Source organism: Carcharodon carcharias, chromosome 18 (genome assembly GCF_017639515.1).
Source record: "Carcharodon carcharias isolate sCarCar2 chromosome 18, sCarCar2.pri, whole genome shotgun sequence".
Taxonomy (NCBI): Eukaryota; Metazoa; Chordata; class Chondrichthyes; order Lamniformes; family Lamnidae; genus Carcharodon; species Carcharodon carcharias.
The window spans coordinates 109980375-110052463 of NC_054484.1; the positions used below are offsets into that span (position 1 = coordinate 109980375).

Below are 72089 nucleotides of genomic sequence, written 5' to 3' on the forward strand. Positions count from 1 at the left end.
GGCAGTAGTGAAGCAGATATTTGGACACAAGATTAATTTGTGGCAGCAGTATGTGTTGTATGTGATAGGGAGTTAGTTAATAGAAACAGAATGATACAGCCTCTCAAGCCTATTTAGCCCATTGTGCTTGTGCTGGCTCTGTCTGATTGTGACAATTTGTACCAACCATTCCATTGCTCTTTACCCTGAAATTTCTTTCTTCAAGCATTTATCTAATTCTTTTTCTGAAGAGACTGGACTTCAGACCCCATGAAGTCTCATGACATCAGGTCAAACATGGGCAAGGAAACCCCCTGCTGATTACCACTTACCACCCTCCTTCACCTGATGAATCAGTGCTCCTCCATATTGAACACCACTTGGAGGAAGCACTGAGGGTGGCAAGGGTGCAGAATATACTCTGGCGGGTGGGGGGGGACTTCAATGTCCATCACTAAGAGTGGCTTGGTAGCACCACTACTGACAGAGCTGGCTGAGTCCTAAAGGACATGGTGCTAAACTGGGTCTGCAGCAGGTGGTGAGGGAAACTACAAGAAGGAAAAACATACTTGGCCTTATCCTCACCAACCTGCCTGTCACAGATACATCTGTCCATGACAGTATCGGTAGGAGTCATTGTGGAGACGACGTCCTGCCTTCAAGTTGAGGATACCCTCCATCGTGTTGTATGGCACTACCACCGTGCTAAATGGGATAGATTTGGAACAGATCTAGCAACTCAAAACTAGGCAACCATGAGGTGCTGTGGACCATCAGCAACAGCAGAATTGTACTCGATCACAATCTGTAACCTCATGGCCCAGCATATTCCCCACTCTACCATTACCACCAAGCCAGGGGATCAACCCTGGTTCAATGAAGAGTGCAGGAGGCAATGCCAGGAGCAGCACCAGGCATACCTAAAAATGAGGTGTCAACCTGGTGAAGCTATAACACAGGATTACTTGTCACAGCATAAGCAGCAAGTGATAGACAGAGCTCAGCGATCCCACAACCAACGGATCAGATCTAAGCTCTGCAGTCCTGCCACATCCAGCCGTGAATGGTGATGGACAATTAAACAACTCACTGGAGGAGGAGGCACCACAAATATCTCCATCCTCAATGATGGGGGAGCCCAGCACATCAGTGCAAAAGATAAGGCTGAAGCATTTGCAACAATCTCCAGCCAGAAGTGGCGAGTGGATGATCCATCTCAGCCTCCTCTGGAGGTCCCCAGCACCACAGATGCCAGTCTTCAGCCAGTTCGATTCATTCCACATGATATCAAGGAACGGCTGAAGGCACTGGACGCTGCAAAGGCTATGGGACCTGAATATATTCCGGCAATAGTACTGATGACTTGTACTCCACAACTTGCCGCACCCCTAGCCGAACTGTTCCTGTCCAGGTACAACACTAGCATCTACCTGGCTATGTGGAAAATTGCCCAGGTATGTCCTGTGCACAAAAAGCAGGGCAAAACCAACTTGGCCAATTACTGCCCCATCAGTCTACTCTCGCTCATCAGTAAAGTAATGGAAGGGGTCAAGAGTGCTATCAAGCAGCACTTTTTAAAAATTCATTCACGGGACGTGGGTGTCGCTGGCTGGGCCCAGCATCCCTAATTGCCCTTGAGAAGGTGGTGGTGAGCTGCCTTCTTGGACAGCTGCAGTCCATGTGGTGTAGGTACACCCACAGTGCTTAGCAATAACCTGCTCACTGATGCCCAGTTTGGGTTCCGCCAGGGCCGCTCAGCTCCTGACCTCATTACAACCTTGGATCAAACATGGACAAAAAAGCTGAACTTCCGAGGTGAGGTGAGAGTGACTGCCCTTGACATCAAGGCAGCATTTGACTGAGTGTGGCATCAAGGAGCTCTAGCAAAACTGGAGTCAATGGGAATTGGGGGAAAACTCTCCGTTGGTTGGAGTCATGCCTTGCACAAAGGAAGATGGTTGTGGTTGTTGAAGGTCAGTCATCTCAGCTCCAGGACATCACTGCAGGAGTTCCTCAGGGTAGTGTCCTAGGCTCAACCATCTTCAGCTCCTTCATCAATGATCTTCCCTCCATCTTAAAGTCAGAAGTGGGAATATTCACTGATGATTGCACAATGTTCAACACCATTCACGACTCCTCAGATACTGGAGCAGTCCATGTCCAAATGCTGCAAGACCTGGACAATATCCAGGCTTGGGCTGACAAGCGGCAAGTAACATTCATGCCACACAAGTGCCAGGCAATGCCCATCTCCAACAGGAGAGAATCCACCCATTGCCCCTTGATGTTCAATGACATTAGCATCACTGAATCCCCCACTATCAACATCCTGGGGGTTAACATTGACCAGAAACTGAACTGGACTAGCCATATAAATACTGTGACTACAAGGACAGGTCAGAGGCTAGGAATCAGGAGTAACTCACCTCTTGACTCTCCAGAGCCTGTCCACCATCTACAAGGCACAAGTCAGGAGTGTGATGGAATACTCTCCACTTGCCTGCATGAGTGCAGCTCCCACAACACTCAAGAAGCTTGACATTGTCCAGGATAAGGCAGCCTGCTTGATTGGCACCACATCCATAGACATTCACTCCCTCCACCACCGACACATATTGGCAGCAGTATATATCATCTACAAGATGCACTTCAGGAACTCACCAAGGTCCCTGAGACAGCACCTTCCAAACACACGACCGCTACCATCTAGAAGGACAAGAGCAGCAGACACATGGGAACAGCACCACCTGGAAGTTCCCCTCCAAGCCACTCACCATCCTGACTTGGAAATATATCACTGTTCCTTCACTGTCACTGGGTCTAAATCCTGGAACTCCCTTCCTAACAGCACTGTGGGTGTACCTACGCCACATGGACTGCAACGGTTCAAGAAGGCAGCTCACCACCACCTTCTCAAGGGCAAATAGGGATGGGCAATAAATGCTGGGCCAGCTAGTGAAGCCCACATCCCGTGAATGAATAAAAAAAAAATCCAACTCCTTTTTAGTGCATTCAAGTTCACAATTCACTGAGTGAAAACAATTGTTTCACACTGCCTCCGGTTCTTTTGCCAGTAACCTCAAATCTGTGTCCTCTGCTCATCTCTGGAAATGGAGCTTCTCTTTATTTACTGGCAAAACCCATCATGATTTTGAACTCCATTATCAAATATCCTCTTAACCTTTTCTGCTTAAAGGAGAACAACCCAACTTCTCCAGAATCTCCACATAACTGAAGTCTCATTCTTGGTCCCATTCGAGTAAGATCCTTCTGAAAGTGTGGTGCTCGGAATTGTACAAAATGCTCCAGTTGAGGCCTAAGCAATGTTTTATAAAGATTTAGCTTGGCTTCTTTGCATTTTCACTCAATGCCCAGCTTCAGCCCCTGTCTCAGCTCATTGCTGCTAAAACCCTCATCCATGTCTTTGTTACCCCTAGACTTAACTATCCCAATATGCTCCTGGCTGGTCTCCCAAGTGCTATCCTCCTTAAACTTGAGGTCATCCAAAACTCTTCTGTCCATGTTTTAACTTGCAGCAAGTCCCTTTCACCTATCATTGCTAATCTCACTGACCTACATGGCTCCCGGTCAAGCAATGTTTTAATTTTAAAATACACATCCTTGTTTTCAAATCCATCTCTGGTCTCTACCCTCCCCATCTTGGTATCTCCTTTAGCCCACAACCCTCTGAGACATCTGCACTCATTAATTCTAGCACCTTGAACACCCCCCAATTTTAATCACCACCATTGGTGGCCGCATCTTCAGTTACATGACTTAAGCTCTAGAAATCCCTCCCTACATCTCTCCGCCCGTCTACCTCACTTTCCTCCTTTAAGACACCCTTTCAAATTTACCTGTTTGACCAAGCCTTTGGTTATCTAACCTAACATCTCCTCATGTGGCTTGGTGTCATACTCTGTTTTATAATAGTCCTGTAAAGCCCTCTACAATGTTTTGTTATATTAAAGGTGCTGTGTAAATATGAGCTGTTGTTTGTAATAAAGCTAACAATCCTGTATGTTTTCTTAATCTCTTTCTTAATTTGCCCAACCACCTTCAAAGATCTCTGTGCCTCCACTACATTTAAAATGATATCAGTTAGTTTATGTTCTTCATTCTCACCATCACTTCTGCGCATGAAATTTCATCTGCCTTTGTTTTATGATGCTCCTGTGAAGCGCCTTGGGATGCTTTAGGTTAAAGGTGTCATATAAATACAGGTTGTTGTTTCCATTTATCTGTCCACTTAACCAGTCTATATCTTCCTGAAATCTGCTACTACACTTCCAAGTTTTGTTTCATCAGCAGCATTTGAGCTATACCTTGTACACCTAAGTCCAGAACATTAATAAATATCAAAATGAGTAGTGATCATAATAACAATCCCCAGGGAATATCAGTTTATACTTAGCTCAAAATAACTTTCCATCACCTCCTGTTTACAATCTCTTTACCAATTTTATATCTATCATGCCACTAACTCCTTAATCCCATTGGTTTCAATTTTGCGAACAAGTCTATTATGTGGTACTTTATCAAATACCTTCTGAAAATCCATATACACTTCAACAGCAGTATCCTCATCAATCCCCTCTGTTACTTGTATTTAGTTTTATTCATGTGACTCACTGATTTGCTCATGTAAATCATGCAAATTTATCTTTTTTTTGGAAAGGCAAGTCATAGAATCGATTATATATAAAGTGGGTAATGAGTGAGATGAATGTTCTTGTTTAAGATATTTTATTTAATTATTGTTCATAGGTAGTATTCCCCCATAATGCCAGCAGGTGGTGGCAATGTTATGCTAAGCCGTTATTACATATCACCTATCCCCAAATCAATGCTACACTAATATCCTTCTGAATATGAGACATTCCACAATTGAATGATCAGATTCTTATTCTACCTAAAATGTAACTGAAGCTAATCTTACCTGAAACAAATGCAGACAGATTCAGAAAGAGTGCTTGGTGGCTCCGTGTCTTGCAAATTCTTACCCACAAATTCTGGTGAGCTGTATTCTTTATTATATATATGTCATGTACATAATATACGAACACATACAGGGAGGGCCCTTAATAAATTTAGCCCATTGGTTGTCTAATTTCAAATCTGCACATTCTATTTTGATGGCATTAATTCCAAAGCCATTTAACTCAATACATATGAACAAATTAAGTCATCTACCCTAAACATAGCAAGTTTTTTCTGTGCCAAATACTGAACAAACATCTTCACAGTCAACATATTTTATTGCACAAAGTAGCATTCTATAAATGGAGATTTCTCCATTCTATCTGCCTTAGCTTGGACCTGCAACCTAGATCACCATCTTTATTTTCACCCTCCCATCATTTGGTCCTTAGCCTGCCTTGCACAAGAACCACGTCTCCAAAAAGAAACATTGCAATAGATACAAGTAAATGAAAGCAACTTTCATGACCAGCAAATGATTCTAGTGCTAGGTTCTTGGGTTTGTGTTGTTAGTCAGTGCTGTTGTTTTGTATTGCCATGACATTTTTCATCCAAAGGTAAACAGAGACTCTCACTTGAAAACCTTAGTCTCCCTTCAAATGCTGTACATGCCCTGGTACAAGCATGTGCACTAAATGTAAGATTTCAGGTTGTAATGGCCCAAAGGATAATTACCCAGGGAAAGTGAAAAAAATGGGTTTTGCGTTAGGTTCTAAAGACTGTGCTTGGGGATTTTTTAAATATAAACTTGCTTCATAAAGCAGAAATAACTCTGAGGAATCAAAAAGAGGGTAGGTTATTACTAAGCCCATTTAGTCAACACCTATAAAGTTTGGTTAGTCCATGATGTGTAAAACCGCACACTCACTGCTTTACTCAAGGCCATAACTTCAGAAAATCAACAAACTTACCTCCAAAAATATTGCCGCTTAATGACTGAACACTGCGTCATTTTCTGAAAAACTGCTCAGCATAAACTGGGAGAAAATTCTTGGTGCAATAAGTTACAAAGCTCTTTGTTTTAAATTTAAAAAGTAACAACTGACAAATCTCATTCTTTGACATTGGATACACGTCATTTAAATAATTGATAATTTTATTGAACAAATCTGGCTAACCATTTTATACTCATGCCAACTTTTTCACAAAATGTGTTTATTGGTATTAGTTTTTTGATGCTGCTTTAATTAAAGGAGTCAGTAATGCTGTGTATTGCACTGAGGAACGATTAACACATGGACTTACAGCAGGCAGCCATTAGTGAACTGACTTTATTTACACCTCCCCAACAGAGAGAGCAGCACAGAGGTCAATATCACAAAAGGCTCAGATGTTGTAATATACTCCACTCCCTTCCCTAAAAACTTATACGTTAAAATACAAAATGATACATGAACATAAGTTTCCAGAATACCATATGACTAAGCTAACATAAGCAGTAACTGGGAATGTATAGGTTGGGTTGCATACTTGTAATCACAAGCAAAATATAAATGACTGATTCTGCTAGAGAAATTTATGTGTTAAATAAAATTGTTTTTCCTCTTCTTTAACACCAGTATGTCTTTAACAAAATTATCATAATTTGGCAAGAAATAAAGAAAAGAACAATTTATTTCTTCTTCCTTCCTACATACTTTTAATTAACTTATCTGGCTTTTTTCTCGTTCTGACTCAATATTTCATTCTATTTCCATTACCTTGACTTTGCTCTCTCAACATCTCTGGTTGTGTCAAGCCTGAACTTTGACATTGACGACCAACTCCAATTAATGGTTGGGACTGTGAACTTGTTTGAATTGTCTTAGTCAAAGACACTTTGCTATACCAGTGGATTCTGTGATACCAGCAAACTGTCAGTCTCCTTGTAACTTTCACTTTCTTTCTGACTTTCAATTGGGACTGGAGGAGGAATTTGGACTATATGAGGTTTCTCATGCTCTCCCTTTGTTAGATCTTCCTGCTCGATAACATCAACTACTGTTTCCATATCTATCATATGTACATTCAAGGAATTCCATCTCTTTCTTTATTCGCTTCTAGCCAAATGCAAAACCTTTGTTCATAATTATACCAGTCCTCTTTGTTAGGGTTGAATTTCCCATTGCTCCTAAATGTATCTTCAGTGTCATTCTTTCTCAATTACATACTGTGCTGACTTACTGTGTACCTGAACATATGCACACAGTGCAAACCTACAGATTGATCAAGTTTCCACAAAATAAACTTTGGGAGCGCCAAAAATGTGTCACAATCTTCTTCAGTCCTTAATTTCTCAAATGAAATGCAAAAGGAAACACTATTCAGGCCTCGTCGTCATCTTTCTGTTGTGTATTGCACTGAGAATAGATTAACAATTAAAAACATCTTTATTTAAATGTCCCCAATAGAAAAGGCAGCAAAGAGGCCAATATTACAAAAAGGTTAATTGCAGGATATGACAAGTAACATCTCAATACCAGAACAATGGCCCAGATTAAGCGTAGTCAAGGTTTAGGCCAGAGCTTCCCCAGCCTTTTGCTGACATGACCCCATTTTAAGGCTTCATGACCCCAGGGTGAGGACTGAAGGGGTGGGAGGGAGGTGGTGGTGGGGAGAGAGAGTTGTTAAGCGGTGGGGGAAGGGGTTGTGGGAGAGGGTGTTGTTAAAACTGCAAAGTTTACACAGGAAAAGAACAGACCTATTTCTAAGCTGTGGTGGTAGCAACGATTGATCCTCAGGGAACAGACCATTAGGCCATGCCCATTGACAGAAAAAAAAAACACAAACAGAGCCTCGCAGCTGTCAAAACTCAGTCCAAGTTCCATGGCCACCATTGCTGCCTTGGAGCTCGCGACCCCAAAATTTTGCCCCATGTCCCGACTGGGGGTTGCGCCCACAGTTTGGAAACCCCTCGCCGAGGCAGATGCAAATTCTGGACTGGGAACCATGGGGCTGATAACTACATAGGCAGGACTGGAGTTGCAAAAGCTGCACCTGAGGCTGTGACACATTCAAAATTCTCAACAGCATCCAGCAAAAAGCTGCTGGCTTGACTGGCATCTTTGCTAGTGAACTCAATATCCCATCCACCTTGCAGCAATGATAACAATGTGCACTAGGTACTGTTTGAAGGATGCCCTGCAGCAATTTACCGCAATTCCTTCATCAGCACTCTAGCCAATACTACAAAGGGAAAAAACGAGATATTGGGAACTCCATGAGCTGTAAGCCACGCATCATTCTGACTTGGACATATACTGTCATTCCTTCTATAATGGGGGTCTACGTTCTGTGAAAATATTTAATGGCATTTAAAGGACTTCAGCAGTTCAAGGCCACCAATCTCTCAGGCAAACTGGGGATGCGCAATAAATGCCACATCATCCCGAGAATCAAAAGGCAGGACTTTTCCAAATCCTTGCTATACAAGTACCCCACCACCATTTGCCTTAGAACAGGGGTTCTCAACATTTTTGTTTCTGAGGCCCCCTCCCTCGTTATAAAAAATCTGCAGATCCCCATGACACAAGTATTTTTTTCTGTGTAAAAATGTTATGTGGTTAAATACACATATATCTTTTATCATACTTAAAACTTGCCTTTTCACTTCACGGGCTGAGGTTCTCTCCTCCAAACCTCAACTGACCAGCGATCTCACAACTGTCCTTCTAATTTGCTAATTCTTTGTACTTTAAGCAAGCAGTTTTTTAAAAAGCATCTACTGTATAAATATGGTATGACCCAATTCTAATTATCAATGGTACAGTAGATAGCTGAATTGGGGGGAGTAAAATCGCACGCATGGGATGGAACTCAGGAGAAATCATTTAAAAAATGGGACACGAGAATTTTGCCAAATTATTTGATGCACATAATCATGCCATCATGGAAACAAGAGACAAAGCTTTATATCACACCCTCTGCCATCAGTTAAATCTCCTTGCCTTACAATACCCCTCTCCTCCAGCACATTGTGTCCAAACACCAACTGTTGTTACTGCTGACATGCAATCTGCCTTGATTTTTTTTCATCACCTCACCAACTCCAACCACATCAGAGACATACCCAGCTCTGATTCACTTATTGGGCACAATCCATTGTCCCAACTCTGATTCTGATTGGTCTATTTATCACATTGTTATAAAACCTATGTTATATATTGAAAATAACTATTGATTGAACCAGTTGAAACCGCCAGAAACTACCAGATAAGTAAAAAGACTGAACAGCAACATTTTTAATGATTTAAAACAGCAGTTTCTAAGATGGCCGAACATTTGCATAGCTGTACCCTACAAATTCCAAAGTTATTAGAACAGAGTCAGTCTATCAAGAGATAGAAAACCAGAGACAATAAACGTAGTGTGAATGACCAATCTCCTGAACCATTCACAAAACAGACTTCAACTGTATAATCAGCTTGGTTTGAAACAATCCATTAGACTCAAATTACTTTGGACATTGGATCCTGCTGAGGGGGATCTCTGCCAACCATAATCTAATCATGTCTAAACAATGGGCTGGGAATTAGTTTGCTATGACCATGTTTGGGTAACTGGTCAGTTTGAGGACAGGTCACCTGATGAGCAAACTAACCCTTTATGTTTCAAGAAACTGCTTTTCTCTAGGCCAATCAGAAGAGAGATGGTCTGAGTGTGAGATCAGAAAGACCCTGGGTGGGATTTTCTGCTCCCACCCATGGTGGGCATCATCAAGGAGAGGGCAGGAAAATTTGAAGATTTCCTGTCCCACCCACAGCAGCCCGAATAGGCACTCTCCCCAGCCATCCTACAACCTTGTGCCCTGCCTGTTGCATGACAAGCTACATACTACAGCCCAACCCAACAGCTGCTGAATCCATAAGATAGAAAACTCCTATCAACATCTTTAAATCATTTTGACACAGGATCCAGAGACACCATCAAGCCTAGTTTTGAAAACATCCAAATCATCAACCTTCAGGATCCGTATGCAATTGACCTTTTTTTGGACTCAAACTATTTAATCTACCAGCCCATTTTGCAATTTGTGTGTGTGAACTCTTCAGTTTGTGTGTGAGAGGCTTGGCCTGTTTTTATTATTTTTATTTAGTTCAGGTGTTAAGCACAACAAATATTATTTCCTTTTCTTTTAAAAACTTACAAGAAAATGTGTGCGTCTTTTATAGCATAGCACTTAAACAGTTAAACACATTGAGTTGACGAGCAAATTCTAAAAACAAACACTGTTGTAGTTAACCCAGGAGTGGAAAGAGAGGGGACCACTTGAAATCTTCTCACAGGTCATGACTTAACTGGCTGCAGATCCACAGTTGACTGATGATTCCCATTATTTTGTTATATTGATGTTAATACATTGGAAGAAATCTACCAGGCCCCGACTTAATACTAATCTTTTACAGAACAACAGCGAATGGGCTGATCTTGCTGTGAACAAACTGACAATCACAATTGCCTTCAAATTATTGTTTACACTTTATAAATAATTAATTGGCTGCAAAACACTTTAGGATTTCTTGAGGATGTTACAGGCATTATATACATGCAAGTTCTTGCTTCATTTAGGCTGATGGGTCTTTAAGCTGCTTGTCATCCTTTTAAAGTATAACATTTAGGTTGATTGCGGTTTTTTGCAACTTTCGTCTCCTAGGATGTGCGCCATGCTGTGCTGAGAATTTGCTAAACATTAATCCATCATGCATCTCTACCACATAGACTTCAAATTTCCAAGATTTAGTGCACAGCGAGTTACAACCTTCCTTATTAAACACTTCTTGCAAATCTAACTGTATCAAAAGGTTTGTGCACGAATTCACACACACCGTTTCATGGTCATTGATTACCTCCTTTTACACTATTGTGTTTATATATGCCAGCTACATGAAAGCTACATATCTTTGATCCAGTCCTTCTAGTTGCCGGTAAGTTATCGGCACTGTGCTGCGTGACCTCCCATCTGTGCCAAGAAAAGCCATGTGACCAGCCATGACCAAGATCAAATCCCTGGCCCGAAATGTAGCCAAATGCTTTAATAAATTTAATGCTGGATGTCCGCCAGGAAAATGGCTGTAGGACTTTTCTCCGAGTGGAAGCAGGTTTCTGTAAATAGCTTTCATGGCGCTGAGCCAGGAGTCATTTAAAGTACATGGTTTGTTTACATTTGAATTGCCAACATGCAATCTGAAGTTGTTAGGGGCGTTCAGCACTTCAAACAACTCAAAACAAAAATCAGAGCTCCGATTGGAAACATTATCAAGTTTCCATTGGTGGGGGTGGCATTTATATATTCATGAAGACTTTCATTTTCGAAATTCTTTCACAAGATGTAGGTATCGCTGGCTAAGCCAGCATTCATTGCCCATCCCTAAATGCCCTTGAGAAAGTGCTGAGCTACCATCTGGAACCACTGCAGTCCATGTGGTGTAGGTACACCCACAGTGATGTTAGAGAGCAAGTTCCAGAATTTTGACCCAGTGACAGTGAAGGGACAGCAATATGGTTCCAAGTCAGGACAGTCTGTGACATGGGAGGGCAACTTGCAGATGGTGGCGTTCCCATACATCTACTGCCCTTGTCCTTCTAGGTGACAGAGGTCAGTGTTTGGGAGATGCTGCAGAGTATCATGTAGATGGTACACACTGCTGCCACTGTGCGTCAGTGGTGGAGGGAGTGAATGTTTAAGGTGGTGAATGACAGTACCAATCAAGCAGGTAAACGGTGAATATTCCATAAACACTCCCAACTTGTGCCTTGTAGATGGTGGAGAGGCTTCGGCGAGTAAGGTGGTGAGTTGCTCGCCACAGAAATCAGAGCCTCAGACCTGGTCCTGCAGCCATCGTTTTTATGTGGCTAGTCCAGTTCAGTTTCTGGTCAATGGTAACCCCCAGGATGTTGATTGTGGGGAATTCTGAGCTAGAAATGTTATTGGATTTCAAGGGGAGATGTCTAGATTCTCTCTTGTTGGTGGTCAATGACTGGCATTTGTGTGTGATGCATGTTACTTGTCACTTAGCAGCCCAAGCCTGAATATTGTCCAGATCTTGCTGCATATGGGCACAGACTCCTTCAACATCTGAGGAATCACAAATGGTGCTGAATATCGGACAATCAGCAGCAGACATACCCACTTCTGACCTCATGATGGAGGGAAGTAGCTGAAGATCGTTCGGTCTAGGATACTACCCTGAAGAATTCCTGCAGCAGTTCCTGGGACTCAGACGATTCATCTCCAACAATCACAACCACCTTTCTTTGTGCAGCTAGAGAGAGGTTTTCCTCCTGATTCCCATTGGCTCAGTTTTTCCAGAGCTCCTTGATGCCACACACTGTCATATCCCTCCTAAATTACTTAAATCCCTTTCCTAGAATTGTCCCTGGCATTTTCCCCAATATTTGCACATCACAGGACTTCCTGTATTTTCATATCAATGGTTCCAGATTACAGAAGTCTTCTCTCAACAATGGCATACCCATGCATCTCCTGCACAAATGTTACAAATTCATCAGCCATCTACTGCTCCTAAACTCCACAAGGTATTCCCACTGCTCTTAGATATTGGAATGCCCATTATTCCCAATTCCCTTCCCAGTACTGCTGCATCCAACCTCTCTACTCATTGTTTACTCCCTCCCAGGGTGCACATACCTCAAGATCAATCCTGCTACACCCCCACACTCACCACCATGCCATTCAGATCCTAGAAGCCACTGTGGTAATTAAAACTTAAGTGTCTCCCTCTCCCCACCGGTCCTATCGCACACATCCTAAGTCATGTCACATGCCTCCTACCCTACTTACAACACATCCTTTCCATTGTTCTACAAAGGACAAGACAGAAGAGTACATGGGTAAACAGACAATAACCAAGGCCAATTTAAAATGTCCACAAAATTGTGAGCACAATTTGAATCAGAATACAGTAAACAATTCCATAATGCTTTATAACATAATTACACTTATTCAGCCAACTTAATAAATTACATAGCTAAAGAGTAAAAATATGCAAGCCAGTGTGACTTCTGATTGACCCGAGTACTGTATTTGTTAAGAGCAATCAACCACCAACAGAAGAAAAACAGCAGTTACATCTTGGGACTTCAAAGGGACACACAAAGTTACACATAGCATCACTTTAACAGAAGAACACATTGCTCAATACATGTTTGAGTGCTAACTTCTTATTAAAACAAACTCCGAGCCAACTTAAGCAGTAGCACAGGTGGTCTGCTAGCATGGTCATTTGAAGTATTTCTACCCCATGTTGGCAATGTTACAGTTAAAGACAAAATAATATGAAGGAAGAATTGAATTCAGAATTACTGCAATATTAGTTGTAGCTTCCCTTACTTTAAGGGGGCAGGGCCAACATCAGCAAGTGACTAGAAATACCCTGCAGGTTTGCTGAACAGAAGTCTCCTTTTGTTGACTAGAAAGCCTTAGATTATTTCTCAACAAATTCCCCCAGCTCCATGGGCCACAGCATTGCAATATTTTCAATAATTTAGTGCAGAGAGATAAAGAGCTTCAACTTTACTTTCAGTGATGTTTCCCAAATCATTCATTTGAATAGTTTCTCTAATTTCGAAACCGCTTACCTGGCGAATAAAACCTGCCTTTAAGAAAGGCCACATGCAAAGTTCAAACAAGGACTCAGCAGCTGCCTCTCCCCTAATGGGACCAGTGCTCAATTTAAATCAACACCCAGCTGATCAAAAACAGATGTACTTTAGAACTTGTAAACATGAGACTGGACTTGTGTTTTGAACTTTAACATGAAGCTGCTGCACTAGAGAATTTAATTTTTATATTGCTTCTTCTGCTAACTTCTGCACATCTGCTCAATTGGTTTTTGGACAAAAATAGCAAGTTATTGCAGCGAGCTATTTTTTTCTGCAGAAAAATCATTTTATTTAAGCCACTCAACACATCGCAATTTGGCTGCAATTATTTGCTTTCACACTTCAAAATTGCATTGGTACTGGAATTCATTTATTAATCAACTTGCAAGTTTATTGACCAGTTTCCTCTGTTGCAGTAGAATGCAAATAGTCAACTAGATTTGAATGTCCAAATCAGTTTTAATAGCTTGTGGAATGTCTGTTGATAATTATTAGTATTGTGTCGTATCCCAAATATTTTCCAAACATTTGTTTCCCATAAAAAGCAGTATTTAACAGGCTTGTGTGCTGGTGTAGAAAAGCCACATAGCCAGTAACAAGTTTGAGATTTCATAGAAATTCACTTCTCAAAAGCTTACATTTCTAAAAGTACAAAAAACAGAACTCTGCTGTCCTTTCCACAACGCATTATTCTTCCCCAGAAACAAAGTGATATGAGAAATAAAATCCAGTACACGACATTTAAAATAGTTAATGTTTTCATGCTTTCAAATATGAACGTAATTTTTTCCAGTTTGGTACAGCCAGTGGGCCCTTTCAAGCTGGGTGTGGTTAACTTCAGTATTCCAGTAAATGATGATGGGTTCCTCAGAATGCAGCAGAGCAGTGTTCAGACCAGAACAACGCAGCAAAGCTGAAATCTAATCGCCTTACAGCGGAACATGGCTGAACAGATATGACACAGATTCGCCATTGTGGGTCCTGCGTATTGCCTCAGCGAGGATCATGGAGATATCAATCACCTGAAAGGTAAGACGACAGGCTAAGTGTCTGTGTATTCAATAAAATACTCATTCCTTCAAAATAAATCCAAACAAAGAACAGATTTACCCGAACTTTTGGGCAAATCTTCATTTTTTCTTCTTGTGGAATGGTGTTTGTTACAACAATAGCTTCAAAAGCTGCATTGTTTATTCGACTAATAGCAGGGCCAGAGAAGATACCATGAGTAAGGATAGCATAAACTTTGGTAGCACCAGCACACAGCAATCTGAACAAAAAAAACACAAAAGAGACTAAATACTATGGTAACTATACATTTAAGATACAGCAAATGTATTTTCTTCAAGCAAAAATCATCTTTAAACATCTGAGGTTTAACAAGTTGATTTAAATGTAATGGTTTAGTGACATTTCTCTATGGGTTTGTCACCAGGTATCATACCAGAGGTCATCAGTATAAGTGAGGAAAAGTATTCGAGACATTTGCCAAAGTCAGTGTTGTCTGAATGTAGCTATTTAAAAATGTAACAACATGGAATGGTTGCAATAAACACTTTCGACTCTTACAATTTGGTTTTAGACACAAAATAATAACTTGACAATCCTTTAAACTCTCACACACAATGACAAGGCAGTCCACATTCACCCATGGCATATCTTCTAATGGAAACATTCCAATTTTTGCAATAGCCACATCATTGAGGCCAGAGCGAAAAATAAAAACAGAAAATGCTGGAAATACACAGCAAAAAGGTCACAAGGTCCAAAACATTAACTCTGTTTCTTTCTTTGCAGATGCTGTCTGACCTGCTGAGCAGTTCCAACATCTTCTGCTTTTATTTCAGATTGGCAGCATCTGCAATATTTTATTTTTGTAACAGAAACCTGAGCTTTGCTGGAAGGAACTTATATGGGCAGATAGGCCCTACAGTATTGAAAATATGACCGCATGAACAGCGCACAGTACTCTCCTGTTCTGATAGATTTCCCTTGGTAAAGTGAGTAAGCAACTAGGTGTACGACATGAATTCAGCCTTTCTGGTTCCAGGCAAAGTATGCCTTCTCCTGTAAGCTGAACTGCAAAGTTCTGAGACTGCCTCCCTGGTGAATTAAATGGAGGACGCAGGTCTCAAGAAATGCCCAAGTAAGTTAAGGCAAGATTTATACTCTATTCTACTTAGTCAAGAATGGGTCGTTACAAGTGTATTCACCGCAATGCTGTCCCATGGAGCTATCCTTCAACTTCTCATCCTGTAGGTAAGAATTTTCAGAGGAATGCCCATCCTAAGAGGAGTAACTTTTAAAGAGTGTGAAAGAAGTAAAATACAACAAGTAAATGCATATGGAAAAAACGCAACCCAAAATAGCGCTAGCTCACGCTCATTTGGCTAATAGCTATACACGTACTTTCCAAAAAAGAAGCTAATTTTCAAAAACCTAAAAGAATTGGAAAATTCACCCATTGTGTGTGCGCTCTGCTCTAAAAAAGCGCATTACAAAATATATGAACAAACATGTTATGTAGGGTAGTCAAACCCTTATTCTTAAGTCCTTGATGAAACATGCACAGCTTCATGCAATTCAAGGGAACAGCAAACAGAAAGTCTTCTCTGGGTGTTCCAAAACTTCCCTTCCCCCATTGGTGTACACATGTAAAACCAGAAGACATCATTAGAAGAACTGCCCTTCAGGGACCATTTTGCTCGCATTTACTTACTTGTCAGCAGCATGACATATGGTTCCACATGTGTCCGCCATGTCATCCACAAGAATGGCCACTCTATCTTTAACATCGCCAACGAGCACCATTCTATCCACCTCATTTGCCTTCTTTCTTTCTTTGTGGATCAGTGCAAATTCAACATTCAACCTATCAGCAATTGATGTCACCCTGGAGCAAAACCACAAACAACTGCATTATAATATACCAGTAATCATGAACTGCAACTCATGTCAAGAGTTAATAGTTTTCTCAGCGGAAATAATATTAACATTACCCAAATGAACCTGCGAGGCATGTGGCGTGAATTGGGAAAGTTATTTTTGTATTCATAATTGAAAACTGCACCAAATACAATCCCTCTTTTAGCATTTGCTTTTGGCATTTGACTCTTGCTTCAGTAAAATTTGAACTAACAATAATAATTAAAGTACAATTTTATCTTCAACTGGCAATAGCATGTTGTATTAACTCTACTTTCACAAGCAGAGCAATCAGACCATGCAAATTGTGTATTAATCTGACTAATCAACTCACCTTTTAGCTCCACCAGCATCTGGAGAGACAATTATGGAATTCCTCCATTCTGGAATATTCTCCTTTATCCACTGCAGTACAGCTGGTTCTGCATACAAGTTATCCACGGGTATATCAAAGAAACCCTGACAGATGAAAATTAAAGATATCAGTTTTTGTAAAAAGGCTAAATGTACAGTATTCTTAGCTCCAATGATATTTTTGCAACAGCACATTGAGTACCTTTGCTATGAATGTGATCTTCCTGCCCACTGAACCTTTCACTAAAATTTTTGGGTTTTGTTTTTCATCAATTAGCAACAAGAACAATTTTGTGAAAAGCTGATTATGCTAGCCAACATTCGTTGTTACAATCTCAAATTCTTCAATAATACTTACTCAAAGTGCTGGTGCAGATTGATATTTAACCACACGAACAATGTAAATGACTTTGCAAAAAAGTTGATTGCAACGATTCGAGTCAGAAACAACTTAATTAATTTAAGGTGGATTGAACAAAAATATTTAATCCAAGTTAAAAATGGGAAGTCACACAACACTTCGTTGCTGTCATTAGCATGAATACATGTATCAACAGATATGGTAAATGCAATCAGCAAGTACCTGTAGTTCTACAACTTAATCAGAAACACTGAGGATTACTTTATTCAAATGTGTCACCCTTTTAATGCCTAAAATCTGAATGTGCTTGAGTCAATGTAAAAAAGAACAAGCTGAGTAGAACTTGATTAATCACCAAAATTTGCTGTTAGAAATAAGATCAGACTAATTCTGCCACCTACACAAAGTCTACATAATATCCCAACAGCAGCATTTTAGTCAGCACGATTTAAAGTTTAAAAATTCGGTCCAGTGCCTCATCACTTCATCCTTCCATCATGTTCACTACAAATTTCACGTCAATTACGGGTGCACAGGCAGGCATTCATTAAAGGAATACTCTAGGGAAGGCTCTCAATTCATTGTTATGCAAAACGTCTGCCAGGTCTCCATGTTTAAAAGAAGGACAGATTGACACCTACCTCTGCAATCTTTTTTTTCTCTCATCAATAGCCACATATCTTGATCTGTACCATCACAGGAATCATCCCACGCTGATCTGAGGTCTACCATGATGCCCAACGACACGATAGTGAAGCTGAATCCCTGCTCCTCCAGGTACCGGACTAAAATAAAACCCCAATACACTAATCTCAGCAGAAAGTCCAGCTATCATTTTCACAAGACTCTAATGGGAATGGACTAATCTGCTGGCAGAGCAGCACATTAAAAGACAAAACTTCATCCTAATTTAGCACCCGACAGCAACATCCCTCGAGTATTCCTTTAAGAACCGTTAAATATACAGTTTTATTTGCCCAAGAACAGAAAGATTTTTTTTTGTGCAGCGAACAACTCTTGCAGCTTTCTACTGACTGTATGAAATAAACAAACTGTGCAGTTAAATAACACAAGCATGACCAAGAAGGTTTTATATACTGGATCTTGCAAAACCTTTGGAGAAACATCACCCAACAAGAGACATCTTGACATGGTCACATATTTAACAAGAGGTCTGGTACTATTACTTGACTATAATGGTGCAATATTTTGCTCTAACCTGTATCTGTGAGGCATGCAAATCCATGGTGATGATGTGATCTGCTCCAGCAACTGACAGCATATTGGCCACAAGCTTAGCTGAAATTGGGGCACGACTCTAAAAGAAGACAGATGTGAGTCAGATCTCCAACTGCACAAATGCACAATTTCAGCCCAGATAATGTTCCAACCTTCACCCCACCCCACCCCCACTAGGGCTATCTGTACCTTGCTTGTCCTGCTTTCTACCCTTAATGTCATCTGTTAGCATATTCCTTAGATAATATCACCACCTTCAACACCTTTGTCCTTTTGTCTATGACATCTTTTGGCTATCTCCACCTATCACTGGCCCTCTATCCAGCTCTACCTGTCCCCCCTTAAACCAGCTTATATTTCACCTCTTTTCTATTTTTTCTTAGTTCTGTTGAAGAGTCATAAGGACTCGAAACGTTAACTGTGTTCCTCTCCGCAGATGCTGTCTGACCTGCTGAGTTTTTCCAAGTATTTTTATTTCTGTTTTGGATTTCCAGCATCCGCAGTTTTTTGCTTTTATCTTAACGTTCCAACCTGACAGCATTCTACAGGGGCTGATTGATTCTCCTGTAATAAATCAAGTTGGAGCTACATTGAATTTAATGGAAATTCAAATTAGTGTGACACAATTTCCTGGAATGTGTTATCCCACCTTGGGGCTTTAGTGCACTCAGTCTGAATTATCTTGTCACCTGTATCTAACCTCAAAAGTACTTTATGTCAATGCAAATTTGGCACAATTCATGTATAGCAATACATTTTCAAACCAGCTTGATTGAGAAGGCATGACAGCATCATTACTTGAACTAAAATCATTGAGGGAAAATTAATGCTAAAATCACAAGCTCTGAAACTTGTAACATAGGAACATAGGAGGAGACGACCAAGAGTAGCCTGCTCTGCCATTCAATATGATCATGGCTGATCATCACTTCAACGCCTCCCCCCTCCACACACTATCCCCATATCCCATTGGCATTTAGAAATCTGTCACTCTCTGCTTTAAACATACTCAATTGCAAAGCTCCACAGCCCTCTGGGGTATAGAATTCCAAAGATTCACAACCCTTTGAGTAAAATAAAATTGTCCTCATCTCAATTATAAGTGGTTTTTAAAAAAATTTATGTTCCCTGGTTCTAGACTCCCCAACCAGGGGAAACATAAAAAAATATAAAAATACCAATTTATCATCTTTCCAGACTGCTGACTCCAAAAACAATGTAAAATAATTACGTTTCTTCTCCTGAAGAAAGTACCAATTTTCACCATCAATTTTTACTAGCAGGCTATGTGACACAGACAGCCAATTTGATGCATCAGTTCTGGGAGAGACTTAATTTCAGTTGCTATTGACAGAGTTGGAATGTTTTAACTTCTTCCACATGAGCGATTCTATCAAGCTACCCAATAGAAACAGAACAATAGGAAAATCCTAATCAAAGTACATGACCCCATGATGTACCATATAAAATTCTGAAACTTGTCGCTAATGTGCCTATCTTACTCTCCGGCTTTTTTACGTGAATTGTTATGTCCATCAATGCTAGCACTGGGAAATGGAATGTTGCCGAATTTTAACCTCAGCTTTGGCCATTTTGAGGTTAAGCGCACCAGTTACATGCAGAGTAAAGCTAACTCTGCTCAGCAACGTAACTCAAGTCCAACTTCACAATAATTCACATTTGTCACCACTGTCCCATATGCAAGGCCAAGCTTTGAGCTAATGTGTGTCAATTAGGAGCACTCATGTTATGATTCATGCTCATGAGGAACTGACATGCTTAGCTGAGTGAATTAAATCAGATATGGTACATATTTGTAAACAGACTTTAGAATTTAGAAATCCCAATTAAAATATTATAGTTGAAACTTAATAAATGTAGCACTATAGTGTGATTGTGCTAGTATTGGCTCAAAATTCAGTTAAACATCTGTAATACTTAAAAATGGCAATAGACAGGCAGAACAATTGACCTCAAGTATTTCTGACAAGTTAGCAAAAAATGAAGTCCTTTTGCAGCATTTCACTATTCTTTTAGGTAGAATTTAATTTTAACTTCTACCTGCTTCATAAAGGGCAATAGGTGACTTAATTAGAGCAAATAAAAATGTAACATCTAACCTGATTTTAGCCCAGTTATGCATCTGTTGAAAAACATTTGAAGTTAGTTTACCCTGCATCTCATTTGGACATCCTGGTCTTGTCAACAAGCCTAGTACAAAGGCTTCTTGTCAATGGCTACTATTAAGTGAGCTGAAAAACATTTTTTTAAAGAATATTACAGCAGACCAATTGTATGTGATATCAAAGAGCCATTTTATTCTACTTTAGAAATAAATTAGATTCCTGAGCTATTTAATTAACTAAGATTAATTCGATACATGTATTTCAGAAAATACCAAAACTGTTCAACGTCACTTATTGTAAATGTTGGTTAGCCGAATCCATAAAACTAAAAACCATGGAAGCAAATTTTAATCATCAGTTGGATGGCAGCATCTCTTTTGTAAGGGGCAGTAGTTGATACATTTGAACAATTTCTTCCAAAAGTTATTTATTGAGAGCTCGGAGGTGTACCAATGCAATTATCAGATTATTAATAAAATCATATGTTCACTTGCATTATTAGGGTACTTTTTCCCTCACAATATGCCTCATGCAAGCCACTAAGAGAAAAATCTGATTGTTCAAAGTTAGAAAATATGTCTACCCTATATTGATGCAAAACACAATATTTTAGAAAAATCACCAATACACCATGGGATGCACCTCACTATTTTCTGTCAAAACATTTTATATTTAAATGCATAAATCTAAATACTATGACTTTATGATGCTAATCCTAATAAATGAACACAATGCATGAATTTAAACTTTACTGTTTAAAATTTTCATTGCCAATAATTAATGTTATTTGCATTAGGCATTAATAGAACAAGTGATTTCAAAATATCCAGCGAGTTAATAATTCATAAACTAGAGTTGCTACATTTTTAAGGACATTAAATCAACCAATCGTCTTAACTCAATCAATCTCACAGTGAAACGTTAACTAAAGCTAGATCAGCTTTGCTAGTTCTATCAAATGGAGGAGGTCATGTCCAAAATATAAACAAGATAATTAGTCTGCGGTCTGCAAATGGACCTTTTGTTAAAATCCCATTCCAATTCCTATAATCTGGCACTGCCTATCAGCTCATGAAATATTTCAGATTTTGAAACGTTGGCTACTTTAATCAATTATTAAAAAAAATCTTTGACTGGCAAAGTAGTTAAGTATTTATGTCAGCCCCCCCCCCACCCCATTGATAAAATGAAAATAAATATTAGCCAGCCACAATCAGTGATATAAACATTTGAGCCAAGCTTATTTCAGGAGTTTAGACTGAGCACATGAAAACATGTGGCTTGTAAGATTCCCCTGTTGACTAACAGTGGAAACAAATATTTCTTTCTTAAATAAAAAGGGCCAACAATTTTAAGCCCAGAGGCATCATTATGTGATGGCAATAACCTACATGAGGTTTACTTTAGTTTTACTTTCTCACTTCCAGGTTACATCCTCCTTTTTCTTAAGGATAAACAAGAGGCCTCTCTAGATGTGATAGTTTCTCAATGGAACCACCATTAAATTCAATTCAAAGAACAAGTTCCTGGTCAGACACACAAAGTGATAGATAATGATAGCACTAGAGATGCTAACATTTTCAAAAATGTTTGCTGCAATTTTATTTAATTCAGCATGGTTCAGGATGAATGTGCAAAATCAAATTTTACACCATTACTTTAATTTGTCAGATCAATTGTAAATTTTAAAACTGAGATTGGTAGAATTTTGTTATCCAGAGGTTTGAAGGGTGTGAAGCAAAGGGTGTGAAGTTAGGTTGCAGATTAGCAATGATCACACTGAATGGCAGAACAGGATCGAGGAGCTAAATGGCCTGTTCTTCCTATCTGTATTCAGAAAGTCAATTATTTTCATCATCATTCTGAGATAGTGGGATCAGCCAACAGTAGAATCATCTCTACTTTTACATACTACAGGAGTTAGGCCAATGAGTGGAATGGAAAGGGGGAAAAAGTAGTCACTTTAAATGCTTTAAAAAGTGACAAGCAAAGCCCCATACCCATGAGGAATGCACTGGTTACTCAGGCTAGAGAGTGAAAATTGAAATGTAGTAGTTCTTCACCAGAACGCACCAGTAGAATTGGGAGAGCAGCAATGGTGAACAGTGGAGCAATTCAGAGGTAACTGGACAGGGAGATTTTAATTATAGAGTTTAAGAGCATTTATTACTGGGTGAAAGGAAAGACTGAACGTGTATATTGGATTTACCATCAGAATAGTCTCACAAAGTGTGAAATGCAGTCAACTAGCAAGGAAACAGTTTCCCATTACACAAAACCAGGCATCCAATTGCAAATAATCTGATATATAGCTGACTACAATCTCACAAATGTTCTGACTAGTCAAATCATCAAAGAGAAGCTTTACATGAAACTGAGCACAACAGCAGGCCTAATGACGCTAACAGGAGGACCGTACATTGGTTTCTCCCTTCTTTCCCACAATCCATTAGAAATTGTCAAATTGGAATAAACTATGACCTGTCCTGCAGCAGATTATCTATAAGATCAGAAGCAGAATGCCGAATATAGAAATAAATTCTCCCTTTTTTGGGTTTGGGGAGGGGAAGTGGGGCGGGGGGAGAGAGAGAAGAGAGGGGACGAGTGGGAATCATGGTCAAGACGAAGTCACCAAGATTTGACAATGAAAATTATTACTTTCTAAGCTTACTGGTACCACTTCCCTGACCCTTGAATACATAATCAAACAAATTTCATCCAAACCAATTCTCCTAAAAATTAGGAATGCTAACTCAAATGTAAAGGATTGGACTTTGACAGAAGCAGCCATGGTGATGTCCTGGTCTCACCTGTAGGCCATCTTCTTTTGAATTATGGCATAACCACACCAAAGACAATAGTTGCATCAGATATTTGAAGCTGATGACCTACAAGCAAACTTTACATCAATCTTAGAAGATACATAGGACAGGTGAAAGACTTTGAGCTTCATGTCATACTGATTGAAGAACAGGGTGGTTTCAGTGATGTTGCTTAAAATTTCTAGATTTTAGGACCAGCAATTAGAAGAATAAGTAGTTATACTGAGACTTCCCAAACTCATTTCATGCAGTATTACAGAATTTCGTCTCATCAGCCAGAGCTGGTTCTGGTACCAGATCCCTGAGGTGAATGTCTGGATTTAAACACAGTCCTTTTCTTTTCACGTAAATTAGTATCTATTACTTATGGTTACCTACTTCACAATATTAACTGAGCCAATCTTTCTTGAAAGAACATTTCATAGAATCAACCCACAGAGTTAAGCTGACTCTTGGTTTTCTCACCACCCCCAATGAGGAAACATCATACCTTATGCAGTTTCCAACTTTCTTTCTGGGAAAAAATATTTTGCCCCCTTTCACTGGGGATCTGCTTCCAGTAAAGACTTGCACTTTTCAACTCTTCAATCCTTACCCACCCCACAGCCCCACAAGATATTACCACCTAATAGTTGCATCAGCTAACCATGTGATCAAATAGAGCTACAGTGCATGCAAACAACAGGGTGTAAGACAGGGAAAGCAAAGGGCTGGTGTGCAAATATTGGTTCACTTATTGACTGTAGAGCAGACCAACATCAGAAATACCATGATAACAACTGACATAGTACAAAAATGAAAGTGATAAACATTTCTAATGAATTAGCCAACAGTGCTCTGGTACATTTATTTGTATCTATCTTAAGGCTTAAGGGATTGTTGTCACCTTGTGAAAAGCCTTAGAATTTTTTCATCTAGGGCGCTCTACAAATAGAAACTCTCATTTATTGTTATCAGAAAATTGAATGGAAAATGTTGACAGAAAAGCAATGACCAAACATTCTAACAAGAAACAAGATTTGAGGTGAATGGCATAGACCACAGAATATTTTTAATTTATAGGTTGCTGAAAATAAAATATTCAATAAGTTCCACCCATCCTCTTACAAAATAAAACTGTCTCCATTTGGTTAAGAGAATTGCTAAATGGACTATAAAAGAATCCTTTTGAGGCTATCTTTTTTAAGAATGACAGATTTAAAAGAATCAATTCTATTTGAGACTTTCAATCTCAATAGTAGAATATTCCTGAAATAAAGCAATAGGGATCTAAGAGTTTTCATACCTCAAAATTATAAGCTGAAAAACAAAACACACACAGTTAATAGAATTTCAAGATTTCTCCCTGTAACATATCTTCATTTATACCTTAAAACAGCCAAACATCATTGTCCATAAATGAAACAAACCTCAACTGACCATACTTACTGTTGTTCTATTACATATTTGCTCTATGAGTCATACTACATTTACCAGTCTCCATTCCACTCTCCCCAATCCAACAAGATGAAAAAAAAGAGTAGAAACACAGCATTACCTTGTCCTTCTTGTCTTGTCTAGCATAAGGAAAACAAGGAATAACTGCAGTGACTCGAGATGACGATGCAAATTTGCAGGCGTTTATCATGATCAACAGCTCTATCAAATTATCATTGATTTCCCCACAGCCACTTTGGATGATGTACACATCTTCTCCTCGCACACTCTCCCCAATTTCCACACTGCAAAACAAAAACAAATGGCAAGCCATAATTTTTAGAAAGTTCCTTAGAAAAAGAAATTCGAAACACCATTTCAGATTCCAAAGAGGTCCCATTACGAGTGCAAGGTTTTATCAGATAGTTACATTTTAAACTGAATCCTTTTGGTCAGGAAAAGGGAGCACGTGACCTCTTACTAGTTCTGTCCAGTGATAAGCCGATGTGACCTGGCTGTCGTGGGGACCTGGAACCCAGGTCAAGTCTAATTTAAACCCAAGTGCCATCTTTCACAACTAAAAACACAGTCAAGAGGAGGAGAGTGTTTGTGTCCCAGAGAGAGAGAGAAAGAAAGGGCGGGGGAGGGAAGAAACAGCAGGGAATCAGAGGGAAAACTCCCTGCTGGTTGGAATCATACCTAGTGCAAAGGAAGATGGTTGTGGTTGTTGGAGGTCAATCATCTCAGCTCCAGGACATCATTGCAGAAGTTCTTCAGGGTAGTGCCTTGGCTCAACTATCTTTAGCTGCTTGATCGATGATCTTCCTTCCACCATGAGGTCAGAAGTGGGGATGTTCGCTGATGATTGCACAATGTTCAGCACCATTCGTGACTCCTCAGATACTGAAGCAGTCCATGTCCAAATGCAGCAAGACCTGGACAATATCCAGGCTTGGACTGACAAGTGGCAAGTAACATTCGTGCTACACAAGTGCCAGGCAATGACCATCTCCAACAAGAGGGAATCTAACCATCACCCCTTGACTTTCAATGGCATTACTATCACTAAATCCCCCACGATCAACATCCTGGTGGTTACCATTGACCAGAAACTGAACTGGACTAGCCATATAAATACTGTGGCTACAAGAACAGGTCAGGGGCTAGGAATCATGCGACGAGTAACTCACCACCTGACTCCCCAAAGCCTGTCCATCTTCTATAAGGCACAAGTCAGGAGTGTGATACAGTACTCTCCACTTGCCTGGATGAGTGCAGCTCTCACAAAACTCAAGAAACTTGACATTGTACAGAACAAAGCATACCGCTTGATTGGCACCACATTCACAAACATTCACTCCCTCCACCACCGACGCACAGTAGCAGCAGTGTGTATCATTTACAAGATGCACTGCAGGGATTCACAAAGGTCCCTTAGAGAGCACTTTCTAAATGCACAACCACTACCATCTAGAAGGACAAGGGCAGCAGACAGATGGGAACACCACCACCTCTCCAAGCCACTCACCATCCTGACTTGGAAACATATCGCCGTTGCTTCACTGTCACTGGGTCAAAATCCTGGAACTCGCTTCCTAGCAGCAGTGTGGGCGTACCTACACCACATGGACTGCAATGGTTCAAGAAGGCAGCTCACCACCACCTTCTCAAGGGCAACTAGGAATGGGCAATAAATGTTGGCCCAGTTGGCGAAGCCCATACACCCCATGAATGGGGGGGTGCTGAAGTCACCTCCAGAACAAGCCTTGGTGCTGGAAATCGGTTCAGGGATTCTCAGAAGACTGAGAAAATTGACTTTTGACACACACTGGACATTATAACTCGGCAAAATGGGTGAAATGAGCCTGCGTGAACATGGCAGGAACTTTGGACTAATTCCTGCAAAGAGTTCAATTCCGCAGAGAGTGAGGTGTAATATATAAATGCAGCCTGGGGGTTTTCAGTCACATTAGAAAGTTAAGAAGGTTATCTTTTCTGTAGTTTAGTGTATCAGTTACCTACTAGGTGCTGTTGCTTTTAGTGAGTTTGTTGCTGTAAAAGTCTTAAAATGTGAAATATTGTCATGTGATCCTTTGAGTCGGTCACTGGGAATTTTAATGCTTTTTTAACAAATCAGTCTCTACAGGGATTGTAACAGGTAAAAACAAGGTAGCTGATTACCTAAATGACATTTGAAATGATTATTCTACTCAGTCAGACCAATTATCTAGACAACGATGAACAACCTGAGTTTACTGTTCAATGGTGGGCTGAATGGCCTCTTTGTGCTGTATGATTTAACGAATGTTACAGGCAAGGGGTGTCTTCAGTGTGGCTACATGCCAAGGCTGAAAATCATTTTAAATCACAGCTTAAAATTAATGCTGCTCCAAAAAGCCAATAATGGCTAAATTTCACGCCTTCTGAATGGAGTAATTTAATTTCAACAGCTATTGAAAAAAATGTTTTCCAGCGTTCAACAGGGAGACAATACAAATAAATTTTATATAATATATCCTCATTAGTGCATACATTTTATGATTAAATTTACAACTTCTCCAAAACTGCAAGCTTTTTCGGATGGATCAGACTTTTCCTCAAGCATCAAACCAAACATTATAGTGAAATCCTGCGCTGGTTTACAAAACACCAAAAAATGGAATCTGAGGATTTTTTGCATCAATATATCGCTAAACCAGGACTATTTTTGAAATCCATTACGAACATTTCAATGTTGGCACTCTTTAAAAGAGATAGAAAGCCACTTGGCATTTACAAAGTTTGTAAAGCAGAGTCAAAGTAAGATGGAAGTATGATGATACACTTAGTCCAGCACTTAGTCCAACCAAGAAAGGGGTGGGCTCGGTGGGGAGGGGTGAATATGGGCAAGCTTTTGATTCACAATCACAATCAACAACAAGCTATATTTATATAGTGTATTTAACATAATAAAACATCCTAAAGTGACAGGAAAATATAAAACAAAGTGTGACCACGAGCCATCAGGAGAAATTAGGTTAGGTGAACTAAAGTTTGATGAAAGAGGTAGGTTTTAAGGTGCATATTAAAGGAGGAAAGTGTGGTAGAGAAGCAGAAGAGTGTAGTGGGGGAATTCCTTCCTTGAGCTCTAGGCAATTGAAGGCAAGGTCACCAATGGTGGAGCAATTATAATTGGGAATGCACTAGAGGCCAGAATTAGGACTGCAGATATCTCAGAGGGCTGTGAGGGTGGAAGGTGTTATAGAGATAGGGAAGGGCAAGGCCATGGAAGGATGTGAAAATAAGGATGAGAATTTTAAATCAAGACATTGCATGACTGGAGCTAATGTAGGTCAACGAGCACAGGGGTGATAGGGGAATGGGACTTGCTGCGAGTTAACATGAGTCACTGTTTAAAAATAAGGGTTCGCTCATTTGAGACAGAGGTGAGAAATTTTTTCTCTCAGAGGGTCGAGAGTCTTTGGAACTCTCTTCCTCAAAAGGCAGTGGAAGCAGAGTCTCTGAATATTTTTAAGGCAGGGGTAGATAGATTCTTGATAAGCAAGGGGGTGAAAGGTTAACCGGGGGGGGGGGGGGGGGGGGGGGGGGGTTGTGGGTAGGTGGGAGGTTACAATCAGATCAGCCATGATCTTATTGAATGGCGAAGCAGACTGGAGGGGCTGAGTGGCCTACTCCTGCTTCTAATTCGTATGTTAAGACATGGGCCTCAGGTTTTGGATGGCTTCTAAGTTTACAGACGGTAGAATGTGGGAGATCAACTAGAAGTGCATTGGAATAGTGGAGTACAGAGATAATGGAGACATGAATGAGGCTTTCATCAGCAGATGAGCTGAGATGAGGCAAAGCCAAGTGACGTTATGGAGGTGGAAATAGGCAGTCCTAGTGATGGAATGAATAAGAAGTTGAAAGTTCATCTGGAGCTGAAACGTGATCAAGACTGCTAACAGACTGGCTTAATGTCAGACTGTTACCAGGGAGAGCAATGGGGTCCGTAACTAGGGAATGGAGTTTGGAAACATCATGCCCACACATTGTTTAAGCTCAGGGACAGGGTGGAAGGGGCCCTGTATGATTTTGATCATGCCACTTAGGCTCAATGGCTCTCAGATGACTGGGATGCCATTTTGGGGAAGGCAGCATTTTGTGTGAATTTGTCTGGTATTTTTCCACTTCCAGATATAGAAGTAGCATCACTTGCTCTGAATGACATAAAAGCCAAGTGCATTTCAATCATGTTGTAGTACAGGATGATGGTGCATAGTCAGCGTTTGGGATGTGTCTTGCAGATAGCTGGAGTTCCTTCAGCCTTATTAGCGAGCGGGCCTAACAAGCTCCAACTGTTATTCAGAAAGGCTGGATCCAAAGAGCTGACCAGAGCATGTGGAGGAGTGTTCCCCCAGCACTGAAACACCAAGCACTCACCAAGTGCATTTATTGATGATGACATGTTTAGTTTTACTGAAGCTGGTTTTGCATCAACGCTTTGGTTGTCAGATTATGATCAAGGTCAGTAATTTCATGTTAGCACACAATAAAAATGGAATATGACTTAGTCACTATAAGCCAGTAACTGTAAGAATGCAAAACAGGCCTGCAGCAAACCAGGGCTGAAGATAGCTGAACTGTGTGGAGAGATAAATCTCAATCTGTCTGATTATCTACCTCAGAAACAGAAACAGCAAAGCATCCACAAAAGCAACAGTCCCAGGGAGAACATCACCACCACTGAAGCAATTTTTTTTAACCAAATGGGGACTTGCCGATCAAACTTCTCCAGTTGTCCAAAGCATAACCAAATCTGAAGAAGTCATAAGGACTCGAAATGTTAACTCTGTCTTCTTCTCCACAGACACTGTCAGACCTGCTGAGCTTTTCCAGCAATTTTTGTTTTTGTTTCAGATTTCCAGCATCCACAGTACTTTGCTTTTATCTGTTGTCCTTGTTTGGGCACTATATTAAATTATTTCATCTCCACAGTATGAGGTAGGTAATCGGGCAGATTGAGATTTATCTCTCCACACCATTCAGAACCCTGGTCCACTCCTCCATCACATCCTACTCCTCAACCCCTACCTACAGCATCTCCCCAAGCATACGCAAAAGATGCAACACCTGCCCCTTCACTTCCTCTCTCCTCACCGTCCAAGGGCCCAAACACTCCTTTCAAGTGAAGCAGCATTTCACTTGCATTTCCCCCAATCTCTACATTGGAGAGACCAAACGCAAACTGGGTGACCGCTTTGCAGAACACCTGCGGTCTGTCCGCAAGAATGACCCAAACCTCCCTGTCGCTTGCCATTTTAACACTCCACCCTGCTCTCTTGCCCACATGTCTGTCCTTGGCTTGCTGCAATGTTCCAGTGAAGCTCAACGCAAACTGGAGGAACAGCACCTCATCTTCCGACTAGGCACTTTACAGCCTTCTGGACTGAATATTGAATTCGAAAACTTTAGATCTTGAACTCCCTCCTCCATCCCCACCCTCTTTCTGCTTCTTCCCCCTCCCTTTTGTTTTTTCCAATAATTTATATAGATTTTTCTTTTCCCACCTATTTCCATTATTTTAAATCTATACCTTTTATGCCCTGTTAGTCTTATTCCACCCCACCCCACCCCCACTAGAGCTGTACCTTGTGTGTCCTGCCATCCATTCTTAATTAGCACATTCGTTTAGATAATATCACCACCTTCAACACCTTTGTTCCTTTGTCTGGGATATCTTTTGATTATCTGCTCCTATCACTGCTTGCTTGTCCCTACAATCACCCCCCCCCCTTCACTTCTCTCCTCCCACCACCGCAGCAACCTCCCCCCCCCCTCCACCTTAAACCAGCACATATTTCATCCCTCCTAATTTTACTCAGTTCTGTTGAAGGGTCATGAGGACTCGAAACGTCAACTTTTTTCTTCTCCGCCGATGCTGAGTTTTTCCAGGTAATTCTGTTTCTGTTCAGCATCTTCAGTGCTGGTTTGCTGCAGGCCTGTTTTGCTTTCTTACAATCACTGGCTTATGGTGACTTAAGTCACATTCCATTTTTATTATGAGATTACATGAAATTTCTGACCTTGATCATAATCTGACAACCAAAGCAGCAATGCCTAAAATAAAATATAAACTGCCCGTGCCATATAATAGAAAACAACGTAAAATAGGATAACGTGAAGTTAGAAATAAAAAAAATGTGTGTGGTGTCAGTAGTCATGTAATCAGAGCCAGATTATCCTACAAGGGCAGATTTGAGCGTTCCCACCATGGACCTTTGCTTCCACCATGCCTAACAAACTGAAAAATTTATTTTCAGCAACAACAAAACACAAAATCACAACTGGCTACAACAAGCTGAAGAAACTTATCAATTAACTTCTTTTGGTGAAATTTTGCAGCTCATCCCAAAACCACAAAGCAAGATTTTAATTATATGTTGTTGAATGATACCAGAGCAAGTAAAACAATTTCAAAATTTGTACTCGGTCAGAACTTTCTCTTTTCATGTGCCTCAACTTAACCAACCACTAATTAACTTCACATGTGCAAGGATTCATTTATTCTGACCAAGCTCTGAACAAGATGCCCTGTAGATTATGCACAGAAATTCATTTATTGGTCCTAACCTCAATATGTTTCATAGCCATACAAAACATGCACACAGTCCAGAACATGGCAGAATCTAGCTCACATAAGATATAGATTGATGCTAATCACTAATAGCAGAGGTACACAAACCTTTGGACTACATACAGCCACCAAGCTTGGGAATGCAACTTTCAAAGCCCAGGCAGCTCTGTCCTATTTATGCTTCTTATTCATTATTCTTCATATTTGCATTGTGGGCAGCTAGAAGTTTGGAAAAGATTTATCAGCACTGTTGCCTTAAACACCAACATCTCTTAGTAACAAAAGCTTGAAATACATTAAATTCTATGCTCCCCTGAATTTATACGAGGTATTTGCCTCCCAGCTCTTCCTGGAATGCTTATGCATCAATGCAGTCCATAAAAACAAAAAGCTTGGCCACCCCGTTCTATTGGATTCTGGTGATAGTAAGATATTGGCAGCTGCCACTGAAAGCAGAATGCCATGTTTACAGCAAGGACACAAGAGCCCTGTAACTGAATCTCAAGCTTTGTGCAAATTTGTATAGACATTTAAACACCAAACTCACCTATCATTCCATTGGACCAGGCTGGCTGGAAGTTACAAGAAGGCATTTTATTGTCCAATATCAATTTGCATCCAGTAACAAAGATCAGTAACTACTCTCTAGCCAGATTTGGTCAAGAGTACAAATTAAGTAGTATCCCTTAATTATAGCATTTAGTTGTGCTTTCCACACAAAGCTGAATGAAAAAGGGGCACCCAAATCACAATTACAATTAACTTTCACAATAAGAACAGTTGACAGTGAACTGACCGCTGATTCACAATCAAGGAAGACCAAGGTCAACATAATTATGAAAGAATTCCCTGATCATGTAACAAATATCCCATTTCCTTCATTGTACATGCCCTTGACAATCCATTTTTCTTCCAAAGGCACTATTACTCATGCCGAATTATGGTTCATAAAGTGGTTATTCTTCACGTGAAGAATGTAGTTATGGAGGGAGCTGCCTTCTTGAACCGTGGCAGTCCACAGAACCACAAAAAGGTTACGGCACAGAAAGAGGCCATTCAGCCCAAGATATCTGTGCTCGTCAAAAAATAAAAAATAGAAAATTAGCTGCCCATTCTAATCCCACCTTCCAGCACCCAGTCCGTAGCCTTGCAGGTTATAGCACTTTAGGTGCAGATCCAGGAACCTTTTAAATGAGTTGAGGTTTTCTGCCTCCACAACTAAACCAGGCAGCGAATTCCAAATATCCACCATCCTCTGGGTGAAGAAGTTTTTTTCCCCATGTCCCCTCTAATCCTTCTACAAATCACCTTAAATCTATTACCCCCTGGTAATTGATCTCTCCTCTAGGGGAAGCAGGGCATCCCTGTCTACTCTATCTAGGCCCCTCATAATCTTGTACACCTCAATCAGGTCACTCCTCACCCAAACAATTCCAGCCTATCTGATCTTTCCTCATAGCTGCAATTTTCAAGCCCTGGCAACATTCTTGTAAATCTCCTCTAAACTCACTGCAGAGCAATTATGTCCTTCCTGTAATGTGGAGTTTAGAACCGTACACAAAATTCCAGCTGTGGCTTTTTATACAGTTCCAGCGTTACATCCCTGCTTTTGAATTCTATACCTCGTCCAATAAAAGAAAGCGTTCCATATGCTTTCTTTAGCACTTTATCCATTAGTCCTGCCATCTTCGAGGACCTGTAGACATGTACTCCAAGGTCTCTCACTTCCTCTACCCTTCCCAATATCTTCCCATTTATTGCATATTCCCTAGCTTTGTTTACTCTTCCTAAATGCATTACCTCACACTTCTATAGATTGAATTCCATTTGACACTTTTCCGTTCACTCAACCAAACCATTGATATCATTCTGGAGACAACAGCTATCCTTTTCACTATCAACTACATGGCCAATTTTTGTGTCATCTACAAATTTCCCAATCATGCCTCCCACATTTAAGTCCAAATCATTAATATATACAACAAACAGGAAGGGACTGAACACTGAGCTCTGTGGAACGTCACTGGAAACCGTTTTCCATTCACAGAAACATCTATCAAACATTACCCTTTGTTTCCTGTCACTGAGCCAATTTTGGATCCAACTCACCCTATTCTCCTGCACGCTATGGGCTTTTACTCTTCTGACTAGTCTGCCATGTGGGACCTTGTCAAATGCCTTACTAAAATCCATGCAAGCAACATCCATTGCACTATCCTCATCAATGCTCCTTGTTACTTCCTGAAAAAATTCAATTAAATTGGTAAGACATGATCTACCTCTAACAAAACCATGCTGACTATCTTGGATTAATTTGTTCCTTGCTAAGTGACAATTTAACCTGTCTCAGAATTGATTCTAATAATTTGCACTGAAATAAGACTGACCAGCTTATAATTATGTGGCCTATTGTTCGCATCCTTTTTAAATAATGGTACAATGTCTGCAGACCTCGAATCCTCTGGTACCTCACCTATATCTAGTGAGGATTGGAAAATGACCCTCAGAACATCCGGTATTCTCTCCCTGGCTTCCTTTAACAGCCTGGTATACAATTCATCTGGCCCTAGTGACTTAGCCACTTTCATTGAGAATCCTGTCCATGTCTTCAGCATCAGTTCACAAGTTGACATGTACATCTCTAATAGGCCCTACCCTTTCCTTAGTTATTCTCTTGCTCTTAATGCACTGGTAAAACATCTTTTTGATTTTACCTACCAATATTTTTTCATATCCTCTCTTTGCTTTCCTAATTATCTATTTTACTTTACCCCTATATTTTCTATACCCCTCTAGGCTTTCTACAGTATTAAACTTTTAGTGACTGTCATAAGCTTTCTTTTTCTGCTTTATCTTTCACTGTATGTTTTTAGATAACCAGGGGGCTCTAGGTTTGGCAGTACCATCCTTAAAAAAACAAACCTATCTCCAAAATGGTCACCCCACTGCTACTTCATATGCTTGCCCAGTTTCATTTCCTTAGACTAAATCTAGAACTGCATTCCCCCACATTGGGCTTGTTACATGCTGGCTAAAAAAGTTCTTCTCAATGTAGTTCAAGAACGTTGTGCCCTCTGTGCCTATTACATTGTTCATATACTAGTTGATATTAAGGTAGTTGAGTCTCCAATATTATTGTCCTGTTCTTTTTGTACTCAGAAATTTGCCTACATATTAGCTCTTCTAGCTCCCTCTTGCCATTTGGGGGTCTATAATACACTCCAAGTAGTATTGCTGCCCCTTTTTATTTCTGAGTTCAACCCATGTAGCCTCATTTGATGATTCATTTAGTATATCATCCCTCCTCACAGCTATAATTGATTCCTTAACTAATAATGCCCCACCTCCACCATTTTAGCCCCTCTCTATCCTGCCTGAAAACCCTATATCCAGGGATTTTGAGCTGCCAATTTTGTCCCTTTTTAAGCCAAGTTTCCATTATAGTAATGATATCAAGCTGCCCTGTGTCTGTGCCCTCAGTTTATTGGCTTTGTTTGCTATACTCCTTGCATTTAAATAAGTACTTTTCAACATTACCAAATTCCTGTGCTGTAAACCTTTTAACCTTTGCCCATGTGGTGTAGATACACTCACAGTACTGTTGGAAAAGGGTTCCAGGCTTTTGACCCAGTGACAGTGAAGGAACAGCAGTATACTTCCAAGTCAGGTTGGTGTGTGGCTTGGAGGAGAACTTCCAGGTGGTGGTGTCCATCTGCTGCCCCTATCCCTCTACGAGGTAAGGTCATGAGTTTGGAAGGTGCTGTCAAAGGACCCTCAGTGAGTTGATGTAGTGCATCTTATAGATGGTACACACTACTGCCGCTGTGCATCAGTTGTGGGAGGAAGTTGTGATTTAAGGTAGTGTATTGGATCTGATCAAGCAGGTTGCTCTGTCCTGGATGGTGTCAAGCATCTTGATTGTTGTGTTAGAGCTGCATTCATCCAGACAAGTGGACAGTATATACGAAACTGAACTGGAGAGGTATGATCATTGTCAGACATGATGCAGGTCCCAGCAAACCATCACAGGAGCTGTTTTTGGCTGTCCAGGGAATCCCAAAAAGGAGTATTTCCCAATGTTGCTGAATTCTATAAACTCATAGAACACTTAAACTTTTTAAACATCATACATGGGTCCAGTTGTTCATATTCAGACATCACTGTGTCTCACTTGCATCAACTAAAACCTCCTTCATCTTCCGGCATCTGGAAGACAAGGATGTGGAACCTCTTCAGGCCAGCTTCCAACCTGTTAATGACATTGACCATTGCGTTACTTTCCTTGTCCTTTTCATTCGTGCAGTATACAAGCACACTATCTGCCCCCAACCCTTTTTTTAATCCAGCTACATGATGCTGCTCCTCCTAGCTAAACACAGCAAATCCATCAATCCCTCCCACGAGGGCAGCATAAGAGTTACCAAGGATCTATCCTTGACACCACTTGCTTCAGATTCTTCAAAGCCCACATCCTCTACATTTTTAAGGCTACCTGTTTCCACTTCTTATTCATCTACAACTGCACAATACTTCTGAAATCTTTTGCACCTTTGACAACTGCAGCCTGGAATTTTGCAATCTCCTTCTCAGTGATCTCCTTCCAATTCACCATAAACTCCAACTTGTTGAATGAGACATGAATGTATGAGCCATGGCTCAGTTGGTAGCTCACATGGTCCTGGGTTCAAGTCCTATTCCAGTGCCTATGCACACAAACCAAGGTTGACAAGGTTGCAGTACTGAGGGAGCACTGCACTGCCAGAGGTGCTGACTTTCAGATGAGATGTTAAACTGAGGCACCATCTGCCTGCTTGGTTGGTTGTAAAAGATTCCATGGCACTATTTCAAAGAGCAGTGGGAGTTCTCCCTGGCGTCCTAACCAATATTTATTCCTCAAGTCAACATCACAAAATACAAAAGATTATCTAGTCATTATCACTTTGCTGTTGGTGGGAGTTTGCTGAGTGCAAATTAGCTGCTGCATTACAACAGAACAGTGGCTACACTTCAAATATAAAACAAAAACAGAATTACCTGGAAAAACTCAGCAGGTCTGGCAGTATCGGCGGAGAAGAGTTGACGTTCCACATGACCCTTCAACAGAACTGATTTTTCTTTACAATGAGAGGGGTGAAATTTAAGCTGGTTTAAGGTGGGGGTGGGGGGTGTAGTTGTAGGGGCAAGCAAGCAGTGATAGAAGCAGGTCATCAAAAGATGTCACAGACAACAGAACAAAAGAACACAGAGGTGTTGAAGTTGGTGATATTATCCAAACGAATGTGCTAATTAAGAATGGATGGTAGGGCACTCAAGCTATAGCTCTAGTGAGGGTGGGGGGGGGGCATAAAAGATTTAAAAATAATGGAAATAGGTGGGAAAAGAAAAATCTATGTAAATTATTGGAAAAAAGAAAGAAAAAAAAAGTATGGGGGAAGAAACAGAAAGGGGGTGGGGATGGAGAAGGGAGCTCAAGACCTAAAGTTGTTGAATTCAATATTCAGTTCGGAAGGCTGTAAAGTGACCAGTCGGAAGATGAGGTGCTGTTCCTCCAAGTTTGCGTTGGGCTTCACTGGAACAATGCAGCAGGCCAAGGACAGACATGTGGGCAAGAGAGCAAGGTGGAGTGTTAAAATGGCAAGCGACAGGGAGGTTTGGGTCATTCTTGCGGACAGACTGCAGGTGTTCTGCAAAGCAGTCGCCCAGTTTACGTTTGGTCTCTCCAATGAGGAGACCGCATTGGGAGCAACGAATACAGTAGACTAAGTTGGGGGAAATGCAAGTGAAATGCTGCTTCACTTGAAAGGAGTGTTTGGGTCCTTGGACGGTGAGGAGAGAGGAAGTGAAGGGGCAGGTGTTACATCTTTTGCGTGGGCATGGGGAGGTGCCATAGGTGGGGGTTGAGGAGTAGGGGGTGATGAAGTAGTGGACCAGGGTGTCCCGGAGGGAACGGTCCCTATGGAATGCTGACAGGGGGGGTGAAGGGAAGATGTGTTTGGTGGTGGCATCATGCTGGAGTTGGCAGAAATGGCGGAGGATGATCCTGTGAATGCGGAGGCTGGTGGGGTGATGTGAGGACAAGGGGGACCCTATCATGTTTCTGGGAGGGAGGAGAAGGCGTGAGGGCGGATGCGCGGGAGATGGGCCGGACACGGCTGAGGGCCCTGTCAATGACCGTGGGTGGAAAACCGCGGTTAAGGAAGAAGGAGGACATGTCAGAGGAACTGTTTTTAAAGGTAGCATCATCGGAACAGATGCGACGGAGGCGAAGGAACTGAGAGAATGGGATGGAGCCCTTACAGGAAGCGGGGTGTGAGGAGCTGTAGTCGAGATAGCTGTGGGAGTCGGTAGGCTTGTAATGGATATTGGTGGACAGTCTATCACCAGAGATTGAGACAGAGAGGTCAAGGAAGGGAAGTGTCAGAGATAGACCATGTGAAAATGATGGAGGGGTGGAGATTGGAAGCAAAATTAATAAATTTTTCCAAGTCCCGACGAGAGCATGAAGCAGCACCGAAGCAATCATCGATGTACCGGAGAAAGGGTTGTGGGAGGCCGGAGTAGGACTGGAATAAGGAATGTTCCACATACCCCAGAAAGAGACAGGCATAGCTGGGGCCCATGCAGGTACCCATAGCCACACCTTTTATTTGGAGGAAGTGAGAGGAGTTAAAGGAGAAATTGTTCAGCGTGAGAACAAGTTCAGCCAGACGGAGGAGAGTAGTGGTGGATGGGGATTGTAAATCTCCATTTTTTTCCAAATAAAAGGTGTGGCTTTGGGTACCTGCAAGGGCCCCAGCTATGCCTGTCTCTTTATGGGGTATGTGGAACATTGCTTGTTCCAGTCCTACTCCGGCCCCCTCCCACAACTCTTTCTCCGGTACATCGATGATCACTTCGGTGCTGCTTCATGCTCTCGTCGGGACTTGGAAAAATTTATTAATTTTGCTTCCAATCTCCACCCCACCATCACTTTCACGTGGTCCATCTCTGACACTTCCCTTCCCTTCCTTGACCTCTCTGTCTCAATCTCTGGTGATAGACTGTCCACCAATATCCATTGCAAGCCTACCGACTCCCACAGCTACCTCGACTACAGCTCCTCACACGCCGCTTCCTGTAAGGACTCCATCCCATTCTCTCAGTTCCTTCGCCTCCGTCGCATCTGTTCCGATGATGCTACCTTCAAAAACAGTTCCTCTGACATGTCCTCCTTCTTCCTTAACCGAGGTTTTCCACCCACGGTCGTTGACAGGGCCCTGAACCGTGTCCGGCCCATCTCCCGCGCATCCGCCCCACGCCTTCTCCTCCCTCCCAGAAACATGATAGGGTCCCTCTTGTCCTCATTTATCACCCCACCAGCCTCCGCATTCAAAGGATCATCCTCCGCCATTTCCGTCAAATCCAGCATGATGCCACCACCAAACGCATCTTCCCTTCACCCCGCCTGTTGGCATTCCGTAGAGATCATTCTCTCCGGGACACCCTGGTCCACTCCTCCATCAAACCCCTACTCCTCAACTCCCACCTATGGCACCTCCCCATGCCCACGCAAAAGATGTAACACCTGCCCCTACACTTCCTCTCTCCTCACCGTCCAAGGGCCCAAACATTCCTTTCAAGTGAAGCAGCATTTCACTTGCATTTCCCCCAACTTAGTCTACTGTATTCGTTGCTCCCAATGCGGTCTCCTCTACACTGGAGAGACCAAACGTAAACTGGGTGACCGCTTTGCAGAACACCTGCGGTCTGTCCGCAAGAATGACCCAAACCTCCCTGTCGCTTGCCATTTTAACACTCCACCCTGCTCTCTTGCCCACATGTCTGTCCTTGGCTTGCTGCATTGTTCCAGTGAAGCCCAACGCAAACTGGAGGAACAGCACCTCATCTTCCGACTAGGCACTTTACAGTCTTCCAGACTGAATACTGAATTCAACAACTTTAGGTCTTGAGCTCCCTCCCCCATCCCCACCCCCATCCCCACCCCCTTTCTGTTTCTTCCCCCTTCCTTTTGTTTTTTTTTTCCAATAAATTATATAGGTTTTTTTTTTCCCACCTATTTCCATTATTTTTAAATATTTTTAAATATTTTATGCTCTCCCCAACCCCACTAGAGCTATACCTTGAGTGCCCTACCATCCATTCTTAATTAGCACATTCGTTTAGATAATATCACCAACTTCAACACCTGTGTTCTTTTGTTCTGTTGTCTGTGACATCTTTTGATGATCTGCTTCTATCACTGCTTGCTTGTCCCTACAACAACACTACCCCCTCCACTTCTCTTCCCCCCCCCACCTTAAACCAGCTTATATGTCACCCCTCTCATTGTAAAGAAAAATCAGTTCTGCTGAAGGGTCATGAGGACCCGAAACGTCAACTCTCTTCTTCTCCACCAATGCTGCCAGACCTGCTGAGTTTTTCCAGGTAATTCTGTTTTTGTTTTGGATTTCCAGCATCCGCAGTTTTTTGTTTTTATTTTTTAATACTTCAAATATACTTCATTGGCTGTAAAGCACTTTGAGACATCTGGTGGGTGTGAACAGCTCTATATAAATGCAAGTCTTTTTTTAAACTGAGGCACCAATTGCTATGTGGGAGCTGGAAAATGCCCATTGGGCCTTAAAAGAGCAAAGAAGTTCTCCCCATGTCCTGGCCTATATCTGCATTGCAATGGCAGCCTTCCATCTCTTAAGACGATGGTTTGTGCTGTGGTGGTCAATATGTCAATCTTCACCTAGTGTGGCTCAGGAGCCCCACTCCTAGCGTGGCATTTGCTGTTGAGGAAGACAGGAGGTTGAGATGGTGCATGATTCACCAGCCAGTTTTCTCTGTGCCCTCATCTTGGCCAGCTGAGCTTTTTGTTTCTGCTCGCCTCTTCCAATGCCCCTCCAAACAAAGTCAGCCTCCAGAGGTCCTGGCTCTCAGCAACTGTTTCCCAGCTGTCAGTGTCAAATGTCCACCATCTGCATATCTCTCTTGCAGATCGTAATGGAGGTATGGATGCTTACCAGGTCACGACCCAGTGGCCAGTTTACTGTATAAAAGGTCTTTGGCTGTACAGCCGTCATCCATCCGATGAATATGGCTGAGTTAGCGCAGACATTGTTGACTTAGTAATGAGTATAAACTGATGGAACTTGTGCGCTTCAGGACCTCAAGTTGGTGACCTTATCCTGCCAAGAGATGCTGATAATACTTCTGAGACAACAAAGGTGGAAATCGTTCAGCCTTTTCTCCTACCTAGCATATATTGTTCAGGTTTCATGACAGTAGCCGAGTGCACTCAGGATGCAGGCTATGTAGAGTCGCAGTTTGGTGTTCTGAGTCAGGTAGCTGTTGTTCCACACTCTCTTACTCAGCTTAGAAATAACAGCTGCAGCTTTTGTTAAGTGTGTGTTGATTTCAACATCAGGTGACAGATTGCTAGAGATTGTGGAGGCTAGATATGTGAAGTTATCAACAACCTCCAGGGTCACATTGTCAATGCTGATAGCTGGTGATATGGTAACATTCTGGACCATGACAATGTCTTCCTGATGTTGATGGTCAAAACAAACCCTTTATAGGCAAGTGAGAGTGTATTAATTTGCCACTGAAGATGTTCCTCGGTACTGAATGCTAGTGCGATATCATCAGCATAGAGCAACTTTCTGGTGAGGATTTGGCATCTGATGATCACATCTTTGTCTTGAAACTCAGGCAGGCAAGGCTGAACAGCAATCAGTTCTGGTATGTAAGCAGATACCCTCTGTAAGTGACCTGAAGACATCCGACAGCAGCAAAGAGAAAAATATGCCAAAAAGTGGTTTGCCAGGGCACAACCCGAGACCCCACTGAAGATTTCAAAGTGTTCCAATGCTACCCCATCACAGCTGATCTTACCCATCATGCTGACATGAAAAGAGATCATCCCATTGAGCAGCTTTAGCGAGTAGCCAATTTTCTCCAGCAGTTAAATAAACCACCTCGGCTCACGTAGTCGAGTGTCTTGGTGAGTTTGAAGACGACAATATCTGGTGGCCTGCTTTGTTCACAGCATTCCCCTTGCAGCTGCCGGACTGAGAAGATCATGTCAATTATAGATCTTCCAGTCATGAAACCACATTGGGATTTGGAGTAGATGTGTTCAGTCAGGATCTGCTGTCTGACAAGGACAACCTGGGCAAATACTTTTCCCAGGATACTCAACTGCGAGATGCCTTGATAGTTGTTGCAATCACTGTGGTTGGCCTTGTTCTTGTACAGGGCCATAATCTTTGACTCTGGAGGGTGGAAGTAGGAGATGCAGTGCCCCCAGAACATGGCATGATACAGAAAAGTTTGTGCAGATTCTGCAGGGGTGCCAGTTTCTCGTGCTTGATGAGTTCAGGCGGTATAGCATCATCACCAGGGGCATTCCCCATGGCAAGCAAGTCAATGACTTTGCCAAGCTCCTCCACTGTGTGTTCGACATCCAGCTCTTCCATGACAAGCAGGCTATGGTAACCATACTCTACTTAAGACTACAACTCAAGATAGTGTTCCACCCAGCTCTCCAATTGTTTATTGCAGTTGGTGATGACCTCTCCTGCCCTTGTTTTCAATGGAGAAGTTTTCTTCATTTGTGGACCTGTTGCCTTTTTGATCACTTTGTATAAGCCCTACATGTCCTGGAATTCCCTGCACCAAAGGACATCTGGATATTCTGGCAAACTTGTAACCAGCATTCATTGGGGCACCTAGTGGTCTGTTAGACTTTACTTTGAGTGGCTCTTAGTGCACTCTTCTCACTTGGATGTCCCTTGTAATTAATGAGAATGGATTGCTTGGCTTCAATGACAGTTTCCATCACAGTGATGTTAGCCTCGAATCAGTCAGCATATTTCCGCTCTTGCTTTCCATATGTTGAAGGTGTGGTATTGTAGATGGTGTCTTGAAGTATGTTCAATTTCGCTCTGCGGGAATGCCAGAGTGCCTATTCAATCGAGCCAAGGAGCTGTTGCTTTTTATCTGGGTACGCAATATGGCTGAGATTGATATGAGGATGGAATTTCTGCTTGGAATGAAAAGTTTCAAAGGTTGCATCCTAACCCTGGTGCACACCAGCGAGTGATCTGCATCATAGTCCGCACTGTGGTAGCTATGTGTGTTGAGAATGCTGCTCAGAGAGTCATGTCGAGTGATGATCAGATCCAGTTGATACCAATGTCCTGATCCTGGATGTCTCCAGGACATGTTGTGGCATGGTTCATTCTAAAAGGTGTTATTTACACATGACTCATTGTAGCACAAAGCTGAAGTAGTCTTTGTCCATTCTCATTTATCTTTCCCAAGCCACAATGTCAGAGGCAGGAGGGCCATGCCTGGTGGTCTGTCTCCACTCTTGTGTTGTAATCTGTGCCCATTATTGTGTTGTAATGTTCCAGAAGGTAAGGATGTTCTGGCTTAATGATTCTGCCACTAGCAGTGTCAATATCCTCTTAGAACTGGTCTTTCACCTCTGTAGTGGAACACAGCATTGGAGCATAGATGTTCATAAGGTTAACTAGCCCTGTTTAAGTTGAGATGTGGATGAGGAGAACAAGGTCTGAACCACCTGTCTGGGGAGAGGGCGGGGGGAAAGAGGGTTCAATCACCAAGAGTAGGGAGTTCCTTACAGCAAAGCCTACACCTTGCTCACGTGTTTTCTCTGAATCCTTCCCATGCCAGATGAACATGGAATGTTTTTTCTTTCAGTGATCCACTCTGAGCCTCATCTCTTATAGGGAAGCTATATCAATGTTCAGCCTATCAAGTTCCATGTCAATCACAGCTGTCTTGCATGTATTATCAACCAGCTGCAAGTCATCTGTCAAACCTGTGCATATGGTCCGGATGTTCCTGCTTGCCAATCGAACAGTTGGCATCTTTTTTTTGTTTGCCTGGTGCAATGGATTCTGTCCACTTGTTGAACAGAGACTCTAAGCTCCAAGCACCCAGATGGACCATGGCAGGTCAGCACCTTCCTAGTCGGGGACTGCCAACTTGAGGTGAGTGGCAGCTGACTAGTGGGACACTATGGTCCCTCCCACTGTCCGAGACAGCTTGTAGCACCCATTCCCTAAGCCAATCGAGTTGGGCTTATCACTCATCACTGCTGTTTCCTGTATTGTGCTAATGGTCTACAGTGAAATTGGAGTGACTTTTCCAGGGGGCAAACCTGGGCAAAATTTATGGAGACCCTGGGTCACCCAAAAGTCAAGGGCCCCCTCTCAATCTCACCGACTGAATTCAAAGGATGGCAAAGCATTAAATTTGGCACCCGTTTAGTTGCAGGAGTTGCCAGAAAGATGACACACTTGGACATCAGTCTGCCTTTGGGCTCTGCTCCGGAATTTTTGTCAGGGTTTACGCACTTAGTCTTCCACAATACGGTGGAACTATTCGCCTAGAGCTAGGAGCTTGGTTCATGAATGTCAAGGTGTGCCCGCATGCCGGTGGGCCTGGACACTGCTTGGCTGGGGCCAAACTGCCTCTGAGTTTCTCTTAAGCTTTAGTGTGGGGCCATGATGTGCCACCACAAGGAGGAACAGCTGAGGACTTTGCAATGGAGAAACTGTGTACTTACAGCTAGCCCAGCGGTGTATGCTGAAAGGGGGAAGCAAACTAACACACAAAAGCAGAAAGCATGCCGTCTTCACCCACACACTAAACACATCATTGACCTGTTGGACACATACTGGCCAATATTTACCCCTCATCATATGCCAAAATTGATCTGATCATTTCTATCATTAATATTTGTGGGATCAAGTGCAAATTGGGTCTCGGTCTTCTCAGAGTTGGAACAGCGCTTCAGACATCCTGGGGTTGTCAAAATGCTACAGTAATGTCATGGATGGTTTTAATGTTTAGATATAGCACATATCTCACTATACACCAGGCATGAAGATTCAAAGTATTGTGCTTTATCACCAATACAAAAAAAAACTTTGATAAACTGGTTTGTTTGTCCTTTGCTTGGAACCTTTTTTTTAAAACTACTTTAATTGTTAATGCAGTGTTCTCAATACAATAAACACTACTGATTCAAACTGTGTGGGTAAAAAAGGTCAACAAATCCAACAGCAATTCAAGAGAAACTTTCTTACCCAGAGAGCTTTAGAAGGCTGAATTCAATATCGCATGGAGTATTTGGTCTGAGTAGCATAGATGCATTTAAGTTAAGGGGAAGCTAGAAAAGTGCTTGTTGGAGAAAGGGATAAAACTTTTGTTGATAGGATGAGATGAAATACTGTGGGAGAAGATACTTTAGTACCATATTGGTGTTTTGTCCTTATGAACATTAAATCTGGTAATGTTTAACTTCTTCCTCAGAGCCAGCCTCTGGTAACAAAATGTCGCAGTAGCTTTGACCTAAATTCATCGAGTCTCAACCAGCAGTGTCAGAAATCTTTTAATTAATACTTTGAAAGATCAGAAGATCATAAAGCCAGTGTATAATCCTGCTTCAAAAGATTGGATTATTGGCATGTCTTATTATACTGCCTGTTAAACAAACAGAAATCTGTATGTAATCCCACCGACCACATTTTTAAAATTAAATGCAGGTTTCTGCGACATACGAATACCAAACACACACAAAACCCAGGAAAAATAGTTCAGCAACTAAGCAAGTTTCTGTAAAGCCCAAAGCTCTAATGCATCAATATTGATCAGGATGAAGAATTGCAGAGAGAAACTTTCAATTGCTGTATTCAGGAGAAATTTAGTAGATATTTTTCAGTTCACTTCAGATGGATCTTCTCTCAAAACATTCAAAGAAAATGAGAAAGAAATCTTGCATTTATGCTTCATACCCTCAGGATGTTCTGTCACACTTGCGCACTGTTGTGGAGTCAAAAACGAACAGCAAGTTTATGCAAAAGATCCCACAAAAAGCAAAATTACAAATAACCAGTTAATTTGTCTCGGTGGTGTTGATTGAGAGATAAATGCTGGCTAAGCAACTGGGAGAAGCCTTTACTCTTTAAATTGACCCATGGAATTTGACATTGACCTGAATAGTTAGGCAAGACCTTGATTGAACATTTCATCTCAAAGATAATGCTTTCCTCAGCACTGCACTAAAATGCCAGCCTGTGCTTGCTGACTTATTCTTAAAAATTCTGATACTTGGCCCTCCCACTCTCACAGCCCTCCAAGATAACTGCGCTCATCTAATTCGGGCCTTTTGAGCATCCCCAATTTTCAATGCTCCACCATTGGTGGTCAAGCATTCAGCTGCCTGGGCCCAAAAGGTCTAGAATTCCCTCCCTAAAACACTCTGGCTCTCGGCCTCTCTCTCCTCCTTTAAGATACTCCTAAAAACCTAACTCTGTCAACCAAGCTTTTGGCCATCTACCATAGTATCTTATGTCATTTTGTTTCGTAATGTTCCTGTGAAGCATCTTGTATTGTTTTAATACATTAAAAGTGCTATATAAATACAAGTTGTTGTTGTTATGTACTCAAGCCTTAGAATGAAGGTGACTCAGAAGCAAGTGCGTGCCAAAGTTGACAAAGAAAATTGCATTTAAAAAAGCGCTCTGTGACATAATTTGAAGATAACATTGACAGCAAATTGTAGGGGTGGAATACGAAGTTATAATCAATGAAGTACTGCATTAGAAGGTGCAGAGAGTAATGGGAACAGGAAGTCTTCAAAAATGGCAGCAACTGAGACAAAGTTAAAATTTCCACAGGGTTGGAGATTAATTTAGCACCTTTCACAACTTCAGGAAGCCAAGAATTTAGACACTAGTAAACAAAGTAAGCAATTGAAAAAAATACATTGTATGAATGAGATTTTTTACAAGGTGCTAAGGGTTATTATCCCACACTAACCTATTAACATGGCTATCAGAAATATACAGAGGTTTTGGAAAATGCCCCCCAAGATTTTCCCCAAAGCCTAGTTCACTGAATGTGAGATTTCTCAAAACTGACTTTTTCAAAAGAAAACTTAAATGCAAGAAATTGAGCTCAGGTTGAATTTGGGCTTGAGACATTGGGTTGAGGCAGGAATTGCATAGAAACACAATACAAAAATATTGGGCAATATGTTGTAACAACAGTCAAATTTTTAATTTAGATTGAAGATAATGAGTTGCTGTTTACCAATATCAGTGTTTGCCTCATGATGTTGAAAGGGCGCTCGCTTTCACATTGACATACTGCTTTAAAAAAAACTCACTAATCCATATGACTTTATGAAGTGAACAAACCAATAGCAACTAATCCATGCCAGACAAGCCTTAACCTGTTCTTTCAAAACTAAAGGAACCTGTAGCTTCAACACTGGCTGCATTGTGTTGTTTAACAAGCCTCATTATCAACAGCAACAAGGGCCATTTTTTAAGTCACTCACCGAAGAACAGAAAACTCACCACAAATCTTTAAATAGAGTTAATAATTAGTTGCTTACTCCACTTTTGTAGCAGTGCGATAGAAATCCAGCTGCAAAGCTTCTATTCCAATAATAAACCAGTAAAAAGTATCAATATTAATTTGAAAACACAGCCATTGCAATTCATAGGTTGCCTTTGATTCTTTTGCCAATTATTTCAAATTGGTGATCTCTGGTTTTAATCCTTCTGCCAATGGGAATAGTTTCTTCCTATCAACTGCCAGATCACTCATGATTTTGAACACCCTTTATCAAATCTGCTCCCAACCTCTCTCCAAGGAGAACAACCCCAGCTCCTCCAATCTATCCACATAACTGAAATCCCTCATTCCTGAAGCAATCCTCGTAAATCTTCTTTCACCCTCCTCTAAAATCTTCATATCCTCCCTAATGTGTGGTGCTCACACAGAATTGGACACAACATTCCAAGTGAGATTGCACCAGTGTTTTATAATGGTTCACCATAACTTTCCAGTTGTGTTCAATGCCTCTAACTATAAAGCCCAGGATTCTGTATAATTTCCAAGATCCCAAATAATTTTTAACCATTTTCTTAACCTGCGCTGCCACCTTCACTGATTTGTACACATATACCCGCAGGCCTATCTGAACAAGAATCCCCTTTAGAATTGTACCCTTTAGTTTATATTATCTCTCCTCGTTCTTCCTACCAAAAGTCATCTTTGCACTTTGGGTCAAATTTTATCTGCCATGTGTTGGCCCATTCCACCAGCTTATCTATGTCCTCTTGAAGTCTATCACTGCCCCTCCTCACAGTTTTGAGTAGCTAAATGACAAGAACGAAAGAGAGATCTGAATTTACATAACTTCCTTCATGACCTGTGGACATCCCTAAATGCCTAGTAGTCAATGAAGTACTATAGTTACTGCTGTAATGTAGTTAACATGACAGTCAATTTGCAAACAACAATGTCCCTCAAACATTATGAGCAGATAATCTGTTTCAGCAGCATTGATTGAAGGATAAATATTGGCCAGGACACCACAGAGAACTCTCTGTTCTTCAAAATAGTACCATTGGATCGCATATAATGGGTTCCCTTTTGATTAGGAATCCTCTAATGTTCTTAACCTTTTCCACCAATCACTGTGCAACTTTTGGTTCAGTGTCATCCTTAAACTGTACAGACTTCTCAGACGAATTTAACCAATTCCCAAATTGTTTATGTATAGATCTCTTTTATTGTTAAACCTGGTTCGAGGTGCAGATGAGTAAACAAGTTATTATTCTAGAACTAGTAAGCTGAGAAACCCATTGCCCCAATGTGAAAGTCCCGATACTGTTATCTTTAATCTGAAAGTCCCAATACTGTTATCTTAAATTACATATACAGTTTTTCCTCAAACACGCTGGAGCTATAGTAGGACACCTTACTTCCAAGCAATGAGAATTATAACTTTGGATGAAGTAATAATTCATGTGATTCATCAAGCATTAATTTCATTTTACTGCACAAGAAATATTATTCCTATAAAGAAAATGACCTATAGTCCAAACAGTTGGGTCAACCAGCCGATCAAAGGTTGGATGAACAATCTCCCATTGCACCCTCTTATTTCTGCTTATAAGCTTCTAGGTTTACAGGCCTATTTTGGTCAGAATGATCAGGTCAATTTCTCTCTTCAACCTTAAAATTCAACTGGTGTATTTACAGATCCTGCAAAACAAAACTTCCAATTATATCTCCAATAGGTATCTTCCACAATAGGTATATTCCAATTACATCTTTAACATAGGCTATTCATGGAACTATGATCATTCAAAAACCGATGCCAAGGGATTAGAAGGAATGACTACAGCTGTCAAAGAGATGCATTTTAATCAGTCTTAAAGGAGGTAGAGACACAGTGTGTTCAGGGAGAGAATTCCAAACTGCATAGCTTACGTGGCTGAAGGCACAGTGTAAGGACGATGGAAGTAGGTATTGTAAAATGAGTGAAAACTAGTTCATGTCCCAGCAACCCACCGCCTCCTGCTCCCCACCCGCCCACTCTCCCTCCCCAATGCACCTTGATGAATATAGAAGTAGATATTGCAAATGAGAGCAAATTGTTTCACATTTCACCTCTCCTGAACTAACAATCATCCCCGCCACCCATCCCTCTTGTGTAGTTAGACACCTTGCCTGGTACGCAGGCCCACTTGCACTGGTCCAGGTACTGATTTATGAGCCTTGATCATCACTGTTATTGATCAGCAAGTTATTTCAAATAACTTGACCAGTCCCCAAAATATCTCATGATATGCTCCATGAACAGACACAATACACACTTCTAGCAGGGAGATCTTCAGGGGCAGAAACCAAACTGTCTTTCCTCCCCTAACTCAGCATCAAGGCTAAAGGTAGCATCCTTACTCGGGGCTGAAATAATGGAGCAGCACTGGTTCAACTCTTGCCAGCCAGTGAGATAAGCAGTAAACTCTCTGCTGACAGAGTTGGCAAGAGAACAGATGGACAGCCCTGCCCAGGCACAAAGGAGAGCATGGGCTAGTTACCTTGAAAAGCCCTTTACCCCCCTGACCTGGAAAAATACAGGGCGGTCTCCACATGGCAGTAAGGTCTGGTTACTAAGGGCGGTATAAGATACACTCAGGTTTGAGAGCTTAGTGTGTGTGACAGACGGCAGAACACTAAGTCTCTGAGTAACTTGCTCACCCGGTGAGGGCTCATATTCCCGATCCCCCCCCCAACAGACCACAGGGACCAGGGCTTTTGCACTAAAATGACAGCGGGGCCCCAGGTTCAAACCTCTACCACCCCCACCCAGACCCAAACCCCAGACCTCAGAGCCCAGACCCCAGAGCTCGGGGCCCAGACCCCAGAGCTCGGGCCCCAGTTCCCAGACCCCAGAGCCCGGGCCCCAGACCCCAGAGCCGGGGCCCCAGACCCCAGAGCCGGGGCCCCAGACCCCAGAGCCGGGGCCCCAGACCCCAGAGCCGGGGCCCCAGACCCCAGAGCCCGGGCCCCAGTCCCCAGAGCCCGGGCCCCAGTCCCCAGAGCCCGGGCCCCAGTCCCCAGAGCCCGGGCCCCAGTCCCCAGAGCCCGGGCCCCAGAGCCCAGAGCCCGGGCCCCAGAGCCCAGAGCCCGGGCCCCAGAGCCCAGAGCCCGGGCCCCAGAGCCCAGAGCCCGGGCCCCAGAGCCCAGAGCCCGGGCCCCAGAGCCCAGAGCCCGGGCCCCAGAGCCCAGAGCCCGGGCCCCAGAGCCCAGAGCCCGGGCCCCAGAGCCCAGAGCCCGGGCCCCAGAGCCCAGAGCCCGGGCCCCAGAGCCCAGAGCCCGGGCCCCAGAGCCCCAGAGCCCGGGCCCCAGACCCCAGAGCCCGGGCCCCAGACCCCAGAGCCCGGGCCCCAGACCCCAGAGCCCGGGCCCCAGACCCCAGAGCCCGGGCCCCAGACCCCAGAGCCCGGGCCCCAGACCCCAGAGCCCGGGCCCCAGACCCCAGAGCCCGGGCCCCAGACCCCAGAGCCCGGGCCCCAGACCCCAGAGCCCGGGCCCCAGACCCCAGAGCCCGGGCCCCAGACCCCAGAGCCCGGGCCCCAGACCCCAGAGCCCGGGCCCCAGACCCCAGAGCCCGGGCCCCAGACCCCAGAGCCCGGGCCCCAGACCCCAGAGCCCGGGCCCCAGACCCCAGAGCCCGGGCCCCAGACCCCAGAGCCCGGGCCCCAGACCCCAGAGCCCGGGCCCCAGACCCCAGAGCCCGGGCCCCAGACCCCAGAGCCCGGGCCCCAGACCCCAGAGCCCGGGCCCCAGACCCCAGAGCCCGGGCCCCAGACCCCAGAGCCCGGGCCCCAGACCCCAGAGCCCGGGCCCCAGACCCCAGAGCCCGGGCCCCAGACCCCAGAGCCCGGGCCCCAGACCCCAGAGCCCGGGCCCCAGACCCCAGAGCCCGGGCCCCAGACCCCAGAGCCCGGGCCCCAGACCCCAGAGCCCGGGCCCCAGACCCCAGGCCCCAGACCCCAGAGCCCGGGCCCCAGACCCCAGAGCCCGGGCCCCAGACCCCAGAGCCCGGGCCTCAGACCCCAGAGCCCGGGCCTCAGACCCCAGAGCCCGGGCCCCAGACCCCAGAGCCCGGGCCTCAGACCCCAGAGCCCGGGCCTCAGACCCCAGAGCCCGGGCCTCAGACCCCAGAGCCCGGGCCTCAGACCCCAGAGCCCGGGCCTCAGACCCCAGAGCCCGGGCCTCAGACCCCAGAGCCCGGGCCTCAGACCCCAGAGCCCGGGCCCCAGACCCCAGAGCCCGGGCCTCAGACCCCAGACCCCGGACCCCAGAGCCCAGACCCCAGAGCCCGGGCCCCAGAGCTCGGGCCCCAGACACCAGACCTTAGAGCCCGGGCCCCAGACCTCAGAGCCCGGGCCCCAGTCCCCAGACCCCGAGCCCCAGACCCCAGTCCCCAGTCCCAAGAGCCCAGTCCCAAGAGCCCAGTCCCAAGAGCCCAGTCCCAAGAGCCCAGTCCCAAGAGCCCAGTCCCAAGAGCCCAGTCCCAAGAGCCCAGTCCCAAGAGCCCAGTCCCAAGAGACCAGTCCCAAGAGACCAGTCCCCAGAGCCCAGACACCAGAGCCCAGACACCAGAGCCCAGACACCAGACCCCAGTCCGGACCCCAGTCCGGACCCCAGTCCCCAGTCCGGACCCCAGTCCCCAGTGCCCAGACACCAGTGCCCAGACACCAGAGCCCCAGACACCAGAGCCCCAGACACCAGAGCCCCAGACACCAGAGCCCCAGACACCAGAGCCCCAGACACCAGAGCCCCAGACCCCAGAGCCCCAGACCCCAGAGCCCCAGACCCCAGAGCCCAGTCCCCAGAGCCCAGACACCAGAGCCCAGACACCAGAGCCCAGTCCCCAGTCCGGACCCCAGTCCCCAGAGCCCAGACCCCAGTCCCCAGTGCCCAGAGCCCAGACCCCAGTCCCCAGAGCCCAGACACCGGGCCCCAGACTCCAGAGCCCAGACACCGGGGCCCCAGACACCGGGGCCCGGGGCCCCAGACTCCGGGCCCCGGACCTCACACCCCGGACCTCACACCCCGGACCTCACACCCCGGGCCCCGGACCTCACACCCCGGGCCCCGGACCTCACACCCCGGGCCCCGGACCTCACACCCCGGGCCCCGGACCTCACACCCCGGGCCCCGGACCTCACACCCCGGGCCCCGGACCTCACACCCCGGGCCCCGGACCTCACACCCCGGGCCCCGGACCTCACACCCCAGACCCCGGACCTCACACCCCGGGCCCCGGACCTCACACCCCAGACCCCGGGCCCCGGACCTCACACCCCCGGGCCCCGGACCTCACACCCCCGGGCCCCGGACCTCACACCCCCGGGCCCCGGGCCCCGGACCTCACACCCCAGACCCCGGGCCCCGGACCTCACACCCCAGACCCCGGACCTCACACCCCAGACCCCGGGCCCCGGACCTCACACCCCCGGGCCCCGGACCTCACACCCCGGGCCCCAGACTCCAGACCCCGGGCCCCGGACCTCACACCCCCGGGCCCCAGACTCCAGACCCCGGGCCCCGGACCTCACACCCCCGGGCCCCGGACTCCAGACCCCGGACCTCACACCCCCGGGCCCCAGACTCCAGACCCCGGACCTCACACCCCCGGGCCCCGGACTCCAGACCCCGGACCTCACACCCCCGGGCCCCGGACTCCAGACCCCGGACCTCACACCCCCGGGCCCCGGACTCCAGACCCCGGACCTCACACCCCCGGGCCCCGGGCCCACACTCACCATGTCTCCTGGTTGCTGAATTTCTTGGTCACCACTTTGCCCAGCTCCAGGCCGAGCCTGTCGGCCACCCGCTGTGACAGGTCCTGGTGGGAGCTGCCGCTGAACAGAACAATGTTCGGCATTGCGGCGCCGACTGAAACCCTGCGTCCGGGCTCCGCTCTCAACCGCTCCCGCCCACCATCAGTCCGGCCCTGCCCCGCCCACTGTCCATCAATCCGCGGCCCCACCCCCTGCTGTCCATCCAGCCGCGGCCCCGCCCCCTGCTGTCCATCCAGCCGCGGCCCCGCCCCCTGCTGTCCATCCAGCCGCGGCCCCGCCCCCTGCTGTCCATCCAGCCGCGGCCCCGCCCACCATCTGACACCGCCCGGCGACCCATGCGCAGCCGGCCCCGCCCCGCCCCCTGTCCATCAATCCGCGGCCCCACCCCCTGCTGTCCATCCAGCCGCGGCCCCGCCCCCTGCTGTCCATCCAGCCGCGGCCCCGCCCACCATCTGACACCGCTCGGCGACCCATGCGCAGCCGGCCCCACCCCTGTCCATCAATCCGCGGCCCCACCCCCTGCTGTCCATCCAGCCGCGGCCCCGCCCACCATCTGTCACCGCCCAGCGACCCAGGCGCAGCCGGCCCCGCCCCTCCTCCCGTCCATCCAGCCGCAGCCCCGACCCCTGCTGTCCACCAGCAGCAGCCCCGCTCCTCCTCCTGTCAATCCAGCCGCGGCCCCGCCCCCTGCTGTCCATCCAGCCCCGCCCCGCCCCCTGTCCATCCAGCCGCGTCTCCGCCCACCATCTGTCACCGCCCAGCGACCCAGGCGCAGTCGGCCCCGCCCCTCCTTCTGTCCATCAAGCCGCAGCCCCGCCCACCATCTGACACCGCCCAGCGGCCCAGGCGCAGCCGGCCCCGCCCCGCGCCGCTCCATGTCAATCCAGCCGCGGCCCCGCCCCCTGCTGTCCATCCAGCCCCGCCCCGCCCCCTGCTGTCAATCCACACGCGGCCCCGCCCCCTGCTGTCCATCCAGCCGCAGCCACGCCCCCTGCTGTCCATCCAGCCGCGGCCCCGTCCACCATCTGACACCACCCAGCGACCCAGGCGCAGCCGGTCCCGCCCCGCTCCCTGTCCATCCAGCCGCGGCCCCGCCCACCATCGGACACCGCCCAGCGACGCAGGCGCAGCCGGCCCCGCCCCTGCTCCTGTCAATCCAGCCGCAGCCCTGCCCCCGCCCCCAGCTGTCCATCAAGCCGCGGCCCCGCCCCCTGCTGTCAATCCAGCCCCGTCCCGCCCCTCCTCCTGTCCATCCAGCCGCGGCCCTGCCCCCTGCTGTCCACCCAGCCGCGGCCCCGCCCCTCCTCCTGTCAATCCAGCCCCGCCCCACCCCCTGTGCATCCATCCGCGGACCCGCCCCCTGCTGTCCATCCAGCCGCGGACCCGCCCCCTGCTGTCCATCCAGCCGCGGCCCCGCCCCCTGCAGTCCATCCAGCCGCAGCCCCGCCCCCTGCGGTCAATCCAGCTGTAGCCCCGCCCCTTGCTGTCAATCCAGCCGCAGCCCCGCCCCCTGCTGTCCATCCAGCCGCAGCCCCGCCCCCTGCCGTCCATCAAGCCGCAGCCCCGCCCCTCCTTCTGTCAATCCAGTCGCAGCCCCGCCTCCTCCGCCTCTACCTCCGCCTCCAGGTCTTGTCAATCCCCCCCCTCCGCCCTCCGATTGCATTATTTGTGTAATCCTCATGCTCAAAGTGGGGAATTGTGATGTTTGGTCTAAAAAAAGCAAATCAGAATATTTTCTTAAAGATCATATAAGGCCTGAGCTGGGCTTTTTAAATGCTGTTTTAAATGAGATTCAGCCATTCACGACTAAAGCTGCATGAAGATAAAAGCAAAATACTGCGGATGCTGGGCTCCCTCCACTTCTTCCCCAAGCAGAGGCCCGAACAATCCCCATCCACCACTACTCTCCTCCGTCTGGCTGAACTTGTTCTCACGCTGAACAATTTCTCCTTCAACTCCTCTCACTTCCTCCAAATAAAAGGTGTGGCTATGGGTACCCACATGGGCCCCAGCTATGCCTGGCTCTTTATGGGGTATGTGGAACATTCCTTGTTGCAGTCCTACTCCGGCCCCCTTCCACAACTCTTTCTCCGGTACATCGATGATCACTTCGGTGCTGCTTCATGCTCTCGTCGGGACTTGGAAAAATTTATTAATTTTGCTTCCAATCTCCACCCCACCATCACTTTCACGTGGTCCATCTCTGACACTTCCCTTCCCTTCCTTGACCTCTCTGTCTCAATCTCTGGTGATAGACTGTCCACCAATATCCATTACAAGCCTACCGACTCCCACAGCTACCTCGACTACAGCTCCTCACACCCCACTTCCTGTAAGGACTCCATCCCATTCTCTCAGTTCCTTCGCCTCCGTCGCATCTGTTCCGATGATGCTACCTTTAAAAACAGTTCCTCTGACATGTCCTCCTTCTTCCTTAACCATGGTTTTCCCCCATGGTGGTTGACAGGGCCCTCAGCCGTGTCCGGCCCATCTCCCAAGCATCCGCCCTGACATCTTCCTCTCCCTCCCAGAACCATGATAGGGTCCCTCTTGTCCTCACTTATCACCCCACCAGCCTCCGCATTCAAAGGATCATCCTCTGCCATTTCTGCCAACTCCAGCATGATGCCATCACCAAACACATCTTCCCTTCACCACCCCCCAGGGGGCATTCCACAGCGGTCATTCCCTCCGGGACACCCTGGTCCACTCCTCCATCACCCCCTACACCTCAACCCCCTCCCACGCCACCTTCCCATGCAACCTCAGAAGGTACAACACCTGCCCCTTCACTTCCCCCCTCCTCAGTGTCCAAGGACCCAAACACTCCTTTTATTATAGCAGCAAATGAATACACCTTTGTGCACAGACCAGGGATTCATATAGCCAATGCTGATGCTCTAAGTTTCCTTTCTTTGCAAGAGAATAATGATCAGGTCCCGATCCCTAAGAGCTTGTATTAGTGATGAATTTCCTGGATTCCTCACTCGCCTGTGCCAGGCAGATAAGAAACTGGACGGATTTTGATTGAGTCCTGTCTTGAGTGAGAGACCAAGTGTAACATGGATGGTCCCAGGAGCCAGTCCCTGATGAATTGAAGCCACTTTTCAACCAAAGACACGAAATGACAGGTCAAGATAGTATCCTAATATGGGGTGCACGTGTAGTAGTTCCTTCACAAGGAAGGGAACCACTCTTAGTAGAGTTATACAATGCCCATCCAGCAATCTCCAGAATGAAGATGATAGCACAAAGTTACCTTTAGTGGCCGGGAAAGAATGGCGATATTGAGAAGGTGGTTAAACACTGTGCGCCAACAGCTACAAAAGCTGGCAACAGCAGCCCCATTACAACTATGGGATGGCCTGGTAGACCCTGGGTATGATTGCACATAGATTACATCGGTCCTTTTCTTGGAACCATGTTTCTACTGATTATAGGTGCTCATGCCAAGTGGTTAGATGTTTTTGAGATTAAGTCACCAATGTCAGGTGCTACTGTAGAAAAACTACACCAAAATTCATGGATTTCCAGAAGCCATCATCTTAGGTAACCACATTGCACTTACTAATGCTGAAATTCAAAGATTTGTCAGTCTGAATGGTATCAACCACGGGAAGACTGCACTGTACCATCCATCATCTAGTGGACTGGTGGAAAGAACAGTACAAACTTTTAAGGTGGGAATGAAAAAATTAACAGGTAAATTGTTGGAAACGAAACTTGCTCATTTTCTATTTCACCACAGGAAATCCCCCCAACACTACTACAGGTGCAACACCTGATGAGGCGTCGTCTTCGAACAAGACTAAGTTTGATGCTTCCCAAACTTGAGGGGAAGGTGGAGAAAAGTCAAGGGAACCAAAAAGCAACTCATGGTTTGCATAGTGGGGATTGACAAGTTACTGTTGGGGAAGCAGTATATGTGAGGAATTTCGGTGGAGAACCAAAGTGGTTACCTGGTAAAGTAAGCTCTGTGACCGGACCACTGTCATACCACGTGAAAGTGGAGGGACGGATCACCCGTCAGCATGTGGATCATTTAAGAAGAAGGGAGATATCGCAACAAAATGATGTCCCACCCGTAAGTATTGCTGAACCTGTGGTTCCGGGTTGAAGATGCTCAACCAAGGATAGACGTGTCCGAACTCTCTGTCAGAGTGGAAGACACTGAACTGCCTGGGCCTAATGAGGTACCTGATGTTAATATGGCTCCAGGGAATGTTGTTCCTGCCAAAGAATTGGAAATTGTGGAGCTACAACTTTCCACACGGAACAGGAAACCACCTGAAAGGTTGAACTTGTAATTTCATGACCTGCGTAAATATTGTAATGTCATAAGATAAATATTCTTGTAAATACAAAATGTACAGAAAAGGTAAAGAGGGACGAATGTGGTAATTATAGTTTTGATAAATGGAAGACTGTAGCTTTAAGAATAACCTATGTTGTAATATCACATGATCTGTATAAACCAAGGAGTTAGCAGCACAGGGAACCTCAAGAGGAGAATTCATTAGTTTTGAAGTTTGATGTGGACATGTAGATGCAGCTGTCTTGTAAATAAAGTTCAATGTTTCCACCAAGAAAAGTTGCCTGGAAAACCAACTCTACAAGAATAGAGAATCAAAATGTGTTGTTATTAAGCAGGAAGGCATGCTTACAATTGAAATTGATCTATAAAGTCAAAGTTGCTGATGAACAGTGCAGTAGCACATTCAGGAATGATTTCCAAGATTATTTACAGGCTTGGGAAAATTGAACACCGAATATCATGGGCAGAATCTTTACCTTGGCAGGGGAAGGAACGCACCTGACCTGATCGAGTGTGAAATGACGTGCGTTGAAGTTGACCAAGTGTGCCGGTCCCTGTTTGGCTTTGCCTGGTTTGCCAGGCTCTGCTTTGCTCTGTTTGGGTCTGCTTGGTTCTGATTGTCAGTGTTTGGCTCTGCCAGGCTCTGTTTGGCTCTGCCAGGCACTACCATTCTCTGGGTGGCTCTGTTTGGCTCTGCCAGGTTTTGTGTGGCATACTTGGCTCTGTTTGGCTCTTTTTGTCTCTGCTAGGCTCTGTTTGGTCTGTTTGGCTCTGTATGTCTGTGTTTGTCTCTGTCTGGCTATGTGGGGCTCTGTTAGGCTCTGCCAGGATCTCCCAGGTTCTAATTTGCTCTCTTTGTGTCCACTTGTCTCTGCCAGGCTCTGTTTGGTCTGTTTAGCTCTGTTTGGCTGTCTTTCACTCTGTTTGGCTCCGTCTGGCTCTGTTTAGCTGTGCCAGGCTCTGCCAGGTTGTATTTTACTCTGCCAGGATCTCTTTTACTCTACCATGCTTTGTTCGGCTCTGTTTGTCTCTGCCAGGCTCTATTTGGCTTTGTTTGTCTTTCGTTCTGCCGGACTCGGTTTTGCTATATGAGGCTCTGTTAGGCTCTGCTTGGTTCTGCCAGGGTTCCCCAGGGTCTCATTTGTGCTGCCAGGATCCGTTTGGATCTGTCAGGTTCTCTGTGGCTCTGCCAGGCTCTGTTTGTCTCTGTTTTGCATTGTTTGGCTCTGTTTGGCTCTGCCAGGCTCCAATTGGCTTTGGAGGGCTCTGTTTAGCTCTGCCTCACTCTTTTTGGCTCTGTTTGGGTCTGTTTTGCTCTGTCACCCTCTCTTTGGCTCTGCCAGGCTCTGCCAGGCTCCGTTTGGCACGCATGGCTCTACGAGTATCTGTTTGGCTCTGCCAGGGTGCCTTTTGTTCTGCTTGGCTCTCTTTGGATCTGACAAGCATTGCCAGGCCTGATTTGATTCTATCAGGCTCTGTTTGGCACTGTATAGCTCTGTTTGGTGCTGCAATGCTCTGCGAGGCTCTGACTGGATCTGCCGGACTCTTACAGTCTCTGCTTTGCTCTTTTTCACCCTGACAGACTCTGTTTGGCTCTGCTTAGCTCTGCCAGGCTCAGTTTGGCTCTGTTTGTCACTCCCCAGCACTGTTTGCCTCTGTCTGGCCTTATTTCACCCTGCCGGTCTCTTTTTTCCTACGTTTGGCTCTGTTGGCTCTGCCGGGCTCTGTCTGGATCTACTTGGATCTGTTTGGCATAGTTTGGCTCTGTTTGGATCTACCAGGCTCTGTTTGACTCTGTTTAGCTTTGTTTAGGTCTTTTTGGCTCTGTTAGGCTCTACCAGGCACTGTTTGGCTGTTGTCATCTCTGTTTGGCTCTGCCAAGCTCTGTTTCACTCTGTTTGGTTCTGACAGGCTCTGTTTGGCTTGGTTTGGCTCGGTTTGGCTCTGCCTCGCTCTGCTTATCACTGCCAGGCTCTTTTTGTCTCTGCTTTGCTCTGCCAGGCTCGGACTGGCTCTGCCAGGCTCTGTTTGACTCTGTTTGGCTTTGTTTAGCTCTGTTAGGCTCTACCAGGCTCTGCTTGGATCTGCCTGGCTCCTTCTGGCACTGTTTGGGTCTGTTTTGCTCTGTTAGGCTCTCTTTGGCTCTGCCAGGCTCTGCAACGCTCTGTTTGGCACATATGTCTCTGTGAGTATCTGTTTGGCTCTGCCAGGGTCCCTTTTTTTCTGCTTGGCTCTCTTTGGATCTGCCATGCACCGCCAGGCCCTGTTTGATTCTGCCAGGCTCTGTTTGTCAATGTATGGCTCTGTTTGGCACTGCCATGCTCTGTGAGGCTGTGCTTGGCTCTGTTTGGCTCTGCCAGGCTCTGTTTGACTCCGCCAGACTCTGACAGTTTTTGTTTGGCTATTTGTGGCTCTGACAGGCTCTGTTTGGTGCTGTTTAGCTCTGCCAGGTTTTGTTTGGCTCTGTTTGTCTCCCCCCAGCACAGTGTGCCTCTGCCTTCTCTTATTTCGCTCGGCTAGTCTCTTTTCTGCTCCGTTTGGCTCTCTTTCGATCTGCGAGGGTCTGTTGGGCTCTGCTTCGATCTATTTGGCTCTGCCAGGCTCAGTCTGTATCAGCCAGGCTTTGTTTGTCTCTGCTTGCTTCTGTCAAGCTCTGTTTGGCTCTGTTCGGCTCTGTTTGGCTCTGCCTGGTCTCTTTGACTCTGTTTGGATCTATTTGGCTCTGTTTAGCTCTTTCTGGCTGTATTGGTGTCTCTTTGGTTCTGATTGGCTCTATTTGACTCTGCCAGGCACTACCAGTCTCTGATTGGCTGTTTGGCTCTGCCAGGCTCTGTCTGGCTCTGCCAGAATCTGACAGCCTCTGTTTTGCTCTTTTTGGCTCTCACAGGCCCTGTTTGCCTCTGTTTGTCTCTGCCAGGCTCTGCCATGTTGTGTTTGGCTCTGCCAGGAACTGTTTGGTTCTGTGTGGCTCCGCCAGGCTCTATTTGGCTCTGTTTGGCTCTGTTTAGCTCCCCCCAGCACTGTTTGCCTTTGCCTGGCCCTCTTTGGCTCTGCCAGTCTCTTTTGTGCCCTGTTTGGCTCTGATCGGCTCTGTTTGCATCTACCGGGCTTTCTTTCACCCTGTTTGGCTCTGTTTGTCTCTGTTTGGATCTGTTTGGCTCTGTTTGGTTCTATTTGGCTCTCTCTTGAACTTTTTGGCTCAGTTTGGCTCTGCCATGCTCTGTTTGTCCCTGCCAGGCTCTTTTTGTCTCTGCTTTGTTCTGCCAAGCTCGGATTGGCACTGCCTGGCTCTGCCAGGCTCTGTTCGACTCTGTTTGGCTTTGTTTGGCTCTGTTATGCCCCAGCAGGCACTGTTTGCCTCTGTTTGGATCTTTCCATCTCTGGTTGGCTCTCCCAGGCTGTGTTTTGGTCTGCCAGGCTCCGCCTGGCTCTGCCCAGCTCCTTCTGGCACTGTTTGGGTCTGTTTTGCTCTGTCAGGTTCTCTTTGGCTCTGCCAGGCTCTGCCATGCTCTGTTTGGCACACATGTCTCTGTGAGTATCTGTTTGACTCTGCCAGGGTCCCTTTTGTTCTGCTTGGCTCTCTTTGGATCTGCCATGCACTGCCAGGCCCCATTTGATTCTTCCAGGCTCTGTTTGGCAATGTATGGCTCTGTTCGTCTCTGCCAGGCTCTGTTTGTCTCTCCCCAGCACTCTGCCTGGTGCTATTTCGCTTGTCTGGACTCTTTTTTGCTCTGTGTGGCTCTCTTTCAATCTGCGAGGGTCTGTTGGGGCTCTGCTTCGATCTGTTTGGCTCTGCCATGCTCTGTCTGTAGCAGCCAGGCTCTGGTTGTCTCTGCTTGCCTCTGTCAAGTTCTGTTTAGCTCTGTTCGGCTCTGTTTGGCTCTGCCAGGTCTGTTTGGATCTGTTTGGCTCTGTTTAGCTCTTTTTGTCTCTGTTTGGCTCTGCCAGGCTCTGTCTGGCTCTATTTGTGTCTGTTTGGTTCTGATTGGCTTTGTTTGGCTGTGCCAGGTTCTATTAGGCTCTGTTTGACTCTGCCAGGACCTCCCAGTCTCTGATTGGCTGTTTGCCTCTGCCAGGCTCTGTCTGGCTCTGCCAGACACTTGCAGCCTCTGTTTTGCTCTTTTTGGATCTGACAGGCCCTGTCTGCCTCTGTCTGTCTCTGCCAGGCTCTGCCATGTTGTGTTTGGCTCTGCCAGGAACTGGTTGGTTCTGTTCGGCTCCGCCAGTCTCTATTTGGCTCTGTTTGGCTCTGTTTGGCTCCCACCAGCACTGTTTGCCTTTGCCTGGCCCTGTTTGGCTCTGCAAGTCTCTTTTGTGCTCCGTGTGGCTCTGTTTGGCTCTGCCAGTCTCTGATTGGTTCTGCCTCAATCTATTTGGCTCTGCCAGGCTCTGTGTGTATCTGCCTGCCTCTGCTACGCTCTGTTTGGCTCTGTTTGGCTCTAGTTGGCTCTGTTTGGCTCTGCCAGTCTCGTTTTGGCCCTGTTTGGCTCTGATCGGCTCTGTTTGCATCTACGAGGATTTCTTTCACTCTGTTTGGCTCTGCTTGGCTCTGCCTAGCCCTGTTTGGTTTTGTTTGGCTCTAGTTTGCTCTGTTTGGTTCTGCCAGGCTCTGTTTGTCTCTGTTTGTCCCTGTTTGGATCTGATTGGCTCTGTCTAGCTCTTTTTGGCTCTGTTTGGCTCATCTAGGCTCTGCCTGGCTCTATTTGTGTCTGTTTGGTTCTGCTTGGCTCTGTCTGGCTGTGCCAGGTTCTGTTAGGCTCTGTTTGACGCTGCCAGGCCCTACCGGTCTCTTATTGTCTGTCTGGCTTTGCCAGACTCTGCCATGTTGTGTTTGGCTCTGCCAGGAACTGTTTGGTTCTGTGTGGCGCCGCCAGGCTCTATCTGGCTCTGTTTGGCTCTGTTTACTTCCCCCCTGCACCGGTTGCCTTTGACTGGCCCTGTTTGGCTCTACAAGTCTCTTTTGTGCTCCGTGTGGCTCTGTTCGGCTCTGCCAGGCACAGTTTGTATCTGCCTGCCTCGCCCAAGCTCTGTTTGGCTCTGTTTGGCTCTGGTTGGCTCCGCCAGTCTCTTTTTGGCCCTGTTTGGCTCTGATCGGCTCTATTTGCATCTACCAGGCTTTCTTTCACCATGTTTGGCTCTGTTTGGCTCTGTTTGGATCTGTTTGGCTCAGTTTGGCTCTTTTTGGCTCTGTCTTGAACTTTTTGGCTCTGTTTGGCTTTGCCTGGCGTCACCAGGCTCGGCTTTGCTCTGTTTTGGTCTGTTTGGCTCTGACTGGCTCTGTTTAGCTCTGCCAGGTACTTCCAATCTCTGATTGTCTCTGTTGGCTCTGCCTGGTTCTGTGTGGCTTAGCTTGGCTCTGTTTAGCTCTTTTTGTCTCTGCTAGACTCTGTTTGGTCTGTTTGGCTCTGTGTGTCTGTGTTTGGCTCCATCTGGCTATGAGAGGTTCTGTTAGGCTTTGTTAGGCTCTGCCAGGATCTTCCAGGTTCTAATTTGCTCTCTTTGGGTCTACTTGTCTCTGCCAGGCTCTGTTTGGTCTGTTAGGCTCTGTTTGGCTGTCCTTCACTCTGTTCGGCTCCGTCTGGCTCTGTTTAGCTATGCCAGGCTCTGCCAGGCTGTATTTTACTCTGCCAGGATCTGTTTTGCTCTAGGATGCTTTGTTTGGCTCTGTTTGGCTCTGCCAGCTTTATTAGGCTTTGTTTGTCTTTCATTCTGCCTGACTCTGTTTGGCTATGCGAGGCTCTGTTAGGCTCTGCTTGGTTCTGCCAGGGTCCCGCAGGGTCTCATTTGTGCTGCCAGGATCTGATTGGATCTGTCCGGCTCTCTTTGGATCTGCCAGGTCCTGTTGGGCTCTGTTTGGCTCTGCCAGGATCTGGCTGGCCCTTTCTGGCTCTACAAGGCACTGTTCGGCTCTGTTTGGTTCTGACTGTCTCTTTCTTGCTCTGCCAGGCTCTGCCATGCTCTGTCTGGCTCTGCCAGGCTAGGTCTGGCTCTGTGTGTCTCTGCCAGGTTCTGTGTGCCTCTGTTTGGTTCTTCTTGGCTCTGTTTGTGATTGTTTGGCTCTGTTTGGCTCTGCCAGGCTGTGTTTCGGTCTGCCTGGCTCTGTTTCACTCTGCCTGGCTCCGATTGGCTTTGAAGGACAATGTCTAGCTCTGCTTGCCTCTCTTTGGCTCTGTTTGGGTCTGTTTTGCTCTGTTAGCCTCTCTTTGGCTCTGCCAGGCTCTGTTTGGCATGCATGGCTCTGCGAGTATCTGTTCGGCTCTGCCAGGCTGCCTTTTGTTCTGCTTGGCTCTCTTTGGATCTGACAAGTACTGCCAGGCCCCATTTGATTCTACCAGGCTCTGTTTGGCACTGCAATTCTCTGTTTGGTGCTGCACTGCTCTGCGAGGCTCTGCTTGGATCTGTTTGGTTCTGCCGGACTCTGACTGGATCTGCCGGACTCTGAAAGTCTCTGTTTTGCTCTTTCTGGCCCTGACAGGCTCTGCCTGGCTCTGCTTAGCTCTGCCAGACTCAGTTTGTCTCTGTTTGTCTCTCCCAATCACTGTTTGCCTCTGCCTGGCCTTATTTCACCCTGCCAGTCTCTTTTTTCCTACATTTGGCTCTGGTTGGATCTGCAAGGCTCTGTTTGACTCTGTTTGGCTCTGTGTGGCTCTTGTCATCTCGGTTTGGCTCTGCCAGGCTCTATTTTGCTCTGTTTGGTTCTGACAGGTGCTGTTTGGCTCAGTTTGGCGCTGCCATGCTCTGTTTGTTTCTGCCAGGTTCTGATTGTCTCTGCTTTGCTCTGCCAGGCTCGGATTGGCACTGCCTGGCTCTGTTTGGCTCTTGTTGGCTCTGCCAGGCTCTGTTTGGCTCAGCATGGCTCATCCTGGCTCTGTTTGGCATTGTTTGGCTCTGTTTGGATCTGTTTTGGTCTGGCAGGCTCTCTTTGGCTCTGCCAGGCTCTGCCATGCTCTGTTTGGCACGCATGTCTCTGTGAGTATCTGCTTGGCTCTGCCAGGTTCCCTTTTGTTCTGCTTGGCTCTTTTAGAAGGTGCCATGCACTGCCAGGCCCCGTTTGATTCTGCCAGGTTTCTGTTTGGCTCTGTATGGCTCTGTTTGGCGCTGCCATGCTCTGTGAGGCTCTGCTTGGCTCTTTCTGGCTCTGCCAGGCTCCGTGTGGCTCTGCTGGACTCTGACAGTCTCTGTTTGGCTCTTTGTGGCTCTGTCTGGCTTTGTGTAGCCCTGCCAGGCTTTGTCTGGCTCTGTTTGTCACTCCCCAGCACTGTGTGCCTCCGCCTGGTCTTATTTCGCTCTGCTAGTCTCTGTGTTGCTCCGTTAGGCTCTGTTTCGATCTGCGAGTGTCTGTTGGGGTCTGCTTCGATCTATTTGGCTCTGCCAGTTGCTGTCTGTATCAGGCAGTCTCTGTTTGTCTCTGCTTGTCTCTGCCAGGCTCTGTTTGCTCTGTTTTTTTCTGTTTGCTCTGTTTGGCTGTCTTTCACTCTGTTTGGCTCTGCCAAGCTCTGTCTGGCTCTTTTTGGATCTGCCAGTCTCTGCCAGGTTGTATTTTGCTCTGCCAGGATCTGTTTGTCTCTACCAGGCTCAGTTCGGCTCTGGCATGCTCTGTTTGCCTCTGCTTGGCTCTGCCAAGCTCTGTTTGGTTCTGTTTCACTCTTGTTTACTCTGTTTGGTTCTGCCAGGCTGTTTGTCTCTGCTTGGCCCTGTTTGGCTTTGCCTGGCTCTGTCAAGCTCTGCTTTGCTCTGTTTGGGTCTGTTTGGTTCTGATTGGCTCTGTTTGGCTGTGCCAGGCTCTGTTTGGCTCTGCCAGGCACTACCATTCTCTGATTGGCTCTGTTTGGCTCTGCGAGGTTCTATGTGGCATAGCATGGCTCTGTTTGGCTCTCTTTGTCTCTGCTAGGTTCTGTTTGGTCTTTTTGGCTCTGTTTATCTGTGTTTGGCTCCGTTTGTCTATGTGGGGCTCTGTTATGCTCTGCCAGGATCTCCCAGGTTCTAATTTGCTCTCTTTGGGTCTACTTGTCTCTGCCATTCTCTGTTTGGTCTGTTTGGCTCTGTTTGCCTGTCTTTCACTCTGTTTGGCTCCATCTGGCTCTGTTTAGTTGTGCCAGGCTCTGCCAGGCTGTATTTTACTCTGCCAGGATCTGTTTCGCTCCATGATGCTTTGTTTGGCTCTGTTTGTCTCTGCCAGGCTCTATTTGGCTTTGTTTGTCTTTGGTTCTGTGAGACTCTGTTTGGCTATGCGAGGCTCTGTTAGTCTCTGCTTGGCTCTGCCAGGGTCCCCCATGGTCTCATTTGTGCTGCCAGGATTTGTTTTGATCTGTTATGCTCTCTATGGCTCTGCCAGGCTCTGTTTGGCTCTGTTTGGCTCGCCATGCTGTATGTGGCCCTAACTGGCTCTACAAGGCTCTGTTCGGCACTTTTGCATTCTGACAGGCTTGGTTTGGCTCTACCAGGCTCTGCCATGCTCTGTCTGGCTCTGCCAGGCTAGGTTTGGCTCTGTGTGTCTCTGCCAGGTTCTGTTTGTCTCGACCAGGCTCTGTTTGGCTCTGCCAGGCTCTGTCTGGCTCTGCCAGGTGCTACCAATCTCTGCCAGGCTCTGTTTGGCTCTGCCAGTTTCTGTGTGGCATAGCTTGGCTCTGTTTGGCTCTTTTTGCCCCTGCCAGGCTTTGTCTGGTCTGTGTGGCTCTGTTTGGCTGTGCCAGGATGTCCCAGGTTCTAATTTGCTCTCTTTGGGTATACATGTCTCTGCCAGGCTCTGGTTGGTCTGTTTAGCTCTGTTTGGCTGTTCTTCACTCTATTTGGCTCCATCTGGCTCTGTTTAGCTGTGCCAGGCTCTGCCAGGCTGTATTTGACTCTGCCAGTCTCTATTTGGCTTTGTTTGTCTTTGGTCCTGCCTGAATCTGTTTGGCTACGTGAGGCTCTGTTAGGCTCTGCTTGATTTTTCCAGGGTCCTCCAGGGTCTCATTTGCGCTGCCAGGATCTGTTTGGATCTGTCCACCTCTCTTTGGCCCTGTTTGGCTCTGTTCGGCTCTGGCTGGTTCTGACAGGCTCTTTCTGGCTCTGCCAGGCTCTGCCATGCTCTGTCATTTCTTTGCCAGGCTAGGTTTGGCTCTGTTTGTCTCTGCCAGGCTCTGCTTGCCTCTGTTTGGATCTTCCTGGCTTTTTTTTGGCATTATTTGGCTCTGTCTGGCTCTGCCAGGCTCTGATTGGCATTGCAGGGCTCTATTTAGCTCTGCCTGTCTCTTTTTGGCTCTGTTTGGGTCTGCTTTGCTCTGTCAGCCTCTGTTTGGCTCTGCCAGGGTGCCTTTTGTTCTTCTTCGCTCTCTTTAGATCTGCCAAGTACTGCCAGGCCCTATTTGCTTCTACCAGGCTCTGTGTGGCACTGTATGGCTCTGTCTGGTGCTGCAATGCTCTGCGAGGCTCTGTTTGGCTCTGTTTGGTTCTGCCGGGCTCTGACTGGCTCTGCCTGACTCTTACAGTCTCTGTTTTGCTCTTTCTGGCCCTGACAGGCTCTGTTTGGCTCTGCTTAGCTCTGCCAGGCTCAGTTTGGCTCTATGTGCCTTTCCCCATCACTGTTTGCCTCTGCCTGGCCTTAATTCACACTGCTAGTCTCTTCTATCCTATGTTTGGCTCTGTTTGGCTCTGCCAGGCTCAGTTTGGATCTACTTGGATCTGTCTGGCACCGTTTGGCTCTGGTTGGATCTAGCAGGCTCTGTTTGACTCTGTTTAGCTTTGTTTGGTTGTTTTTGGCTCTGTTAGGTTCTACCAGGCACTGTTTGGCTCTGTTTGCCCCTTTCCATCTCTGTTTGGCTCCGCCAGGCTCTGTTTCACTCTGGTTGGTTCTGACAGGTTCTGTTTGGCTCTGCTTTGCTCTGCAAGGCTCGGATTGGTTCTGCTTGGCTCTGTTTGGCACTTTCTGGCTCAGCCTCGCTCTTCCTGGCGCTGTTTGACATTGTTTGGCTCTGTCTGGCTCTGACAGGCAAAACAAAGGAGCCTGGTAGAGCGAAACAGAGCAAAACAGAGCCAAACAGTGCTGAACGGAGCCAAACAAATCCCAACAGAGACAAGCAGAGCAGAACAGAGCCAAACAGAGCCAACAGGATCAACACAGAGCCAAACAAAGCCAAATAGAGCAGGACAGTGCCAAAAAGAGCAAAACAGAGCTAAACAGAACCAAACAGAGTGAAACAGAGCAAGGGAGAGCCAACCAGAGACAAACGGTGCCAAACAAAGTCAACCAGAACCAAACAGAGTGAGAAAGAGCCAAAGAGAGCAAAACAGAGCCAAACAGAGCCAAAGAGAGCCAAACAGAGCAAAACAGCCTGGCAGAGCCAATATGTGCTGAAGAGAGCTAAACAAATCCCAACAGAGACAAGCAGAGCAGAACAGGGCCAAACAGGGCCAGAAATAGCAACGCAGAGACAAACAGAGACAAACAGAGCCAAACAGAACCATAAAGAGCCAAACAGAACCAAACAGAGCAACACAGAGCAAAACAGAGCCAAACATAGCAACACAGAGCAAAAGAGAGACAGACAGAGCCAAACAGAGCAAAACATAGACTAACAGAGCAAACCAGAGCAAAATAGAACAAAACAGAGCCAAACAGAGTCAACAAGATCCAAACAGAGAAAAACAAGCCAAACAGAGCAAAACAGAGCCAAACAGAGGGAAACAGAGCCAAGCAGAGCAAAACAGAGGTGAAGAGATCCAAACAGAGGAAAACAGAGCCAAACAGAATCAAACAGAGCCAAACAGAGCCAAATAGAGCAAGACGGAGCAAATTAGATCCAGACAGAACAGCACAGAGCAAAGCAGAGACAGACAGAGCCAAACAGAACAAAACATAGCCTAACAGAGCCAAAGAGAGCCAAAGAGAGCAAACCACATCCAAACGGATTCAACCAGATCCAAATGGAGAAAAAAAGAGCAAAACAGAGCCAGGTAGAATAAAACAGAGGCAAACAGAGGCAAACAGAGCAGGAAAGAGCCAAACAGAGCGAAACAGAGCAAGAGAAAGCCAGCCAGAGACAAACGGTGCCAAACAGAGTCAACCAGAACCAAACAGAGTGAGAAGAGCCAAAGAGAGCAAAACAGAGCCAAACAGACCCAAAGAGAGCTAAACAGAGCAAAACAGCCTGGCAGAGCCAAATAGTGCTGAAGAGAGCCAAAGAAATCCCAACAGAGACAAACAGAGCAAAACAGAGCTAACCTGAGCCAAACAGAACCAATCAGAGCCAGACAGACCAAACAGAGCAAAACAGAGCCAAACAGAGCAAAACAGAGCCAATCAAGCCAAATAGAGCAGAACAGAACCAAACAGAGCCAAACAGAGCAAGACAGAGACAGAGAGAACCAGACAGAGCACAACATAGTGTAACAAAGCCAAGCAGAGCCAAATAGAGCAAAACAGAGCCAAACAGATTCATCCAGATCCAAAAGGAGAAAAATAGAGCAAATCAGAGCCAGACAGAGCCAAACAGAGCAAAACCGAGGCAAACAGAGGCAAACAGAGCCAGGAAGAGCAGAACAGAGCTGAACAGATCCAAATAGAGAAAAACAGAGGCAAACAGATCCAAAGAGAGCCAAGAAGAGCAAAACAGAGCCACACAGTGCTGAAAAGAGCCAAACAAAGCCCAACAGAGCTAAACAGAGCCAAACAGGCACAGGAGAGACAAACAGAACCAAACAGAGCAACCCAGAGCCAAACAGATCAAACAGAGCAGAACAGAACCAAAGAGAGACAAACAGTACGAAGCAGAGCCAAACAGAGCAAAACAGAGCCAAACAAGCCAAACAGAGCAGAACAGAACCAATCAGAGCCAAACAGAGCAACACAGAGCGAAACAGAGCCAAACAGAGCAAAGCAGAGACAGAGAGAACCAGACAGAGCACAACATAGTGTAACAGAGCCAACCAGAGCCAAATAGAGCAAAACAGAGCCAAACAGATTCAACCAGATCCAAACGGAGAAAAAAAAAACAGAGCAAGTCAGAGCCAGACAGAGCCAAACAGAGCAAAACAGAGGCAAACAGAGGCAGACAGAGCAGGACAGAGCCAAATAGAGCAAAACAGAGCAAGAGAGAGCCAACCAGAGCAAAACTGTACCAAACAGAGTCCACCAGATCCAAACAGAGCGAGAAAGTGCCAAACAGACTGATACAGAGCCAAACAGAGCCAACAAGAGCAAAGCAGAGGCAAACAGAAGGAAACACTGCAGAACTGAGTAAAGCAGAGCCAAACAGAGCCAAGCAGTGAAAAACAGAGCCAAACAGAGCAAAACATAAGCAAACAGAGGCATACAGAGCAGGACAGAGCCAAATAGAGCAAAACAGAGCAAGAGAGAGCCAACCAGAGCAAAACTGTACCAAACAGAGTCAAACAGATGCAAACAGAGCGTGAAAGTGCCAAACAGACTGATACAGAGCCAAACAGAGCCAACAAGAGCAAAGCAGAGGCAAACAGAAGGAAACACTGCAGAACTGAGTAAAGCAGAGCCAAACAGAGCCAAGCAGTGAAAAACAGAGCCAAACAGAGCAAAACAGAGCCAAACAGAGCAAAACAGAGCCAGGCAGAGCAAAACAGAGCTGAACAGATCCAAATAGAGAAAAACAGAGGCAAACAGATCCAAACAGTTCCAAGCAGAGCAAAACAGAGCCACACAGTGCTGGACAGAGCCAAACAAAGCACAACAGAGCTAAACAGAGCCAAACAGGCCAAAGAGAGACAAACAGAGCCAAAAAGAGCAAAACAGATCCAAACCAGACAAACAGAGCCAAACAAAGTACAACAGAGCTAAACAGAGCCAAACAAGCCAAATAGAGCAAAACAGAAACAGATCAAAAGAGAACCAGGCAGAGCAAAACAGAGGCACACAGTGCTGAATAGAGCCAAACAAAGCCAAATGGATCCAAACAAAGCCCAACAGAGACAAACAGAGCCAAACAGAGCAAAACAGAAGCAAACTAAAGCAAACAGAGCAGGACAGAGCCAAGCAGAGCCAAACAGAACCAAACAGAGCCAGGCAGAGCAGGACAGAGCTGAACAGATCCAAATAGAGAAAAACAGAGGCAAACAGATCCAAAGAGCTCCAAGAAGAGCAAAACAGAGCCACACAGTGCTGAACAGAGCCAAACAAAGCCCAACAGGTCTAAACAGAACCAGACAGGCCAAAGAGAGACAAATAGAACCAAACAGAGCCAAACAGAGCAAAAGAGAACCAAACAGAGCCAAACAGAGCCAGGAAGAGCAGAACAGAGCTGAACAGATCCAAATAGAGAAAAACAGAGGCAAACAGATCCAAAGAGCTCCAAGCAGAGCCAAACAGAAGCACACAGTGCTGAACAGAGCCAAACAAAGCACAACAGAGCTAAACAGAGCCAAACAGGCCAAAGAGAGACAAACAGAGCCAAAAAGAGCAAAACAGATCCAAACCAGACAAACAGAGCCAAACAAAGTACAACAGAGCTAAACAGAGCCAAACAAGCCAAACAGAGCAAAACAGAAACAGATCAAAAGAGAACCAGGCAGAGCAAAACAGAGGCACACAGTGCTGAACAGAGCCAAATGAAGCCCAGTGGAACCAAACAAAGCCCAACAGAGACAAACAGAGCCAAACAGAGCAAAACAGAAGCAAACTCAAGTAAACAGAGCAGACAGAGCCAAGCAGAGCCAAACAGAACCAAGCAGAGCCAAACAGAGCCAGGCAGAGCAGGACAGAGCTGAACAGATCCAAATAGAGAAAAACAGACGCAAACAGATCCAAAGAGCTCCAAGTAGAGCAAAACAGAGCCACACAGTGCTGAACAGAGCCAAACAAAGCCCAACAGGTCTAAACGGAGCCAGACAGGCCAAAGAGAGACAAACAGAACCAAACAGAGCAAAGCAGAGCCAAACAGAGCAAAAGAGAACCAAACAGAGCCAAACAGAGCCAGGCAGAGCAGAACAGAGCTGAACAGATCCAAATAGAGAAAAACAGAGGCAAACAGTTCTAAAGAGTTCCAAGCAGAGCAAAACAGAAGCACACAGTGCTGAACAGAGCCAAACAAAGCCCAACAGAGCCAAACAGAGCCAAACAGATGCAAACAAAACAAAACAGAGCAGGACAGAGCCAAACAGAGCAAAACAGAGCTAAACAGAGCCAGAGAACGACTTAGAGCCAGACAGACAAAACAGAGCAAAACAGAGCCAAACAGAACCAAACAGAGACAAACAGTACCAAACAGAGCTAAACAGAGCAGAACAGAACCAAACAGAGCCAAACAGAGCACGTCAGAGACAGAGAGAACCAGACAGAGCACAAAATAGTGTAACAGAGCCAACCAGAGCCATATAGAGCAAACAGAGCCAAACAGATTCAACCAGATCCAAACGGAGAAAAACAGAGCAAGTCAGAGCCAGACAGAGCCAAACAGAGCAAAACGGAGGCAAACAGAGGCAAACAGAGCCAAACAAGCCAAATAGAGCAAAACAGAAACAGATCCAAAGAGAGACAAACAGTACCAAACGGAGCCAAACAGAGCACAACAGTGCCAAACAGAGCAGAACAGAACCAAACAGTCAAACAGAGCAACACAGAGCAAAACAGAGCCAAACAGAGCAAGGCAGAGACAGACAGAACCAGACAGAGCACAACATAGTGTAACAGAGCCAACCAGAGCCAAATAGAGCAAAACAGAGCCAAACAGATTCAACCAGATCCAAACAGAGAAAAGCAGAGCAAGTCAGAGCCAGACAGAGCCAAGCAGAGCAAAGCAGATGCAAACAGAGGCAAATAGAGCAGGACAGAGCTAAATAGAGCAAAATGGAGCACGAGAGAGCCAACCAGAGCAGGACTGTACCAAACAGATTCCACCAGATCCAAACAGAGTGAGAAAGAGCCAAACAAACTAAAACAGAACCAAATAGAGGCAAACAGGACAAAGCAGACACAAACAGAGGGCAACGGAGCAGAACAGTGCCAAGCAGAGCCAAACAGAGACAAGCAGAGTAAAACAGAGCCAAACAGAGCAAAACAGAGCCAAACAGAGCAAAACAGATCCAAACTGATCCAGGCAGAGCAGAACTGAGCTGAAAAGATCCAAATAGAGAAAAACAGAGCTGAACAGATCCAGTGAGAGCTAAGCAGAGCAAAACTGATCCACACAATGCTGAACAGAGCCAAA

At 45.6% G+C, this 72089-nt stretch overlaps 1 protein-coding gene across 4 annotated transcripts; it reads right to left on the reverse strand.

Annotated features, from left to right (window-relative positions):
- Nucleotides 1–12856: 12856 nt before the first annotated feature.
- Nucleotides 12857–52764, reverse strand: LOC121290788 (ribose-phosphate pyrophosphokinase 2). Of its 4 annotated transcripts, none has more exons than XM_041211700.1 (7): nucleotides 52581–52764; nucleotides 24925–25108; nucleotides 18420–18518; nucleotides 16820–16944; nucleotides 16280–16453; nucleotides 14671–14830; nucleotides 12857–14582 (listed from the first exon to the last, which is right to left on the reverse strand). In XM_041211700.1, exons 1-7 carry the CDS (start codon nucleotides 52700–52702, stop codon nucleotides 14490–14492), a joined length of 957 nt encoding a protein of 318 aa, XP_041067634.1. In that variant the 5' UTR covers nucleotides 52703–52764; the 3' UTR covers nucleotides 12857–14489. The 4 variants fall into 4 exon arrangements, with proteins under 4 accessions (XP_041067634.1, XP_041067636.1, XP_041067635.1 ...); XM_041211702.1 differs by lacking the exon at nucleotides 52581–52764 and adding an exon at nucleotides 20560–20691 and having other exon boundaries at nucleotides 24925–25045; XM_041211701.1 differs by lacking the exon at nucleotides 18420–18518.
- Between the last annotated feature and the right edge of the window lie 19325 nt (nucleotides 52765–72089).

Excerpts from the sequence above, each read along its gene's own strand:
- LOC121290788 (XM_041211700.1), bottom strand. The coding sequence starts at position 52,702 with ATGCCGAACATTGTTCTGTTCAGCGGCAGCTCCCACCAGGACCTGTCA. Across the intron at positions 18,519-24,924 it reads GACAAGACAAGAAGGACAAG|AGTCGTGCCCCAATTTCAGC; the intron begins GTAATGCTGTGT and ends GTCTTCTTTTAG. Across the intron at positions 16,454-16,819 it reads GATGCTGGTGGAGCTAAAAG|GGTGACATCAATTGCTGATA; the intron begins GTGAGTTGATTA and ends GTTTTGCTCCAG.